Source organism: Electrona antarctica (assembly GCF_951216825.1).
Source record: "Electrona antarctica genome assembly, contig: scaffold_325, whole genome shotgun sequence".
NCBI lineage: Eukaryota > Metazoa > Chordata > Actinopteri > Myctophiformes > Myctophidae > Electrona > Electrona antarctica.
Genome location: NW_027638726.1, coordinates 100001 through 155848, shown reverse-complemented (window position 1 = coordinate 155848; position 55848 = coordinate 100001). Strand labels below are relative to the sequence as shown.

Here is a 55848-nt window from a genome sequence, read left to right as displayed (position 1 = left end):
TCTATAAAATAAAAATCACACCCGTGTGAACTGAATGGCCTTTAGGTCTGATTCTGGTAGGGTCGTCTTCTGATGTGATGATTTGTGACCATGAAGTTGATTCAGCTGGAGTTTTTGTCCGATGTGAGGTATTATATAAGGTAAGGTATTATATAGCCTGATCAGCTCTGATCTGACGTAATGAAATCACACCCGGATGTGATTTCACAACTGGCTTTTTTTGTGCAGAAAAAATGAGCATGGTTGCTACGGTCATCCAGTTCACCCGGGTGTGATTTAATTACGTCAGAAATTATTTTGAACATAGCAACCATGCTCATTTTTTTCTGCACACAAAAGCCAGTTGTAGGAGTGGTTACACCACTCAATAATATAGCGTTGTGAGGTTGTAGATCGGCTATTTTGGAATGTGGCACACACCTGTGTGTAGACAAAATTGTCAGTATATTTAGTCATAGTTTTAGCCATCATTTATTTAGTTTTTGTCCAAGAAAAAAAAGGTAGTCGACGAACATTCTTCGTGTTAGTTTTAGTCAACAAATGGGTCACACACACAGGCCTCTCTGTCTGTCTGTCTGTCTGTCTGTCTGTCTGTCTGGTCTGTCAGAGATCATAGCGGCATTATGTTATGCTTTAGCTATTGAAAAATAGCAGATCTACAAGCTCATAGCGCTCCGCCGAGTGGCGCGCTACGAGCTTGTAGGTCTGCTATTTTTGAAAAATCGAAGAACCACTGACATAGAAACATAGCTTTTTCAGAAAACTGTCAGGATGTAGAAGACATTTTTAGAATCTGATCTCAGGTCAGAATGGGTTAATTGTACATTAGACACAGCCGTACCTTGTTAATGGGTTAATTGTACATTAGACACAGCCGTACCTTGTTCCTTATAGAGACATCGGCGTTGTTGTCCAGCAGGTACTGCACCAGCCTCACGTTACCACGGCGATAGGCTGCGATTAGGGGCGTGTCTCCGCCGCGTGCCTCTTGAGCGTTGATGCTTTTAGGGTCGTTCTTCAACAGCTGGTGGAGACGACGCAGGTCTCCTTCATAGGCTGCGAGACAGGCAGGCTACAGGAGAGGAGAGGAGAGGAGAGGAGAGGAGAGGGGAGGGGAGGGGAGGGGAGGGGAGGGGAGGGGAGGGGAGGGGAGAGGAGAGGAGAGGAGAGGAGAGGGGAGGAGAGGGGAAGAGAAGAGAGGAGAGGAGAGGAGAGGAGAGGAGAGGGGAGGAGAGGGGAGGGGAGGGGAGGGGAGGGGAGGGGAGGAGAGGAGAGGAGAGGAGAGGAGAGGAGAGGAGAGGAGAGGAGAGGAGATTCAAATTTTACTTCCTGGCTGTAGGGGCCGGTTCCTCCGGTTCCATAATGGATAAAGGTGCTATATAAATGCACCATCCTGGGAGTCCGGAGGTCTCAGGTACGATTCCAGCTCTCAGCAATGTGTCGAAATGTCCCTGAGCAAGACACTTAACCGCTAACTGCTCCCCCCTCCCTCCTCTGCGGGCAGCACTCAGCTGGGTGAAGCTGAAACAGAATTTCCCCCCCGCGGGGCGAAATAGCTAGGTATCCAAAACAAATATTTACCATTTTAGTATCCAGTGTTGTATACTTTGACTGTATGATAAAGAACAGGTTCTGCCAGCCGCACCTTACACACACACACACACACACACACACACACACACACACACACACACACACACACACACACACACACACACACACACACTCTAGTGTAAATGTAATTCTGGGCAAGGAGCAGATGTTCTCACTGAGCCACATTCCAGTCCAGGCTGGTATGAACTGACTTCAAAGACGAGTCTAGTCTGCTGCCAGAATACCAACCTGAAGAATTCATCTGAGTGCTTAACTGAAACATTGTACTACACTATATAATGACAACTTGTGTGACAAATGACAACAGTACTTTTGGAGGAAAGAGAGAACAAGACTACTGAGACATGTCTCAGATGTGTAAATTACCGTTGGGTTGGTTTTAGGTCAAAATGAGTTTGTCATTAAAACCCATTCTCGGGGCGGGAACCCCTTTTGGTGTTTTAAACATTATGTTATAATTTAGCTATTGAAAAATAGCAGATCTACAAGCTCATAGCGCGCCACCGAGTGGCGCGCTACGAGCTTGTAGGTCTGATATTTTTGAAAAATCGTGAAAATATTTATTTCAGAAAACTGGAGGATTTAGAAGATTTTTTTTTAAATGTTGAGGTCAGGCCTAAATGACAACAATGGCTTTGTTAACCGTCAATATTCATTCAACCGTCTTATTCACTACTAGACAAGACTGGTCCTCTTATTCACTACTAGACAAGACTGGTCCTCTTATTCACTACTAGACAAGACTGGTCCTCTTATTCACTACTAGACAAGACTGGTCCTCTTATTCACTACTAGACAAGACTGGTCCTCTTATTCACTACTAGACAAGACTGGTCCTCTTATTCACTACTAGACTAGACTGGTCATGTGACTGATATTCACATGACCAGTCTAGTGAATGATATCCACATGACCAGTCTAGTGAATGATATTCACATGACCAGTCTAGTGAATGATATTCACATGACCAGTCTAGTGAACCACTTTTAGAGGGACACATAAACTGCCATTTGATTCTTAAAACATAAATGAACAATAATACATTTGAATGATTTTCCCTCCAAGTAAAGAACATAGTACCATATATATTCCACCCCAGCCTAGACTATAGTCTCAATTCTGTAAACTTACATAAGCAGTGAACTGATTGGATTCACATTAGCTTCACTAAAATGTGTATGTTCCATTTAGTTCAGCTATGTGTTCACCATTATATGCAATGCAAATTGCCCCGTGTAGGCAGATTAACATAAAACCTTGGTGTACTCAACATGTCCGGGTTCACAATGGGGCTCTATGGCCTGGCAAGTAGACTATTTCCTAATAATGGTGTCTCAACCAGTCAATCCCGTACAGTGTATGGGGCGTACACTTTCCGTACAACTGTGGAAGTTCTTCACATATACGACTTTCGAGTAAATTACAACATCATACATCGCCAGTTCATTTTCACTTTTCATTTTCACTGTTTCTCAACTTGTGGTCTAACTTAAACCCTCTATTCTATAATACAAGCGGCCGAAATGAGTTTTCTTCGACGGGTGGCTGGCATCTCCCTTAGAGATAGGGTGAGAAGTTCAGTCACACGAGAGAGACTCGGAGTAGAACCGCTGCTCCTTCGCCTGGAAAGGAGTCAGCTGAGGTGGTTTGGGCATCTGGTCGGGCGCCTCCCTAAGGGAGGTCCTCGACACACGTCCCACTGGGAGGAGACCCCGGGGCAAACCAAGGCGCAGTTGGAGGAAATACATCGACTCACTGGCCTTGGAACGTCTCGGAATCCCCCAGGAGGAAGTCACTAATGTTGCTCTGGAGAGGGAAGTCTGGAGCACCTCGCCAAAAATAGCTGATCTACAAGCTCACATCACTTTGTGAGTCGTGACGCTTCTGGTAAATGTTTCTCCAAAGAGGAAGATGCTGGTGTCCAAGGGTGGTTATTTTCAATCTGTCATAATGGAAACTATACTATATTCTCAAGTTTTCCTCGTGAGTGACATACTGTATTCAAGGGTAAAGATTTACATATTTACGTACAATAATATATGCCATAAATGTAAGGTTCTATTGTATTGTAACAATGTAGGCTACAGTAATTCAGGGATACCTTGAAAGAGTACAGTGATACAGACTACAGAAATGTGTGGGAATTCAGGAAATAAGCGGCATCATGACAACTAATCTGTGGAGGAAAAAGGGTGTAAAAAACATTTGACTATACTCAAAAAACACACCCGTGTGAACTGAGTGGTGCAAGGTCTTATATAGCCTGATCAGCTGTGGTCTGACGTAATGTCAGTGACCATGGTAACCATGCTCACCTGTGCACGGACACGTACACAGGTACACAAACATACAGACAAAGCTGGTTGTTGGAGTGGTTTGCACCACTCAATAAAAGTCCACACCAAAACTAAAGGAAAACCACAGATATCTTTGGGATCTCTTTCAGAGCGATTTGATTCGATCGACATTCGACAGTAACACTGACGGCCAATCAAAATCATTTGACATGTTTAGAGAACGTTCTTGTTGATCAGTGTGAATGATCACATTATTATCATAATTTTTGAGCAGTGCCGTTAACTGCGTATTATTGGTTGGAAGAGGGGAATTATATAGAAGATATAGATTTTCGGTTGATCCAAGATTTGGGTACGTCACAAGGTGGCGGTAATGCACCAAAAACTGGTTGCCATGGTTGCCATCTGCCGTAAAACAAAAAGAAGAAGCTGCTGCTATTGCGCATGCTTGAACCACGTTGTCGTCACGTGCATGCGTGTGTTGTTTTTCATGGCGGCGAGGAACAAATCAGCGTGGTGAAAAATGTCTTACAAACGAGGTAAAATGCGTCCAACGGAGTCTCTAAGGCTGAGGCTGTCGATAAATGAGCACCTGACGTCGGTGGGAGAGGAGATATTGTGTGTTTTGGATAAACAGCAGAGTGATGTTGGTCAGCTGAAGCTTGTCGGAGTGTTCGTGTTGGAGCGCCTCAGCACTGCTGCAGGATTCATGTTCAGCCTCTTCCAGAGAGAGATGGAGACACTGGAAACTCTGCTGGGGAGACAAGACAAACTTCTGGACGTCCTTTTACAGCCACAAGTCATATTATACAAACCAGGTATGTTAAGCTCCCACGACCCCCTTTTTCCCTCACTGTATATGTTTCTTTTCCCTCATAGAGAAAAATATTCTCTATGAGGCAGTTCTCTGGGCAATATCGGTAGAGGGCGCAGCGGAGTAACTAAAAGTATTTTTTTCCCGGTGGAAACAAAATCCCCTTTTGGCCAAAAAGTACAGTTTATACGTGTGGTGGGGGGCTCAGAGTGCGTCCACTAAGGAAAGTAGGCTTTCTATTGACACAACCTGTCTTTGTATTGGTGAGTAGGTCAAACGTTCGTGAGATTTCCACTAAAGAGGAGAGGCTGGTCCCATAGCCTTATACTGCAGGGCAGAATCGTAGAAGCAGTAGAAGGCTATGGACCAGAGCTAGTGGACCCTCTTGTAAACAAGTGTAATGATTGGGGTCGTCCACTCACAGTTAACAGCCTATGTATTGAGTTTGTGCTTGAAATGTACTGTAATTCTGCAAATTGTTAATACATATTTCAATCAATCAATCAAAAGCTGACAATCAACAAATATAGGAGAATAAATGTGAGTGGGTGACAAATTATATTATCACACGAAAAGTAAATTTCCTACCTAGGTTCCATCCTGGAGAGAAATCTTTACGGTGATAAAATGGCCACCAACGTAATAAAAAAAAATCACACCCGTGTGAACTGAGTGGTGCAAGGTCTTATATAGTCTGATCAGCTATGTCAGTGACGTCACATACTAACCATAGCAACCATGCTCACCCGTACAGGCACAAACACACACGGGTACTAACAAAGCCAGTTGTTGGAGTGGTTTGCACCACTCAAAAAGTCAACCAAAGAATCCTATACAGGATCTCCTCACTGGTCGACAAAAACACCTTGAAGACCCTAACGGGAGCCCTCGTACAAGGTTTCTTCGACTATGCATGCACCTCTTGGTACCACAGCACCTCAAAAGGCCCTTAAAAGAAGGCTCCAGGCCTGGGCCATGGCTCAGTGGTCCAGGCACCTTGGCTGGTAATCCAGTCTGGCAGTGTGCCGCGGGTTCGACTCCCGATCCCGACGGTCTTTACTGCATGTCTTCCCCCCCATCTCTCTCCCCATTTCCTGTCAGCCTACTGTCTGTCCCTCCATAAAAAATATAAAATAAAGGCGAAAGCCACAAAAAAAAACATAAAAAAAACAAGGCTCCAGACTTCCCAAAACGAACTGGCCAGGCTACTATTTGGCCTCACCCCCCCAACCCACCGAACCCCTGCCCACTTTGACAGGCTGGAATGGCTTAGGGTTGATGACAGAGTACAGCATCTTGCAATGGGTCTGGTCCACAAGATTCGATACACCACCAAGATACCCATATACCTGTCTAAATACTTGCATACATACAAATACAATTAGAAACTGGCCCCCGTAAAACCTGAATCCCCCACCCACCCCTTTTCCCCCTCACTATGTTTTTTTTACCTCCTCTATGATGATTTCCTGTTTTTGGCTATATAGAGTATATTTGTACGTCTCTAATTATGATGAATTGAACATGGTGGGCCCTATTGTAAACAAGTGTAATACTTTATGGTGTCGTCCACAGTTAACAGTTTTGTATTGAGATGTGCTTGAAATGTACTGTAATTCTCCAATGATCTGTTAATAAATGCATCAATCAATCAAAGAATAAAATGTCATGCATTTAGAAAAGCACTTTGAGTTGTTGTGCTAGCTCTTCTCTCCTCCTTGTGTCTGTGTGTAATGTGTAAAGAGGGTTCCCCTGAACATGAGCTCATGTTCAGGGCCCAGGAGTGGAGCTCCAGTCTGCTCCAGGAGGAACCACAACATGAGGAGAGGAGGTCCAGTCTGGTCCAGGAGGAACCACAGCCCTCACAACATGAGGAGAGGAGGTCCAGTCTGGTCCAGGAGGAACCACAACCCTCACAACATGAGGAGAGGAGGTCCAGTCTGGTCCAGGAGGAACCACAGCTCTCACAACATGAGGAGAGGAGGTCCAGTCTGGTCCAGGAGGAACCACAGCCCTCACAACATGAGGAGAGGAGGTCCAGTCTGGTCCAGGAGGAACCACAACCCTCACAACATGAGGAGAGGAGGTCCAGTCTGGTCCAGGAGGAACCACAACCTCCACACATTGAAGAGGACAACATGGAAGAGGAGGCTGATGTGTCAACATTGACATTACTACGTGGGAGGACAAGGTGCCACTCTCTCCCAGGTAAAATAAAATAAATAAAAATAAGCATCACACTAATTAACCCATTCTGGACGGGAACCCCTTTTGGTGTTTTAAGCATTCGGTTATACTTTAGCTATTGAAAAATAGCAGATCTACAAGCTCATAGCGCTATGAGCTTGTAGATCTGCTATTTTTTGAAAAATCTTTGTATTCTTTCAGAGCAGACATTTTTAACTCCAATCTTTGCTTCTGGGGGCTCCCTGCCATATTTTCAGATGGGGGTCGGTGGCCAATAACATCATTTTTGGGGTCCTTGACATAAAATAGTTTGAGCAACACTGATATACTGTAGAAACATAGGTTTTTGATGAGACGAGTAACAGTCTCAACATTTTAAATAATTCTTCTAAATCCTCCAGTTTTCTGAAATAAATATTTTCACGATTTTTCAAAAATAGCAGACCTACAAGCTCCTTGTAGACCTACAAGCTTGTAGATCTACTATTTTTCAATAGCTAAAGCATAACATAATGCTAACACCAAAAGGGGTTCCCGCCCAGAATGGGTTAAGAGGACGAATGTTTGTGCTATCTGGTGATGCGTGAACATACACGTGCTCGGGTGGGTGCCAGAATGTAGGGTGCTATTGATGATTATACATTATTATCTGCAGCTATTCTTATCACACCATATAGCACAAGATGACACTATTATACAATTATAGCCAGGCTATCAATTCACTTCAATTCCTTCTTTCATTCCAGGCCAGTGTGTGGAGTCCAGCCTGCAGGTGACCATGAGTTCTCCACAACCAGCCTGCACTGGACAGGAACAGGAGCCTGACGACCACCTGGAAACCAGTACGTTTTATTCTAATTATTTCAATTATTGTTTATAGCAAAGGTTTATAACTATTGTAATGGTGCATTTAGACAGATGCAGGGCGGCTGTGGCTCAGGAGGTAGAGCAGGTCGTCCAATGATCCATGGGTCGGCGGTTCGAATCCCGGCTCCTCCTGTCTACATGTCGAAGTGTCCTTGGGCAAGACACTGAACCCCAAATTGCTCCCGATGTGCTGGTTGGTACCTTGCATGGCTTCCGCTGCCATCGGTGTATGAATGTGTGTGTGAATGGGTGAATGTAATGCACAATCTATGTAAAGCGCCTTGGATAAAGGCGCTATATAAATGCACCATTTACCATGTAAATACTAGGTTTTCAATGTAATGAGTCCCGGGATGCAGAGATGGTCTTTTAGATAAGTTGACTGTGTATATCAGGGGTTCCCAAAGTGGGGTCCGGGGACCCCCAGGGGTCCTTGAGGCAGTCGGCTAAATGATAGTTTGGAACCAAATGGACCCTTATGGGTCTGTAACTAATCAAAGATGACCTCTCTACTTCTATTGCTTTTTAAATATCAATCTGATCATGTTAAAGTTAAAACGTTCTTTTCGATGCCGTGTCCCGCACCGAAAAGAGCCGATCTACAAGGTCGCGATGTGTCCGATCACGATGCCTTGTGAGTTTGTAAGTTGGCTCCACATTTCCAATCCTTATCGATTGGATAGTGGCTGCAAAACATGCACATTGCATTCACATTCAACAGTGTAAAGTAATTTAGACGATCATTTTACCTAGCCTGGCTTTAGCCAGACTGATTCACTCTCCCTTCCTCCCCAGTGGAGGAGACGTCTGTTAATCCACGTTGTGTGTCTGGCCAAGGCCAGGATGGATGTTTGTCGCAGAGGCGTACGTTGCCTGTGGAGCAGACAGTCTGCAGATCTGCACCTCATCTTTCTATGGTTTTATTACTGTACCCATAATATTTTCACACAGATCATTTCATCCTTTGCGGGAAGGATATGGCTACTGCGTAAATTGTGTGTCTTCTCCTAACATCTTGATTAACAGTTTGACTGCGGGATTAATTAATCGCAGTCCACCATTGACTGCATAGTTTTTCAATGTCCTTTGAAGAAGCATCCGGCCGTTATCGTCGATCGTCGATCGTTTGTAATGGTTCTGAAAAAAACCCCAACAAGCAGCCAGGAAGAGGCAAGCACGGGCGGAGCCTGGACTCCCATAAAGTTTGCATTGCGCCTCAGTTTCTTTGCAAGTCTTTGCAAGCCAGTGCGACGAATATTTTCCGGTGATGTCATCCGAACGCGTCACCTATCCCACAATGTTCGATGGAAACCCCGTCTTAAAAACGCGAATTAAACAATGAAAGCATTACTCGTGAACGGGAGGGAAGCTGTTCTACATCAGTTAACTCTTCTAACTCGTGAATGGGAGGGAATGTAGAAAGCCTTGCTTCCCTTTTGCTTTATCCTGTTCTACACTGTAATGTGAATGAGTCAACAACTTCATATGAATGTGACTTTGAAGATCAGCAGCTCAACATAACAACGATGCCAGCACATACAGTAGCCCGTTTTTTAGTCACAGAAGACACAATTAATAACAGAAATACGAATAACTTGTTACTAATGTCACAATTGAGAACTAACAGGGAACAACAAAGTATTTCCTGTCAGCATACATGTTAAGGCAAACATGCTAGAAATACTGAACTACAAGGTTAAGTAGTTGTATTGTATAGCCTATATGAATAGAAGAGCGTCCACATGAGGCCTGAACTACCACCTCCAAAAGATGACAAATGTGGAAAAATATGCTAAATATACAATGTCACACTGTTGGAGAATATGCCTACTTACATATTTTGCCACTCAAAGGGATTGAAACAGACTGATGGCTTTGGATCATTCAACACAATCAACAATGATCTTTCTTGGTGTTTACAGTGAAAAAGGAAGTCCATGTCACTTCCTGTAACATTAGTAGCAAGCCACAGGAGACAACCAAAGACAACCAAAACACAGCGCCCCCCTGGAGACAGGGAGGTACTAACCAAAGGAATAATGGAACAACTATGCCCCCCCCCAAGTGGCAAAAAGTAAAATAAGGAACATGTTCCATCACAACCACAGATCGGATTAAAATGCTTTTTATTGCAGAATACGGGATGCATGTGTGCTAATACCCATCCGTGCAAAATTCTAACACCCGAAGCCCTGGGGGTGAGCACTTTAGATTTGAAATCTGAACGTTCATGTAAACGACATTAGCTTTTTAGATTTAGCAAGGCGCTCAAAACAGTGGGAAGGTCTGCCATCATGCTCGTTAACAAATAGCGTCACCATGGCTAACATTTCCCCGTATTTTTAATTGAACAGAGGTTACTATTAGACAGTGTTGTAACTAACGCCCTTACATCACGTTACGTTACCTAACGGCGCTACATTTTGCAGTAACTTGTAACCTAACGCTTTACATTTCCCCATTGCATAACGGCCTTATAGTTATTGTGCGAGCGTTACCCGCGTTTTAGCGTTATTATGTCAACTTATATGATCCAAGTGAAAAGTCTCCCCATGCAGCGCCGAGTATCTGTCAAACAGGCTCTGTGCTGACTGCTGCTGGAGCGCACCTCTGTGCGCTGTGTTGTACTGTGTTGACAGTTTCGTTTGTGCTCTCATACTAGCCTGAGCCTCTGAGCCCACACCCTAACGTGAACAAAGCATGTCGCAGAAGAGGTCATTGATTGGCTAACGTAGGGCCAGATTTCAGGGTAAGCCAATCGGAGACAGTCTGACAGAGTAGGGCGGGTCTTACTCGTGTACGGCTGTGGCAGAGCCATATGTAAACACACACACAAACCCTTCCTCTTTCACTCACACACGGAGTCAGAGAGAGGGCCACTGCACTGAGGGAGGAGGAAGGATTATAGGCTACTAACCTTGTAACCATAAAAAGCTTTGCTGTTTTCATCTTCAATTAACCAAAATAAAATCCACACGTGAGAGGGACAGAGTCACAGAGAGCAGTGGTAGAACTACGTTAGCCAAGCTAGCTGCTGCCTGCTAACGTTGCAAGCAACAGCTGTAACAAGTTGTCTATTGATTGTGTGTGTGTGTGTGTGCGTGTGTGCGTGTGTGCGTGCGTGCGTGCGTGCGTGCGTGCGTGCGTGCGTGCGTGCGTGCGCCAGCGCCAGCCAACTGAAGGACAACCCCCCATCTTGACCAGCCTAATATGATTATTGCATTTTGGCTATATGCAATAACTAACTGCAAGCCAGTGAGGAATGAACCAATCAGTAGCGTTGTCAGTCTTAATTTCTAGTTCATATTAATTTAGTTGCCAATAATTTTACTGTTGGCCAGTGTTTTGAGACATATTGTCTTTTATTGCTATAAAATGAATGGTAAAAAAAAATTCCACATGCATTAAAAAAGTGGCCAGTCATCTTGAAAGTGGCAAATTTCAGTGGTGGAGTAAAAACAACAAGGTCACATTGGCTTTGGAGAGTTTGGGCAGCAGATCTACAAGCTCTCAACATGTCATGCTGCAATGTGCTGTGGGCTTGTAGATCACCAATTTTGATAAACTAGAACGGTGCCCATAGAGCCTCTACAGCCCATTGGGCACTGATCTACTTGGAACGATGCAAGTTGGAAATTAATGCCCCATGTCTGTCTCCCTTTTATGCCCATATATGGAGTTCTTTGTATGGCATGCCCAAATAGGGAGTATATGCAGCCAGCTTGTGGAGTTCTGTCTTCTGTGTCAGGCATGCCCAAATATGGAGTGCTGTGAGGTCAGAACAGGCCAGCTCCATAATCCATATATGGATGCTGGGCATTTGCCCGGTCAAGAGCCCGGGCAGAGGCCTTTTTGGGGCGGTTCTGGACAATTACACACACACACACACACACACACACACACACACACACACACACACACACACACACACACACACACACACTTGGTGCATTCATAGATAGATAGATAGATAGATAGATATTGAAAAAAGTATATATATGCTGCTACAGTACATGTTTGCACTTGAATAAAAAAAAAAAGCTGCATTTGATGGAGGGGGGAAGTGTTACTGAAACGATGTTGGTGCTTCTTGCACTAACTTTTTTTTAACTTAAATTCATATCGGCTCATAATATCGGCTATCGGCTTTTTGATTGTCCACTAATCGGTGATCGGATATATCGGCCAAAAACCATATCGGTCGATCACTACTCAAAATCTCTGTCTGAACATGTTTTATTGTTCCACTACATTTCATAATGTTAGGAGGGAGTTGTCTTTTCTCTTACTGTGCGACAGAACAAAAAACCTTCTTTTAAATCGTTTTTTATATTATTTTTTAAAGTAAAGTAACTTTAGAAGTTACTTTCATAAAGTAAAGTAACTTATCTAAAAAAAGTTACTTAGATAAGTAACTATAACTATAACTCTTTACTTTTTAAAAGTAACTTGAACAACACTGCTATTAGAGGACTTTACGGTAGACCGATGGTTTAATTTACAGTGGAAGTTTCTCCAGCCACAACATCTACAACTGTTGTACCTGTGGTAGTTGGAGGAAATGTTTGTCTGAAGTGTTTACTTCCTTGTAGTACAACAGAGGAAACACTGCATGGAAAATGTTAAGTTCAACATTTAATGGATTTCTTTCATTTTATCTTTTGCCTAAAGAAGAGCTTTCCCCTGAACATCAGGAGAGGAGGTCCAGTCTGGTCCAGGAGGAACCAGAGTCTCTACAGATTAAACAGAAGCTACTTCAAAGACCAGTGGAGGATGACGGGTCAACATTGACATTACTTGCAGTGCAAAGTGATGATGATGATGATGGCAGAGAGACAGAGCCTCTAGCCAGCACTTCAACTCAACACATGAATACACAAGCTGATGTAGAGGACTGTGGAACATCACAACCAACTAGTGATAACCAGCTCCTCTCTTTACACTCTTCTGAATCGGACAATAAATGTGACAGTGCTGATGAGTGGGAGCCAACTAGTGATAACCAGCTCCTCTCTTTACACTCTTCTCAATCGGACAATGAATCTGACACTGAAGACAGTGATGAGTTAGAGGAGACCAGGGAGGGTCCATCAGATTTAAACACACTGACATCACACAAGACACAAAATGTGAAAGGTCAAGCCTGGTCGTTGAGCAACAAGCTGTCCCAGGACCTGAAAACACCAAAACAAACTGATTCCATTAGGAGTCACACAGGAAAGAAAAGGTTTAGTTGTACAGAGTGTGGCATAATGTGTAATACGAAGTCACATCTTAACCAGCACATGAGGACTCATACAGGGGAAAAGCCCTTTACTTGTAAAGTTTGTAGCAAAGGCTTTAGTCAAAAGGGTCCTCTAACTTACCACATGGTGACGCATACGGGGGAAAAGCCATTTACTTGTAAAGTCTGTAGCAAAGGCTTTAGGCAAAAGAGTCATCTAACTTACCACATGAGTACTCATACAGGAGTAAAGCCCTTTACTTGTAAAGTTTGTAGCAACGGCTTTGTTGTTAAATCTAATCTAATGAGGCACATGAGGACTCATACAGGGGAAAAGCCCTTTACTTGTAAAGTTTGTAGCAAAGGCTTTAGTCAAAAGGGTCCTCTAACTTACCACATGAGGACTCATACAGGGGAAAAGCCCTTTACTTGTAATGTTTGTAGCAAAGGCTTTAGGGAAAAGGGTGTTCTAACTTACCACATGAGGACTCATACAGGGGAAAAGCCCTTTACTTGTAAAGTTTGTAGCAAAGGCTTTGGTAGAAAATGTCATTTAAACGTTCACATGAGGACGAGTCATACAGGGGAAAAGCCCTTTACATGTGAAGTTTGTAGCAAAGGCTTTGGTCTTAAAAGTCAGCTAAAACGGCACATGAGGAGTCATACAGGGGAAAAGCCCTTTACTTGTAAAGTTTGTAGCAAATGCTTTGGTCAAGGAACTCATCTAAAGGAGCACATGAGAACTCATACAGGGGAAAAGCCCTATAATTGTAAAGTTTGTAGCAAAGGCTTTCGTAGAAAAAGTAGTTTAAACGTTCACATGAGGACGAGTCATACAGGGGAAAATACCTTTACATGTGAAGTTTGTAGCAAAGGCTTTGGTCTTCAAAGTCAGCTAAAACGGCACATGAGGACGAGTCATACAGGGTACAAGCCCTTTACTTGTAAAGTTTGTAGCAAATGCTTTGGTTATGGAAGTCATCTAAAGGAGCACATGATAACTCATACAGGGGAAAAGCCCTATAATTGTAAAGTTTGTAGCAAAGGCTTTGGTATAAAAAGTCATTTAAAAGTTCACATGAGGACGAGTCATACAGGGGAAAAGCCCTTTTCTTGTAAAGTTTGTAGCAAATGCTTTGGTAATGGAAGTCATCTAAAGGAGCACATGATAACTCATACAGGGGAAAAGCCCTATAATTGTAAAGTTTGTAGCAAAGCCTTTAGTCATATGGGTACTCTAACTAACCACATGACGACTCATACCGGGGAAAAGCCATTTACTTGTAAAGTTTGTAGCAAAGGCTATGGTTTAAAAAATAATTTAAAAATTCACATGAGGACGAGTCATACAGGGGAAAAGCCCTTTACATGTGAAGTTTGTAGCAAATGCTTTGGTAATGGAAGTCATCTAAAGGAGCACATGAGAACTCATACAGGGGAAAAACCCTATAATTGTAAAGTTTGTAGCAAAGCCTTTAGTCATAGCGGTAGTCTAACTAACCACATGAGGACTCATGAAGAGGAACAACCATTTATTTGTGAAGTTTGTGGGAAAGCCATGTCTCAAATGAAGTATCTAAAAGTTCACATGAGGACTCATACAGGGGAAAAGCTATTTGCTTGTAAAGTTTGTAGCAAAGGCTTTAGTTATAAGAGTGCTCTAACTTGCCACATGAGGACTCATACAGGGGAAAAACCCTATAATTGTAAAGTTTGTAGCAAAGCCTTTAGTCAAAGGGGTACTCTAACTAACCACATGACGACTCATCCCGGGGAAAAGCCATTTACTTGTAAAGTTTGAAGCAAAGGCTTTGGTATAAAAAGTAATTTAAACATTCACATGAGGACGAGTCATACAGGGGGAAAGCCCTTTACATGTGACGTTTGTGGGAAATCCATGTCTCAAATGGGTAGTCTAAAAGTTCACATGAGGAGTCATACAGGGGAAAAGCCCCTTGCTTGCAAAGTTTGTAGTAAAGGCTTTGGTTATACAAGTCATTTAAAAGATTACATGTGGACTCACAGGGGAAAAGCCTGTTACTTGTAAAGTCTGTAGCAAAGGCTTTAGAGATAAGGGTGCTCTAACTTGCCACATGACGACTCATACAGGGGAAAGGCCATTTACATGTATAGTTTGTAGCAAAGGCTTTGGTTCAAAGCCTGCTCTAAAATACTCATAAAAGGCTGGTTTCGTAAGAATAGTCTAAAACTTCACATGAGGAGTCATACAGGGGAAAAGCCCTTTGCTTGTAAAGTTTGTAGCAAAGGCTTTATTCAAGGAAGTCATCTAAAAGAGCACATGAGGACTCGTACAGGGGAAAAGCTGTTTACTTGTAAAGTTTGTAGCAAAGGCTTTAGTCAAAAGGGTCCTCTAACTTACCACATGAGGACTCCTACAGGGGAAAAGCCCTTTACTTGTAATGTTTGTAGCAAAGGCTTTAGGCAAAAGGGTGCTCTAACTTACCACATGAGGACTCATACAGGGGAAAAGCCCTTTACTTGTAAAGTTTGTAGCAAAGGCTTTGGTTTTAAATCTAATCTAACGGAGCACATGAGGACTCATACAGGGGAAAAGCCCTTTACTTGTAAAGTCTGTAGCAAAGGCTTTGGGCATACAAGTAGTCTAAAAGTTCACATGATGACTCATACAGAGGAAAATCCATTTACATGTGAAGTTTGTAGCAAAGGCTTTATTCAAAAGCATCATCTAACTTACCACATGAGGACTCATACAGGCGATATCGGAGCCTCCTTTGTCACCCCTGCATCCCCATAATGACATGTCATCAGACATTTCGGAGCCTTCGTCGACTGGTGGCATGGACCAGACAGATGAGACAGTGTCTCCTCCTGAGGAGACACAGAGCAAAGGTCGTCGGGATCGGGACTCGAACCCGCGACACGCTGTCAAGCAGCCTGGATTACCAGCCTTATAGGTGCCTGGACCGCTCAGCGTAGTGCGGGGGCACATTGGTTATATGGGCACATTTCCTAATAATGGTGACTCAACCAGTCAATCCTGTATACTTGGAGATTGTCATAAATACATTTCATCTTTTCTGAAATGGGACTCTGAACCCTACCACATCCGGTCAAGTAATTTCCCCAAATTCAAGGTTCCAAAAGTTAACTCTGAACTTGGTAGATCTACTTTTGGCTTCTGTGGCCCTAATACATGGAATGACCTGCAAACTACATTAAAATTGTCACTGCTCCATTCTTGGTCAAAGGTCATCTACCGGTTTAAATACCACCGCTGTGTAGGATTTCAACTCGGTTTGTGTGAGTTAGGAATGTGTTTCTAGAATGCATAGTCAAATGATTTAATCTGTTGTCATGTGCAGAGCCGGATTTACCTTGCTGAGGGCCCCCGGGCTGGAGCAATTTTGAGGGCCCCCCTTGGGGCACACGGCAGAGCCGCGCGTCCCCCTTGGGGCCCACGGCAGAGCCGCGCGTCCCCCTTGGGGCACACGGCAGAGCCGCGCGTCCCGCGAAAACAACTAAATACAATAACTATACACACATTTCACTTGAATTGAATTTCAATACTTTACAATTTTATATATATATATTTTTTTTTCTTTTTTTTTTCTTTGGGGGGGGGGCCCATTCGGGGGCCCCTGGGCTGCAGTCCACCCTAGCCCAACGGTAAGTCCGCCTCTGGTCATGCGTCTCAAGCAGAGCCCGCCTACTGTATATATGATGATTTCCTTTTTTTCATAGAAGTGTATTTGTACTTCTTTAAATGTTCTGATGAATTGGAAATGGAGGACTTAAGGTGGTTGCACACTGGACACGTTTTTTCAGGAAACAGACGAAGAACCGCAGCTAAAAATCCGAAAGACGCAGCAGTGTGCAGGGACCTTTTTCTGGTTTTATCCTCGTAGAAGCTTTCGTATTGACCTGTACTTTCGTATTGACCTGTACTTTCTTTCGTATTGACCTGTACTTTCGTATTGACCTATACTTTCGTATTGACCTGTACTTTCTTTCGTATTGACCTATACTTTCGTATTGACCTGTACTTTCGTATTGACCTGTACTTTCGTATTGACCTGTACTTTCTTTCGTATTGACCTGTACTTTCGTATTGACCTGTACTTTCTTTCGTATTGACCTGTACTTTCGTATTGACCTATACTTTCGTATTGACCTGTACTTTCTTTCGTATTGACCTGTACTTTCGTATTGACCTGTACTTTCTTTCGTATTGACCTGTACTTTCGTATTGACCTATACTTTCGTATTGACCTGTACTTTCTTTCGTATTGACCTGTACTTTCGTATTGACCTGTACTTTCTTTCGTATTGACCTGTACTTTCGTATTGACCTGTACTTTCGTATTGACCTGTACTTTCTTTCGTATTGACCTGTACTTTCGTATCGACCTGTACTTTCGTATTGACCTGTACTTTCTTTTGAACTGTGCGCATTCTACAAACTGTAAATACAATTTCCAATAAATCAATGAAACCTAAAGGGCCTCCTCCCACTGCTGGGTTGGCGGGGACACTAAAGTGAAACCGAGGTTGAGTGACTGAAATAAATCCTGATCTCTGATCACAGAAAGTGATCTGTATTGGTGTTCCGTCACAAAGGGACGCGAGGAGCGTGCGTGTACATTCCCCAAAGTGCATATTATAACAGTACATCCAGAGCGTTGGGGAGTGACATGCAGCAAAGGGTAATCGAACCCGGGACTCGCTGTCATGTGGTAATAATACACACCCACAAATTCGATTTTCAAGGGGAAAATAAAATCAAAAGGTTGGGAACCTCTGGACTTACTGATGCCGTTACTTTCCATTATCATTGCTACAACAAGCTTCCAGTGGACATTCTTCAATAACCAACTAGTTGACCAATACCTCATTACAGTGTTCAATAACCAACTAGTTGACCAATACCTCATTACAGTGTAACCAACTAGTTGACCAATACCTCATTACAGTGTAACCAACTAGTTGACCAATACCTCATTACAGTGTAACCAACTAGTTGACCAATACCTCATTACAGTGTTCAATAACCAACTAGTTGACCAATACCTCATTACAGTGTAACCAACTAGTTGACCAATACCTCATTACAGTGTAACCAACTAGTTGACCAATACCTCATTACAGTGTAACCAACTAGTTGACCAATACCTCATTACAGTGTAACCAACTAGTTGACCAATACCTCATTACAGTGTAACCAACTAGTTGACCAATACCTCATTACAGTGTAACCAACTAGTTGACCAATACCTCATTACAGTGTTCAATAACCAACTAGTTGACCAATACCTCATTACAGTGTAACCAACTAGTTGACCAATACCTCATTACAGTGTTCAATAACCAACTAGTTGACCAATACCTCATTACAGTGTAACCAACTAGTTGACCAATACCTCATTACAGTGTAACCAACTAGTTGACCAATACCTCATTACAGTGTTCAATAACCAACTAGTTGACCAATACCTCATTACAGTGTAACCAACTAGTTGACCAATACCTCATTACAGTGTTCAATAACCAACTAGTTGACCAATACCTCATTACAGTGTAACCAACTAGTTGACCAATACCTCATTACAGTGTAACCAACTAGTTGACCAATACCTCATTACAGTGTAACCAACTAGTTGACCAATACCTCATTACAGTGTTCAATAACCAACTAGTTGACCAATACCTCATTACAGTGTAACCAACTAGTTGACCAATACCTCATTACAGTGTAACCAACTAGTTGACCAATACCTCATTACAGTGTAACCAACTAGTTGACCAATACCTCATTACAGTGTAACCAACTAGTTGACCAATACCTCATTACAGTGTAACCAACTAGTTGACCAATACCTCATTACAGTGTAACCAACTAGTTGACCAATACCTCATTACAGTGTAACCAACTAGTTGACCAATACCTCATTACAGTGTAACCAACTAGTTGACCAATACCTCATTACAGTGTAACCAACTAGTTGACCAATACCTCATTACAGTGTTCAATAACCAACTAGTTGACCAATACCTCATTACAGTGTAACCAACTAGTTGACCAATACCTCATTACAGTGTTTTGTGACTCACCAGTGCACATAACCTAACCATACTGTGGAAATGTAACTAAATCCTGTTAAACTTGTGTTTCAAAAAAGATTTAACTGAATGACTTCAGACCGTTTACTTCCTGTAACTCTGGAAACCTTACACTCCTGAGTGTTTGCCGAGTGTTCACTCTTATATTGCTGAGATGTTCTATATACCAAATTGTTTTATTTCCTTAAACAGAATGTTTTTTTTATTCTACACAATAATTCCACAGATTGTGTCGTCTTGTATAAATCACTAAATATCACATTTTATTGACGTGGATGTCAGTTGGTCTCATCTTTTGCATGGCTGTGCCTTTTAACCCGTTTTGGGCGGGAACCCCTTTTGGTGTTAGCATTATGTTATAATTTAGCTATTGAAAAATAGCAGATCTACAAGCTCATAGCGCGGCACCGAGTGGCACGCTACGAGCTTGTAGGTCTGCTATTTTTGAAAAAACGTGAAAATATTTATTTCAGAAAACGGGAGGATTTAGAAGATTTTCTTTTAAATTTCGAGGTCAGGCCTAGATGGGTTAAAAGTCACAGAACATTTGATCGTTTTACGTGATCTGAATACGTTTATACTTGATATACCAGGTTATTAATTCCATTCATGTATGTGTTGTTGATCAGCACTGTGTAAACTGAGGTGTGGGACTGTCGCTGTGCTGTTTGTCCCTGTGGGTAAATGGTAAATGGTGCATTTATATAGCGCCTTTATCCAAGGCGCTTTACATAGATTGTGCATTACATTCACCCATTCACACACACACACATTCATTCATACACCGATTGCGGCGGAAGCCATGCAAGGTACCAACCAGCACATCGGGAGCAATTTGGGGTTCAGTGTCTTGCCCAAGGACACTTCGACATGTAGCCAGGAGGAGCCGGGATTCGAACCGCCGACCCATGGATCATTGGACGACCTGCTCTACCTCTTGAGCCACAGTCGCCCCTGTGGGGTTTCCATACAAACAGGGTGGTCTGGGAGGAGCCAGGAGAAGACATCGATGTTGTTGTAGCCTGGTTAATAAACCAGACCGAATCAGCCGTTGGCAAAAAAAAGTTGCCTACCAGCGGATTACGGTCTGGCGAGGCTCAGTAGCACGCCTCTTTCCTACAACCGAGAACAGGTCGGACCAATCGGGACACGGTATGCAATATGGGCGGGCTTTGGTACAGTGACGTTCAATGCTTGAGACTTTTGACTGACAGTAGCTCTGACCAATTGCGTCAAAGAGAAAATGTTCCCCGGGAAATGAAATCCAAGTGGAGCCAGCCCAGACTGATATACCGCGACAGTGTTGTGTGATATTAGTCTGGCTTATTAGCCAGGCTAATGTTGTTGTGCAGGGAGCGAACAGGGTGGTCTGGGAGGAACCAGGAGAAGACATTGATGTTGTTGTGCAGGGAGCGAACAGGGTGGTCTGGGAGGAACCAGGAGAAGACATTGATGTTGTTGTGCAGGGAGCGAACAGGGTGGTCTGGGAGGAACCAGGAGAAGACATTGATGTTGTTGTGCAGGGAGTGGTCTGGGAGGAACCAGGAGAAGACATTGATGTTGTTGTGCAGGGAGCGATCTGGGAGGAACCAGGAGAAGACATTGATGTTGTTGTGCAGGGAGCGAAGTTAAGGATTGCACTGATCTTGGTTCTGTACATCAGTGGTTCCCAAACTTGTTCATGTCAAGGACCCCCAAATGTTCCATTTGTACACAGACCCATAGAGGTCCATTTGGTTCCAAACTATCATTTAGCTGGGGACCACCTGGAACTCCCTCAAGGACCCCTGGGGGTCCCCGGACCCACTACTGTACATGATGCTGTCGGGTAGAAACCGTGGTTAGTACGAGTCGAGTCACCACCAGCTGAGCTTACGTCAACGAGGAATCTCAGGAACGCAATGTGTTGACACCTGGGCATATTGGTATATTGGTATATACACCTATGGTATATTAGCAGCGACATTGCCTTCATATGTAGTTTCAAGGCTTTTGCGGCCACATTAATTCCATTTTCTCCAGAAACTGGCTGTGTCAAATATGAATGGAAATCATTAACGACGCACAGCCACTCCCCTGACAGAAAGGATGACACTGCCATAAGATTAAATATAAAATAGGGCGTCAATTTCTGAAGGAAAAAAAAAGATGGAGCTAAAGGTTTCTGCCCGACAGCAATGTTAGATATTACACAGTCCTCCCCTTTCATATTCTTATTTCTGAAAAGTGCTTAACATCTGTATCACTGAAAAACAACTTCATATGTTTGTTTTTAGTGTCTTCCCTGTACTGTAATCTTTATCAAAAAAAGAAAGATGTGATGCAACCATTTAGGATGATCGGCTAAAATCATTTTGTACCGTTTGTACTGCTTTGTAACTAATTAATTTAACTTTCAAACACCTGTGTCTGTGTGGATTTATCCCTTTGTTAGTATTTAAATAACCGAGTTTCAGAATTTAGTTTTCATTCTGTTCTTTTATTCACGTCGGGTAGAAGTGCTACTTTTAGACTTCATTCAATCAAATCATACAAAGAAGCATATCTTTCTATAGAATAACCTTCAAAACAACAAACAAATGTACAAAGCATGTAACACACACCAACATAAAAAAAAACATTGAAAAGAAATGTATAAATATTAATATATACACTTTAAAGTGTATTGTTTAAGATGGCCGGAACGTTACTAGTGTTAGAATTAACTGTCCTGTTCTCATTTATTTCTATCAGTCTTTATATAGATACTACAGACCTGTCTGTCTGTTTATATCTGTCTGGCTGCCTGTTATTGCATCTAATGAAAAGGTTATCTTTGAAAGACAAAGAAAAGGTCCCGCACACTGTCAAGACACTTGCCAAAAAAAGAAAAGTGTCTGTCCTGACTAAGGTCTAAGCGACCGAAACGTCGACCTAATAAAGAGCAAAACATTTTTTGTCGAGTGTCTGACAGTGTGCGGGACCTTTTCTTTGTCTTTCAAAGATACCCTTTTCATTATATGCTCTATTGCCCTACACACCTGTCACCAGCCTTTTGACGTGTGCATCAGCCTTTTGCTATAACGTTATTGCATCTCAACATCTGTCTGTCTACCTGTCTGTCATTTATTCCACCTGTATGTGATTGTCAGTCAATCTGTCTGTCTGTCTGTCTGTCTGTCAGTTGGTCTTTCTCAGCATGTAGACGATCTTGTGAAACTTCAGCCTGGTGGCGACATCCAGTGCCGTCTCCCCACACTAGAGGCAGAGACAGAGACAGGACAGACATGTCATGTCATCAACTAGAGACAGAGACAGGACAGACATGTCATATCATGTTGCATAAGAACAGTTCTAAACACAGTCTTTCCTAAGCCAACTTCTTTGTTAAAGGAATACACTTCAAAGGACAGTCCATGCCAAGAATGACAATGTAATGTAATTTTAAAAATCGTGGCAGGTGACCACAAGGTGGCACTATTTAGCTATTAATAGGGTTATAGTTTTAAACTTGATCATACTGAAGAGTGTAGTTGGGTCTCTTGAAAGGCACTTCAAATGCAATTCATGTTAGGGTTCAAAGGTGACACGGAGGCCCTCCAGAACAACTCAAGAAGCACCTCACTCAAACCAAGGTTATTTTACACGGTACTTAATTCATGATACTATGAATTGAAAACACATGAACATGATGCTACTCTGAACAGCGACACGTTACAACGCTGGTGAGTAGAAGACTGTAATAAAATATAACTGCTGTTCTTACTGTACAGTAGCCTATTCTAGACAGTAACAGGATAGGTGGGGGCACCAAGGAAGAGCGGGCACCTCTGTGTTAAATTGGCATTTTTTCCCCCAAAATGTATATATCAAATATTTGGAAAATGTTTTTAAGTAAGAGTAAAAAATACTTGATCAGAACATGCTTAAACGTTCGACAATTAAGGCCTACGTTTTCAAACTCATTTTGGGGCATACACAAGACGTTGAAGGATAAAATTAGTCTGATCATGATGTACTGTGCATACTCACATCATGTATACTTTATGTATTTGACTTTTTTCTTTTTTTTACATTTTGGACAAAATAGCCAATTCTTCTTTGCGGTGCCCAGATGTCCCTAGATATACTATACTAGTGCCCACCTATCCTGTATCCATAGTTATTGGTGTACTGTTGAACGGCGTGTGTACCGTACGTCCGTACGTACGTTGTTTTGGATTTCCATATCAGGGTTCTTGTCCAGCAGCAGAGGAAGCAGTCGTTCACTCTTCCTCTGACACACATAGTGGAGGGCTGTGTTACCTTTCTGCAACAATACACACACAGTGGAGGGTTGTGTTACCTTTCTGCAACAATACACACACATAGTGGAGGGCTGTGTTACCTTTCTGCAACAATACACACATTGTGGAGGGCTGTGTTACCTTTCTGCAACAATACACACACAGTGGAGGGTTGTGTTACCTTTCTGCAACAATACACACACATAGTGGAGGGCTGTGTTACCTTTCTGCAACAATACACACACATAGTGGAGGGCTGTGTTACCTTTCTGCAACAATACACACACAGTGGAGGGCTGTGTTACCTTTCTGTAACAATACACACACAGTGGAGGGTTGTGTTACCTTTCTGCAACAATACACACACATAGTGGAGGGCTGTGTTACCTTTCTGCAACAATACACACATAGTGGAGGGCTGTGTTACCTTTCTGCAACAATACACACACAGTGGAGGGTTGTGTTACCTTTCTGCAACAATACACACACATAGTGGAGGGCTGTGTTACCTTTCTGCAACAATACACACACATAGTGGAGGGCTGTGTTACCTTTCTGCAACAATACACACACAGTGGAGGGCTGTGTTACCTTTCTGTAACAATACACACACAGTGGAGGGTTGTGTTACCTTTCTGTAACAATACACACACAGTGGAGGGTTGTGTTACCTTTCTGTAACAATACACACACAGTGGAGGGCTGCGTTACCTTTCTGTAACAATACACACACAGTGGAGGGCTGTGTTACCTTTCTGTAACAATACACACAGTGGAGGGCTGTTACCTTTCTGCAACAATACACACACATAGTGGAGGGCTGTGTTACCTTTCTGTAACAATACACACATAGTGGAGGGCTGTTACCTTTCTGCAACAATACACACACAGCACATTTATAAATACTGAACATCAGTGGTTCTCAACCCATTTTGACCTGAGATCAGATTCTAAAAATGTCTTCTACATCCTGACAGTTTTCTGAAAAAGCTATGTTTCTATGTCAGTCGTTCTTCGATGTTTCAAAAATAGCAGACCTACAAGCTCATAGCGCGCCACTCGGTGGCGTGCTATGAGCTTGTAGATCTGCTATTTTTCAATAGCTAAAGCATAACATAATGCTAACACCAAAAAGGGGTTCCCGCCCAGAATGGGTTAAAGTGGGGTCCAACCAAATACGTATATCGATTTGGGCGTCCTTGACTTGAAAAGGTTTGAGAACCACTGTATAGTTACCGTAGTAGAATGTTCAGAATAGTGGATCGAGTGATAAATATATGGATATAAATTATGTGGAAGGTTCTGGTAGTCTTACGTAGTCCACAGCGTTGATGTCCACCTCAGAACTCAACACCAGCTTCAGAAGATTCACGTTCTTCCTCTGCTTCTCCTCCTACGCACGCGCGCACACACACACACACACGCACGCACACACACACACACACACACATGTGCATTATAATCTGTTACTTATTGTCTCCACCAGGCCGAAGGCATGGGGAGAGAGTATGTTTTGCACTCCGTCCGTGTGTCCGTCCGTCCGTGTGTGTGTCCGTCCGTCCTTCCTTCCGTCCGTCTGTGTACAGCTAATCTCCGGCACCGTTAACCCGGCCGATGCCAAACTTTGCACACACACTCCCTGGATGCCAACGATGAACCTCTGCCCCACATTTTCCAGAACGGCCTGTTATAGCGCCACCATGAGGCAGCTTTTCACATTTATTACCTAAAACTGCACCAATCTGCGTGAAACGTTGCATGCACACTCCCTAGAGGCCAAGGACAAACCTTTGACCTGCATTTTCCGCATCTGCCTTTTATAGCGCCACCAGGAGGCCGACTTTTGTAAAACACATTTTTTTCTATTACTCCTCCAGATTCTGTCCAAAAATCTCACAAATCGTTACACAGTATCTCTATGGTCATGTGCTCAAGTCGGATCTGTCTGATATTTCATATTCCATCCTAATTGGCTATAATTGGCTTTCACAGTTTGCCCCGTTTTGAACAATAGCCTCAAATCATGAACGCAGCATGCAATTTACGTGAAATCTTTCACACATTTTCTTACTAGGCTGAGGAATATATCCCACCCTTTTCACATTGGCCTGTTATAGCGCCACCAACAGGTAGATTTTTGCAAAACACATTTTTGGAACAAAATGCCTCAAATCATCCAATTGCCATCAAAGGCGTATGAAGACATGGCTACAGAAATACATGATCTCTGTAGTCATGTGATCAAGACGAGTCTGTTGGATTTCTCAGATTGTACACTGATTGGCTAACATTGCCTTCCAAAGTTTTCAGGAGTGGCCCGTTTTGTACAAAATGCTGCACATGTCCTGCTCATCCAGAATTCTATCCTCAGAGATGCTATGAGTGATCTGGCTCTCCTCAACAAAATGAAGAAAATTGTTGCAAAAACAAATAACAAAAAACATCCTCCTAAACATTTTGCCAAACATCACACACACTCCTATCCTCCTGGTGGAGACCTGTGCCCGGAAGGGCACTTTTTCTAGTTATAATCTGTTTTGTTATAATCTCATTATAATGTGTTCTATAATTTTTATCCCACGATTTTGTAACCCATTTTTCACCCCTGTGTCAATTATCTAATGTGATCCTGGGCTCTACACACCCTCCGCCAGCCTAGTCCCCATATATGGGGGACATGGGGAGAGCAACGGACTTGAACTCATGCTTCCTTCATGCCTGAGTGTCCAAGTTGCTCCTTTACACCTGACAGGGGGGAGTTTCCCTGGTTGGACGTAGCGCGTGGAAGGAACACGTTATTCCAACCAGTTCCTTTCCCCTCCATCAGGCGCCCCGGTTGGCCAGGGGGAGGCAGTTTAGAGACCAGGATTACTGCATGTTTTTTGTGAGGGTACCTACCCTAGGGGACACGGGGAGAACATGCAAACTCCACACAGAAAGGCCCTTTCGCCAACCCCGCCTCGGGTATGGGCACTGATGACGCGGAGGAGGAAACACGCCGCAAGCACCCACAGCGTCCCGAGCGGGAATCGAACCCAGGACCTTCTAGCTGTTAGGCGACAGCACTACCAACTGTGCCACCGTTCCCCCCGTTATAATGCGTTCTAAAATCTTTTTCTCCTATTCTAATCTGTTTTTGAGGGCCCCTCCAATGCATGGCTTTTGAAGATATGATGGCAGCCAAGTCCATGGGATTTTTAATGTTTGTTCAGAGCACTTATGACGTAAATCGTTTGCCAACCCAGTCTATGGACTTTGAGGATAACATTGCAATGTTTGTTTAGAGCCCTTTACAGAGCCCTTTAGAGCCAGCGCGACTTTAACCCATTTTGCTATTGAAAAATACAAGCTCATAGCACGCCACCGAGTGGCGTGCTATTTTTTTTAAATCGTGAAAGTTTAAATTTTGAGGTCAGGCCTAAATGGGTTAATGTTTGTTTAGGGTACTAAATGGGTTAATGTTTGTTTAGGGTACTAAATGGGTTAATGTTTGTTTAGGGTACTAAATGGGTTAATGTTTGTTTAGGGTACTAAATGGGTTAATGTTTGTTTAGGGTACTAAATGGGTTGATGTTTGTTTAGGGTACTAAATGGGTTAATGTTTGTTTAGGGTACTAAATGGGTTAATGTTTGTTTAGGGTACTAAATGGGTTAATGTTTGTTTAGGGTACTAAATGGGTTAATGTTTGTTTAGGGTACTAAATGGGTTAATGTTTGTTTAGGGTACTAAATGGGTTAATGTTTGTTTAGGGTACTAAATGGGTTAATGTTTGTTTAGGATACTAAATGGGTTAATGTTTGTTTAGGGTACTAAATGGGTTAATGTTTGTTTAGGGTACTAAATGGGTTAATGTTTGTTTAGGGTACTAAATGGGTTAATGTTTGTTTAGGGTACTAAATGGGTTAATGTTTGTTTAGGGTACTAAATGGGTTAATGTTTGTTTATGGTACTAAATTGGTTAATGTTTGTTTAGGGTACTAAATGGGTTAATGTTTGTTTAGGGTACTAAATGGGTTAATGTTTGTTTAGGGTACTAAATGGGTTAATGTTTGTTTAGGGTACTAAATGGGTTAATGTTTGTTTAGGGTACTAAATGGGTTAATGTTTGTTTAGGGTACTAAATGGGTTAATGTTTGTTTAGGGTACTAAATGGGTTAATGTTTGTTTAGGGTACTAAATGGGTTAATGTTTGTTTAGGGTACTAAATGGGTTAATGTTTGTTTAGGGTACTAAATGGGTTAATGTTTGTTTAGGGTACTAAATGGGTTAATGTTTGTTTAGGGTATTAAATGACGACGTAAGACACCATGTGGCCGATATAAATACAGTTGGCCCCTCACTTCACACAAGTGTGATTTTTATCCTCCGTTCTTCTATCCCAGGGGTGGGCCACATGTTGCCCCCACCTTCACAGAATACAGATATTGTATTGATTTCAGCTGTTACAATTCCAAACCCGCTTTAATTACTTCATGACTACTATTAATAAATGACTATAGTACAAGGGGCATTCCACTCATTTTCAACATTTTACTATGTCATTAATATACCTTAGAGCTGTTGTGTGGAAATAATAAGAAAGTCCCCCCATTCTGTGTTTCCTAGAACTGTAATTATGAAAAAAATCATTAACATGGTGAAACACATCTTGATGACATCATCAAGATGTGTTTCACCATGTTAATGATCTTTTTCAGACCTCTAGTTCTAGGAAACACAGAATGGGGGGACTTTTTATTATTTCCACACAACAGCTCTAAGGTATATTAATGACATAGTAAAATGTTGAAAATGAGTGGAATGCCCCTTTAATGACTAGTGTTCAAATGTTATTGTCTTTTTGTGTCCAACGTAGTTATGTTAACAGTTCATAAAGTTAACATAACTATAACTAAATGCATTTGAAATTCAAGGTTACTTTTCAGGATTCCAATTAAAAAATAGCAAAACATTATTCAGGTTTTCAATTAAAATATAGCAAAAATAGCTGATCAAAACGCGTCGCATTGCAACGCGTTTTGAGCTTGTAGATCGGCTATTTTTGCTACGACAGTAATATGCACTGTGGCCCTCTGGAGTGAGTGTGGAAATATAGTGGCCCTCTGGGGTGAGTGTGGAAATATAGTGGCCCTCTGGGGTGAGTGTGGAAATATAGTGGGCCTCTGGGGTGAGTGTGGAAATATAGTGGGCCTCTGGGGTGAGTGTGGAAATATAGTGGCCCTCTGGAGTGAGTGTGGAAATATAGTGGCCCTCTGGAGTGAGTGTGGAAATATAGTGGGCCTCTGGAGTGAGTGTGGAAATATAGTGGCCCTCTGGAGTGAGTGTGGAAATATAGTGGCCCTCTGGAGTGAGTGTGGAAATATAGTGGGCCTCTGGGGTGAGTGTGGAAATATAGTGGGCCTCTGGAGTGATTGTGGAAATATAGTGGCCCTCTGGGGTGAGTGTGGAAATATAGTGGGCCTCTGGAGTGAGTGTGGAAATATAGTGGGCCTCTGGAGTGAGTGTGGAAATATAGTGGGCCTCTGGGGTGAGTGACTACAGAAGTAAAGAGTAGGCTACAGTCAGTGACTACAGAAGTAGAGTAGGCTACAGTCAGTGACTACAGAAGTAAAGAGTAGGCTACAGTCAGTGACTACAGAGTAGGCTACAGTCAGTGACTACAGAAGTAAAGGGTAGGCTACAGTCAGTGACTACAGAAGTAAAGAGTAGGCTACAGTCAGTGACTACAGAAGTAAAGAGTAGGCTACAGTCAGTGACTACAGAAGTGAAAGAGTAGGCTACAGTCAGTGACTACAGAAGTAGAGTAGGCTACAGTCAGTGACTACAGAAGTAGAGTAGGCTACAGTCAGTGACTACAGAAGTAAAGAGTAGGCTACAGTCAGTGACTACAGTAGGCTACAGTCAGTGACTACAGAAGTGTGGGAATTCAGGAAATAAGCGGCAGCTTCACAACTAATCTGTGGAGGAAAAAGGGTGTAAAAAACATTTGACTATACTCTTAAAAAGTTAAAAAAAAAGTTTAAAAAAAAAAGTCCACACCAAAACTAAAGGAAAACCACAGATATCTTTGGGATCTCTTTCAGAGCGATTTGATTCGATCGACATTCGACAGTAACACTGACGGCCAATCAAAATCATTTGACATGTTTAGAGAACGTTCTTGTTGATCAGTGTGAATGATCACATTTATTATCATAATTTTTGAGCAGTGCCATTAACTGCGTATTGGTTGGAAGAGGGGAATTATATAGAAGATATAGATTTTCGGTTGATCCAAGATTTGGGTACGTCACAAGGTGGCGGTAATGCACCAAAAACTGGTTGCCATGGTTGCCATCTGCCGTAAAACAAAAAGAAGAAGCTGCTGCTATTGCGCATGCTTGAACCACCCACGTTGTCGTCACGTGCATGCGTGTGTTGTTTTTCATGGCGGCGAGGAACAAATCAGCGTGGTGAAAAATGTCTTACAAACGAGGTAAAATGCGTCCAACGGAGTCTCTAAGGCTGAGGCTGTCGATAAATGAGCACCTGACGTCGGTGGGAGAGGAGATATTGTGTGTTTTGGATGAACAGCAGAGTGATGTTGGTCAGCTGAAGCTTGTCGGAGTGTTTGTGTTGGAGCGCCTCAGCACTGCTGCAGGATTCATGTTCAGCCTCTTCCAGAGAGAGATGGAGACACTGGAAACTCTGCTGGGGAGACAAGACAAACTTCTGGACGTCCTTTTACAGCCACAAGTCATATTATACAAACCAGGTATGTTAAGCTCCCACGACCCCCTTTTTCCCTCACTGTATATGTTTCTTTTCCCTCATAGAGAAAAATATTCTCTATGAGGCAGTTCTCTGGGCAATATCGGTAGAGGGCGCAGCGGAGTAACTAAAAGTATTTTTTTCCCGGTGGAAACAAAATTCCCTTTTGGCCAAAAAGTACAGTTTATACGTGTGGTGGGGGGCTCAGAGTGCGTCCACTAAGGAAAGTAGGCTTTCTATTGACACAACCTGTCTTTGTATTGGTGAGTAGGTCAAACGTTCGTGAGATTTCCACTAAAGAGGAGAGGCTGGTCCCATAGCCTTATACTGCAGGGCAGAATCGTAGAAGCAGTAGAAGGCTATGGACCAGAGCTAGTGGACCCTCTTGTAAACAAGTGTAATGATTGGGGTCGTCCACTCACAGTTAACAGCCTATGTATTGAGTTTGTGCTTGAAATGTACTGTAATTCTGCAAATTGTTAATAAATATTTCAATCAATCAATCAAAAGCTGACAATCAACAAATATAGGAGAATAAATGTGAGTGGGTGACAAATTATATTATCACACGAAAAGATTAAATTTCCTACCTAGGTTCCATCCTGGAGAGAAATCTTTACGGTGATAAAATGGCCACCAACGTAATAAAAAAAAATCACACCCGTGTGAACTGAGTGGTGCAAGGTCTTATATAGTCTGATCAGCTATGTCAGTGACGTCACATACTAACCATAGCAACCATGCTCACCCGTACAGGCACAAACACACACGGGTACTAACAAAGCCAGTTGTTGGAGTGGTTTGCACCACTCAAAAAGTCAACCAAAGAATCCTATACAGGATCTCCTCACTGGTCGACAAAAACACCTTGAAGACCCTAACGGGAGCCCTCGTACAAGGTTTCTTCGACTATGCATGCACCTCTTGGTACCACAGCACCTCAAAAGGCCCTTAAAAGAAGGCTCCAGGCCTGGGCCATGGCTCAGTGGTCCAGGCACCTTGGCTGGTAATCCAGTCTGGCAGTGTGCCGCGGGTTCGACTCCCGATCCCGACGGTCTTTACTGCATGTCTTCCCCCCATCTCTCTCCCCATTTCCTGTCAGCCTACTGTCTGTCCCTCCATAAAAAATATAAAATAAAGGCGAAAGCCACAAAAAAAAACATAAAAAAAACAAGGCTCCAGACTTCCCAAAACGAACTGGCCAGGCTACTATTTGGCCTCACCCCCCCAACCCACCGAACCCCTGCCCACTTTGACAGGCTGGAATGGCTTAGGGTTGATGACAGAGTACAGCATCTTGCAATGGGTCTGGTCCACAAGATTCGATACACCACCAAGATACCCATATACCTGTCTAAATACTTGCATACATCTTATATACAATTGAAAAGGTGTCCCCAGGAGGTGTCCCCAGGACAGGAACAAAAGGCACCAGCTACTACGTCACTGACACACTGCAACACACACTGCAACAACCCACTAAACACACTAACACGTCACAGACTTACCCTCCGCGTCGTTCGTTCCCTATCTCCTCATGTCGCGCCGCACGGCCCCACTCACCAACACCCGCGTAAAAACTGTCATTGCACTTCCACTAAAGCCGCCTCCCGTCCACACTCACAAACAACATCAATATCAATAATAAACACAAACACGCCACAAGCACCGACACCCCCGCCTAATTTGTTGCCAGGTCTATGACAACAAGCCCAGAAAAAATGCCATTCAACACGCTACTTACAACTCGCTTACAATTCGCGGACCTGGCAACACTGCATCCTGTTTTCCCATTGGCTACGGTTGCTACAACACGCATTTGCACTGCATCTTGGGAGCAACACAGCTTAATGTAGGGGTCACCGATTGCTGTGCTACATCCCCCTCATGTTCTCACCACCCCGTTCGGCTACGCCACACACACTAACCTACACAATTCTCCACATGCAACACAGGGCCCTTATTGGCTAGCCCCCTCACATGGCGATCCCTACGCAACAAAACACAGGCCAGCCACACACACACACCCACCCACACACACACACACAACGCCCACGTTCGGAAATATCGCACTGAGCGCACTGTGCAAACCTGCCGTGGTACAAGCGGGACAAACCGACGCGCATACATGGACACGAACAACAACAACAACAACACTACACGCACACGCGCGCGCTGCAACAACACACAGCTACGTACAGTGTGTGTGTGTGTGTGTGTGCGTGCGTGGGGGGGAATTTGGATCGCCTCGCGATGCAGCGAAAATGCCACTACACTACACAGGGCTCGACAGTGCGACTAGGTACTCGCATTTGCGCCTTACAACATCACCGTGCGCGCTGTAACATTCACTTTGTACCACCGGTGCGACTACACAATCCGAACTTTACAGCTACACGTTGCGCAGTTTACATCCAAAAGAATGTGTCACTCTCTCGGTTCTGCACCGCTGCTGGAGAAGTATAGCACTGTCGCAGGCCGCGCAACTAATCCCCCCCCCCCCCCCCCACACACCCCAGAGACGGAGGAGAGAGAAGAGAGCGAGAGAGACAGAGAGCACACACGTGAGTCCTGCAAATTATATTGACCCAATATTAATTTGTACAACCTAGCAAAGCATAAGATATGATGGTTTGGAGAATAGGCTGGTCTCTCTTTTTACAAGACATAAGCCATTGCATACAGGTTCTCAACCTTTTTAATTTCAAGGACCCCCATAACTCTGAGAGTAAAACCAAATGGACCCATAAGAGTCCCATTTGATTCCATTTGTACAGTATCAGAGTTAAACGTTATAAAAGAGTCCATTTGGTTCCATTTGTACACTCTCAGAGTTACAGACCTGTAGGGTCCACTTGGTTCCATTTGTACACTCTCAGAGTTACAGACCTATAATGGGTCCATTTGGAACCCCCTCAAGGAACCACGAGGGTCCCTGGATCACACCTTTGACAGCCACTGCTTTACATCTATACATAACTAATATAGAGCATATTTGATCCATTTATTGTTATGGATAAGAACAACAACACTACACGCGCGCGCGCGCGCACGCGCTGCAACACAAAACAGCTGCATAAAACGCGTGTCACTGTGGACTTCTGTATCTGTGGACTTCTGTATCGCAACGCGGGGCAACGCAACTCTGGGATGAGCGGGCCGAAGGCCCGCGAAATTCTAGTACAAATACAATTAGAAACTGGCCCCCGTAAAACCTGAATCCCCCACCCACCCCTTTTCCCCCTCACTATGTTTTTTTTACCTCCTCTATGATGATTTCCTGTTTTTGGCTATATAGAGTATATTTGTACGTCTCTAATTATGATGAATTGAACATGGTGGGCCCTATTGTAAACAAGTGTAATACTTTATGGTGTCGTCCACAGTTAACAGTTTTGTATTGAGATGTGCTTGAAATGTACTGTAATTCTCCAATGATCTGTTAATAAATGCATCAATCAATCAAAGAATAAAATGTCATACATTTAGAAAAGCACTTTGAGTTGTTGTGCTAGCTCTTCTCTCCTCCTTGTGTCTGTGTGTAATGTGTAAAGAGGGTTCCCCTGAACATGAGCTCATGTTCAGGGCCCAGGAGTGGAGCTCCAGTCTGCTCCAGGAGGAACCACAACATGAGGAGAGGAGGTCCAGTCTGGTCCAGGAGGAACCACAGCCCTCACAACATGAGGAGAGGAGGTCCAGTCTGGTCCAGGAGGAACCACAACCCTCACAACATGAGGAGAGGAGGTCCAGTCTGGTCCAGGAGGAACCACAACTCTCACAACATGAGGAGAGGAGGTCCAGTCTGGTCCAGGAGGAACCACAGCCCTCACAACATGAGGAGAGGAGGTCCAGTCTGGTCCAGGAGGAACCACAACCCTCACAACATGAGGAGAGGAGGTCCAGTCTGGTCCAGGAGGAACCACAACCTCCACACATTGAAGAGGACAACATGGAAGAGGAGGCTGATGTGTCAACATTGACATTACTACGTGGGAGGACAAGGTGCCACTCTCTCCCAGGTAAAATAAAATAAATAAAAATAAGCATCACACTAATTAACCCATTCTGGACAGGAACCCCTTTTGGTGTTTTAAGCATTCGGTTATACTTTAGCTATTGAAAAATAGCAGATCTACAAGCTCATAGCGCTATGAGCTTGTAGATCTGCTATTTTTTGAAAAATCTTTGTATTCTTTCAGAGCAGACATTTTTAACTCCAATCTTTGCTTCTGGGGGCTCCCTGCCATATTTTCAGATGGGGGTCGGTGGCCAATAACATCATTTTTGGGGTCCTTGACATAAAATAGTTTGAGCAACACTGATATACTGTAGAAACATAGGTTTTTGATGAGACGAGTAACAGTCTCAAAATTTTAAATAATTCTTCTAAATCCTCCAGTTTTCTGAAATAAATATTTTCACGATTTTTCAAAAATAGCAGACCTACAAGCTCCTTGTAGACCTACAAGCTTGTAGATCTGCTATTTTTCAATAGCTAAAGCATAACATAATGCTAACACCAAAAGGGGTTCCCGCCCAGAATGGGTTAAGAGGACGAATGTTTGTGCTATCTGGTGATGCGTGAACATACACGTGCTCGGGTGGGTGCCAGAATGTAGGGTGCTATTGATGATTATACATTATTATCTGCAGCTATTCTTATCACACCATATAGCACAAGATGACACTATTATACAATTATAGCCAGGCTATCAATTCACTTCAATTCCTTCCTTCATTCCAGGCCAGTGTGTGGAGTCCAGCCTGCAGGTGACCATGAGTTCTCCACAACCAGCCTGCACTGGACAGGAACAGGAGCCTGACGACCACCTGGAAACCAGTACGTTTTATTCTAATTATTTCAATTATTGTTTATAGCAAAGGTTTATAACTATTGTAATGGTGCATTTAGACAGATGCAGGGCGGCTGTGGCTCAGGAGGTAGAGCAGGTCGTCCAATGATCCATGGGTCGGCGGTTCGAATCCCGGCTCCTCCTGTCTACATGTCGAAGTGTCCTTGGGCAAGACACTGAACCCCAAATTGCTCCCGATGTGCTGGTTGGTACCTTGCATGGCTTCCGCTGCCATCGGTGTATGAATGTGTGTGTGAATGGGTGAATGTAATGCACAATCTATGTAAAGCGCCTTGGATAAAGGCGCTATATAAATGCACCATTTACCATTTACCATGTAAATACTAGGTTTTCAATGTAATGAGTCCCGGGATGCAGAGATGGTCTTTTAGATAAGTTGACTGTGTATATCAGGGGTTCCCAAAGTGGGGTCCGGGGACCCCCAGGGGTCCTTGAGGCAGTCGGCTAAATGATAGTTTGGAACCAAATGGACCCTTATGGGTCTGTAACTTATGGGTCTGTAACTAATCAAAGATGACCTCTCTACTTCTATTGCTTTTTAAATATCAATCTGATCATGTTAAAGTTAAAACGTTCTTTTCGATGCCGTGTCCCGCACCGAAAAGAGCCGATCTACAAGGTCGCGATGTGTCCGATCACGATGCCTTGTGAGTTTGTAAGTTGGCTCCACATTTCCAATCCTTATCGATTGGATAGTGGCTGCAAAACATGCACATTGCATTCACATTCAACAGTGTAAAGTAATTTAGACGATCATTTTACCTAGCCTGGCTTTAGCCAGACTGATTCACTCTCCCTTCCTCCCCAGTGGAGGAGACGTCTGTTAATCCACGTTGTGTGTCTGGCCAAGGCCAGGATGGATGTTTGTCGCAGAGGCGTACGTTGCCTGTGGAGCAGACACAGTCTGCAGATCTGCACCTCATCTTTCTATGGTTTTATTACTGTACCCATAATATTTTCACACAGATCATTTCATCCTTTGTGGGAAGGATATGGCTACTGCGTAAATTGTGTGTCTTCTCCTAACATCTTGATTAACAGTTTGACTGCGGGATTAATTAATCGCAGTCCACCATTGACTGCATAGTTTTTCAATGTCCTTTGAAGAAGCATCCGGCCGTTATCGTCGATCGTCGATTGTTTGTAATGGTTCTGAAAAAAAACCCAACAAGCAGCCAGGAAGAGGCAAGCACGTGCGGAGCCTGGACTCTCATAAAGTTTGCATTGCGCCTCAGTTTCCCAGAAGTCTTTGCAAGCCAGTGCGACGAATATTTTCCGGTGATGTCATCCGAACGCGTCACCTATCCCACAATGTTCGATGGAAACCCCGTCTTAAAAACGCGAATTAAACAATGAAAGCATTACTCGTGAACGGGAGGGAATCAGTTAACTCTTCTAACTCGTGAATGGGAGGGAATGTAGAAAGCCTTGCTTCCCTTTTGCTTTATCCTGTTCTAGTTAGTTAGTTACTTTATTGACAAATGTATAAAACATTGGGTCCAACAATAATAAAAATCCCATGAATCAAAAACTTTAAAAGGTACAATACATTAAAATATACAATACACAATAAAGAATCCCTTTACAACAGGAGCTTTCTATTGCTCCACTAGTGACAGGCAGGCATGTAGCATACGCAATGTCTCTCTGTTAGTGCCCACAAAGAGTGAGCTCAAATCAATACCCTCATGTCCATATTTCGCTCTGATATTTTGTGTGAGGGGACACACCAGTATGTGCTGTTCGTTTTGTATACCAGTCTCACATTGGCAAAACCGCTGTTCAGGTGGTATGCGGCTCCATCTTCCCATTTCCACACGCAGTCTATGAGCGGACAACCGAAACCGTGTAAAGGTTATCCTCAAATAGTCCTCAATGTAAGGTGTACTGCTGGTGCTGGTATAGAGTGGGTGAATAAATAGATCTGGATTGATGGCTTGGTATACACTGTAATGTGAATGAGTCAACAACTTCATATGAATGTGACTTTGCTGAAGATCAGCAGCTCAACATAACAACGATGCCAGCACATACAGTAGCCCGTTCTTCTTTTATAATGTTTATTTTATTTGGAAAAAGCAGTACAATATCAGCATTTCTACGTATACATAGGACACAAGTGCAGTTCCCAGGATTTTTTCACCCCTCTTCCCCCGCTCCCCCCTCCAAGTGACTCCATCTCCAGTGTCTCTGACCCCTCTTCCCCCTCTCCCCCCTCCAAGTGACTCCATCTCCAGTGTCTCTGTAACATCCTTGCTTTCTTCAGGACTACATTATGGCATCAAGTCAACACTTAACAGGGGCAAAGGAGTAGCCCGTTCTTTAGTCACTTTATTTACAGCAGGGGTGCCCACACTTTTTAGACTTGAGAGCTACTTTCAAAATGACCAGCTCAACCAGATCTACCCACCAAAAATATTATCCCATTGCTGAAAATAGCAACAAATTTGTATAACTTTGTAATACTGATGTTTGTGCGAAACACTCTTGAAAACAAAGTATTTTGGGGTTTGAGCTTCCCTTTTTGATGTCTATGAATCAAGTGAAGTCACCTTAATTCAAGTGGCAGATGCCAAAAATAGTTTTTAAATAATTTAAATTATATTTTAGGGGTATGTCATGTGGTCTACCTGCACAGCCTGTGTGATCTACTGGTAGATCACGATCTACCTTTTGGGCACCCCTGATTTACAGCTTAGCTGTACCGCAAATCTGTCAGGACTCCTCGGCTCACCCGGTTTGGCGGAGGACTCCCTGGTGGCCAAAGGGACCGGCGGAGGACTCCCTGGTGGCATTGCCTTGGAATGAATGTATATTTGATACACAGATGGTATACATAACTTTAAATTACAAGATGTTGAACACGAACTCTGCAGCCGCACGCTTACATTGGACACCCGACGTTTGCTTTATAGGGTCTAGCCTTTGATTGCCTTTCAATAAAACCACCGTATCGGTTGGGAGGTGTATTGCACTCTGATACATAACTTGAGAAAATGACCACTGTGCTGCTAGGGTGCATGTGTTTGGTCCGACTAGTCATTGGTCAAACCCTAACCTAATCATAACCGCAAGCACGGGAGCAGGCGCTAGTCCGAGGTGCGGACGCATGTCGAACCAATGCTCCGTCGGACCATAGTATGCCTCCCGTGCTGCTACACCCAACGTGGCTCTAATTGGGCTTCACAGCCAGCTACCACTCTTCCTTGTAACTCCTCCAAGGAACAGGCAATTGTTGCAAAGGACTGGTTTATTACAAAAAAGTGTAAAACTGAAACCTAAAATACAGAAAGCAGAAGACACAATTAATAACAGAAATACGAATAACTTGTTACTAATGTCACAATTGAGAACTAACAGGGAACAACAAAGTATTTCCTGTCAGCATACAGCAGGGTTCCCCAATTAACTTTCCTCAAGGGCCATATTTTGACTGGGGTACCAGGCTGGGGGCCGAGTCCGCACGTGCAAAAAATTGGGTTTTTTATCTTTTCATTAATTAATTAAAAGTTGTTCTCAACCAGTGGTCCGGGGACCACCAGTGGTCCTTGAGGGGGTGCCCAGTTTGACATGCATAGGCTACTGACCCCCATTTAATGCCATTTATATGTGGGACCACCCCCCCCCAAAAAAAAAACATATATATATATATTTTTTTGAAATTCTACCAGGGGCCACAAGAAGACGCTCCGCGGGCCGCAAGGGGACGCTCCGCGCGCCTATTGGGGTACCCTGGCATACATGTTAAGGCAAACATGCTAGAAATACTGAACTACAAGGTTAAGTAGTTGTATTGTATAGCCTATATGAATAGAAGAGCGTCCACATGAGGCCTGAACTACCACCTCCAAAAGATGACAAATGTGGAAAAATATGCTAAATATACAATGTCACACTGTTGGAGAATATGCCTACTTACATATTTTGCCACTCAAAGGGATTGAAACAGACTGATGGCTTTGGATCATTCAACACAATCAACAATGATCTTTCTTGGTGTTTACAGTGAAAAAGGAAGTCCATGTCACTTCCTGTAACATTAGTAGCAAGCCAAGAGGAGAATTGGCAAGAGAGGCCAACTTTGCTTTACTTCCTGTATCTGCGTGAGGTGGGCGGTAACATTATTAGGAGACAGGAAGAATGTTGGAGTCTATTCATTTCCAATTGGAGAGTGAACGTGAACACAGCTTCTGAACCATTCCTTAACTCCATGGTCACTGAACTAAATACTGGACCCAATCATCACAAGGCACACAATATTTACAAGATATTCATAGTAAAATGGCTTCTTTTAGCGAGACAAATCAGGAGCAAATCTACTTTGTTAATGACATTTCTTTATCCCAGCAACAAACTCTCGCGATATTTGAGATGAGTCCGGAAGCCTCTCTCTGTCCATCTGCAATTTCACGGACAACACATAGGGGGCTCTGACCCCATATTTAAGATGAGAATATGTGAATATTATAATGTGAAATGAATGGACATATTTAAAACGATTAGAAATTATCCTTATGTGCCCAAATTAGAGCTGGCATACTTGGTCTGCAGATTGAGACAGGCAGATATGTAGGCACTACATAGATTATGTAGTCTGTGTGATCTAAAGGAAATTGAAAATGAAAAGCATTTAGTTTTTTATTGTCCATTCTACAACTCTATTAGGGAGAGACTTTTTAATGAGATAGATCCAAATCATGAATTTATATGGTTGGAGGACTTCGAGAAACTAAAACGACTATTTCAAAAGTACACCTTGTCAGTTGTTTTCAATGTATTTTGTTAAATGACTTGTCAGTGTTGTTGTCTTCTTCTTCTATCGTGTTTCATGGCGGTTGGCAAACCTAAATGGTGCATTACCGCCGCCTACTAGACTGAGTGTGGAAACAGTGTTGTTGTCAGGGGGGAGGGTGGAGAGGGTGGGGAGAAGCAAACCACGCCTACTATATTTAGGAGACCATTTGTAGGCTTTGTGTACAATTTCGCCTCTAGTGGATCCAATGAAGTTGGCCCATCGTCATACATAAACCATCTTTGGTAGCAAGCCACAGGAGACAACCAAAGACAACCAAAACACAGCGCCCCCCTGGAGACAGGGAGGTACTAACCAAAGGAATAATGGAACAACTATGCCCCCCCAAGTGGCAAAAAGTAAAATAAGGAACATGTTCCATCACAACCACAGATCGGATTAAAATGCTTTTTATTGCAGAATACGGGATGCATGTGTGCTAATACCCATCCGTGCAAAATTCTAACACCCGAAGCCCTGGGGGTGAGCACTTTAGATTTGAAATCTGAACGTTCATGTAAACGACATTAGCTTTTTAGATTTAGCAAGGCGCTCAAAACAGTGGGAAGGTCTGCCATCATGCTCGTTAACAACGAGCGTCACCATGGCTAACATTTCCCCGTATTTTTAATTGAACAGAGGTTACTATTCGAGGACTTTCCGGTAGACCGATGGTTTAATTAACAGTGGAAGTTTCTCCAGCCACAACATCTACAACTGTTGTATCTGTGGTAGTTGGGAGGAAATGTTTGTCTGAAGTGTTTACTTCCTTGTAGTACAACAGAGGAAACACTGCATTCAACAAGTTCAACATTTAATGGATTTCTTTCATTTTATCTTTTGCCTAAAGAAGAGCTTTCCCCTGAACATCAGGAGAGGAGGTCCAGTCTGGTCCAGGAGGAACCAGAGTCTTTACAGATTAAACAGAAGCTACTTCAAAGACCAGTGGAGGATGACGGGTCAACATTGACATTACTTGCAGTGAAAAGTGATGATGATGATGATGGCAGAGAGACAGAGCCTCTAGCCAGCACTTCAACTCAACACATGAATACACAAGCTGATGTAGAGGACTGTGGAACATCACAACCAACTGGTGATAACCAGCTCCTCTCTTTACACGCGTCTGAATCGGACAATGCATCTGACAGTGATGATGAGTGGGAGCCAACTATTGATAACCAGCTCCTCTCTTTACACTCTTCTCAATCGCACAATGAATCTGACACTGAAGACAGTGATGAGTTAGAGGAGACCAGGGAGGGTCCATCAGATTTAAACACACTGACATCACACAAGACACAAAATGTGAAAGGTCAAGCCTGGTCGTTGAGCAACAAGCTGTCCCAGGACCTGAAAACACCAAAACAAACTGATTCCACGAGGAGTCACACAGGGAAGAAAAGGTTTATTTGTACAGAGTGTGGCATAATGTGTAATACGAAGTCACATCTTAACCAGCACATGAGGATTCATACAAGGGAAAAGCCCTTTACTTGTAAAGTTTGTAGCAAAGGCTTTAGTCAAAAGAGTAGTCTAACTTACCACATGAGTACTCATACAGGGGAAAAGCCCTTTACTTGTAAAGTTTGTAGCAAAGGCTTTAGTCGAAATAGTCATCTAACTTACCACATGAGTACTCATACAGGAGAAAAGCCCTTTACTTGTAAAGTTTGTAGCAAAGGCTTTAGTCAAAAGAGTAGTCTAACTTACCACATGAGTACTCATACAGGGGAAAAGCCCTTTACTTGTAAAGTTTGTAGCAAAGGCTTTGGGAATACAAGTAGTCTAAAAGTTCACATGAGTACTCATACAGGGGAAAAGCCCTTTACTTGTAAAGTTTGTAGCAAAGGCTTTAGTCAAAAGAGTAGTCTAACTTACCACATGAGTACTCATACAGGGGAAAAGCCCTTTACTTGTAAAGTTTGTAGCAAAGGCTTTAGTCAAAAGAGTAGTCTAACTTACCACATGAGTACTCATACAGGGGAAAAGCCCTTTACTTGTAAAGTTTGTAGCAAAGGCTTTAGTCAAAAGAGTAGTCTAAAAGTTCACATGAGTACTCATACAGGGGAAAAGCCCTTTACTTGTAAAGTTTGTAGCAAAGGCTTTAGGCGAAATAGTCATCTAACTTACCACATGAGTACTCATACAGGAGAAAAGCCCTTTACTTGTAAAGTTTGTAGCAAAGGCTTTAGGGAAAAGAGTAGTCTAACTTACCACATGAGTACTCATACAGGGGAAAAGCCCTTTACTTGTAAAGTTTGTAGCAAAGGCTTTGGTGTTAAAAGTAATCTAAAAGTGCACATGAGGACTCATACAGGAGAAAATCCCTTTACTTGTAAAGTTTGTAGCAAAGGCTTTGGGCATACAAGTAGTCTAAAAGTTCACATGAGGACTCATACAGGGGAAAAGCCATTTACATGTGAAGTTTGTAGCAAAGGCTTTATTCAAAAGCATCATCTAACTTACCACATGATAACTCATACAGGGGGAAATCCATTTACATGTGAAGTTTGTAGCAAAGGCTTTATTCAAAAGCATCATCTAACTTACCACATGAGGACTCATACAGGCGATATCGGAGCCTCCTTTGTCACCCCTGCATCCCCATAATGACATGTCATCAGACATTTCGGAGCCTTCGTCGACTGGTGGCATGGACCAGACAGATGAGACAGCAAAGGTCGTCGGGATCGGGACTCGAACCCGCGACACGCTGTCAAGCAGCCTGGATTACCAGCCTTATAGGTGCCTGGACCGCTCAGCGTAGTGCGGGGGCACATTGGTTATATGGGCACATTTCCTAATAATGGTGACTCAACCAGTCAATCCCGTATACTTGGAGATTGTCATAAATACATCTTTTCTGAAATGGGACTCTGAACCCTACCACATCCGGTCAAGTAATTTCCCCAAATTCAAGGTTCCAAAAGTTAACTCTGAACTTGGTAGATCTACTTTTGGCTTCTGTGGCCCTAATACATGGAATGACCTGCAAACTACATTAAAATTGTCACTGCTCCATTCTTGGTCAAAGGTCATCTACCGGTTTAAATACCACCGCTGTGTAGGATTTCAACTCGGTTTGTGTGAGTTAGGAATGTGTTTCTAGAATGCATAGTCAAATGATTTAATCTGTTGTCATGTGCAGAGCCGGATTTACCTTGCTGAGGGCCCCCGGGCTGGAGCAATTTTGAGGGCCCCCCTTGGGGCACACGGCAGAGCCGCGCGTCCCCCTTGGGGCACACGGCAGAGCCGCGCGTCCCGCGAAAACAACTAAATACAATAACTATACACACATTTCACTTGAATTGAATTTCAATACTTTACAATTTTATATATATATAATTTTTTTTTATTTTTTTTTATTTTGGGGGGGGCCTATTCGGGGGCCCCTGGGCTGCAGTCCACCCTAGCCCAACGGTAAGTCCGCCTCTGGTCATGCGTCTCAAGCAGAGCCCGCCTACTGTATATATATGATGATTTCCTTTTTTTCATAGAAGTGTATTTGTACTTCTTTAAATGTTCTGATGAATTAGAAATGGAGGACTTAAGGTGGTTGCACACTGGACACGTTTTTTCGGGAAACAGACGAACGCAGCTAAAAATCCGAAAGATGCAGCAGTGTGCAGGGACCTTTTTCTGGTTTTATCCTCGTAGAAGCTTTCGTATTGACCTGTACTTTCGTATTGACCTGTACTTTCTTTCGTATTGACCTGTACTTTCTTTCGTATTGACCTGTACTTTCTTTCGTATTGACCTGTACTTTCTTTCGTATTGACCTGTACTTTCTTTCGTATTGACCTGTACTTTCGTATTGACCTGTACTTTCTTTCGTATTGACCTGTACTTTCGTATTGACCTGTACTTTCTTTTGAACTGTACGCATTCTATAAACTGTAAATACAATTTCCAATCAATCAATGAAACCTAAAGGGCCTCCTCCCACTGCTGGGTTGGCGGGGACACTAAAGTGAAACCTGAGGTTGAGTGACTGAAATAAATCCTGATCTCTGATCACAGAACGTGATCTGTATTGGTGTTCCGTCACAAAGGGACGCGAGGAGCGTGCGTGTACATTCCCCAAAGTGCATATTATAACAGTACATCCATGAGTGACAGAAACACTCCGTCCCACCCAGTCACTCTACTCAAACCAAACTCAAGTCTATAAACATTTAACCCAGTTTGACCTGAGATCAGATTCTAAAAAAGCTATGTTTCTATGTCAGTCGTTTTTCAAAAATAGCAGACCTACAAGCTCGTAGCTCTGCTATTTTTCAATAGCTAAAGCATAACATAATGCTAACACCAAAAGGGGTTCATCAGTAGTAGCACTAGCATATGGGAAGTTGTTTCAGAGGTGTTTTATTTGGTTTATGTTATAAGAATAGAATTCCACATAACTCAAGTCAGCCGAGTGAACTGTGGAGCTCCAGACTAATTTTTAATATTTCAGAGGCTTTTTCTGCCTTTATTAATAGCACACAGTGAATGGAGATGGGGAGAGAGGGTCGGGGAGTGACATGGGGAGAGAGGGTCGGGGAGTGACATGGGGAGAGAGGGTCGGGGAGTGACATGGGGAGAGAGGGTCGGGGAGTGACATGGGGAGAGAGGGTCGGGGAGTGACATGGGGAGAGAGGGTCGGGGAGTGACATGGGGAGAGAGGGTCGGGGAGTGACATGGGGAGAGAGGGTCGGGGAGTGACATGGGGAGAGAGGGTCGGGGAGTGACATGGGGAGAGAGCGTCGGGGAGTGACATGGGGAGAGAGCGTCGGGGAGTGACATGGGGAGAGAGCGTCGGGGAGTGACATGGGGAGAGAGGGTCGGGGAGTGACATGGGGAGAGAGGGTCGGGGAGTGACATGGGGAGAGAGCGTCGGGGAGTGACATGGGGAGAGAGGGTCGGGGAGTGACATGGGGAGAGAGGGTCGGGGAGTGACATGGGGAGAGAGGGTCGGGGAGTGACATGGGGAGAGAGGGTCGGGGAGTGACATGGGGAGAGAGGGTCGGGGAGTGACATGGGGAGAGAGGGTCGGGGAGTGACATGGGGAGAGAGGGTCGGGGAGAGAGGGTCGGGGAGTGACATGGGGAGAGAGGGTCGGGGAGTGACATGGGGAGAGAGGGTCGGGGAGTGACATGCAGCAAAGGGTAATCGAACCCGGGACTCGCTGTCATGTGGTAATAATACACACCCACAAATTCGATTTTCAAGGGGAAAATAATAAAATAATACAATCAAAAGGTTGGGAACCTCTGGACTTACTGATACCGTTACTTTCCATTATCATTGCTACAACAAGCTTCCAGTGGACATTCTTCAATAACCAACTAGTTGACCAATACCTCATTACAGTGTTTTGTGACTAACCAGTGCACATAACCTAACCATACTGTGGAAATGTAACTAAATCCTGTTAAAACTTTTCAAAAGAGATTTAACTGAATGACTTCAGACCGTTTACTTCCTGTAACTCTGGAAAGCTTACACTCCTGAGTGTTTGCCGAGTGTTCACTCTTATATTGCTGAGATGTTCTATATACCAAATTGTTTTATTTCCTTAAACAGAATGTTTTTTATTCTACACAATAATTCCACAGATTGTGTCGTCTTGTATAAATCACTAAATATCACATTTTATTGACGTGGATGTCAGTTGGTCTCATCTTTTGCATGGCTGTGCCTTTTAACCCATTTTGGGCGGGAACCCCTTTTGGTGTTAGCATTATGTTATAATTTAGCTATTGAAAAATAGCAGATCTACAAGCTCACGTTGAAAAAAACGTGAAAATATTTATTTCAGAAAACTGGAGGATTTAAAAAAAATAATAATTTCGAGGTCAGGCCTAAATGGGTTAAAAGTCACAGAACATTTGATCGTGTTTCGTTTTACGTGATCTGAATACGTTTATACTTGATATACCAGGTTATTAATTCCATTCATGTATGTGTTGTTGATCAGCACTGTGTAAACTGAGGTGTGGGACTGTCGCTGTGCTGTTTGTCCCTGTGGGTAAATGGTAAATGGTGCATTTATATAGCGCCTTTATCCAAGGCGCTTTACATAGATTGTGCATTACATTCACCCATTCACACACACATTCATTCATACACCGATTGCGGCGGAAGCCATGCAAGGTACCAACCAGCACATCGGGAGCAATTTGGGGTTCAGTGTCTTGCCCAAGGACACTTCGACATGTAGCCAGGAGGAGCCGGGATTCGAACCACCGACCCATGGATCATTGGACGACCTGCTCTACCTCTTGAGCCACAGTCGCCCCTGTGGGGTTTCCATACAAACAGGGTGGTCTGGGAGGAACCAGGAGAAGACATTGATGTTGTTGTGCAGGGAGCAAACAGGGTGGTCTGGGAGGAACCAGGAGAAGACATTGATGTTGTTGTGCAGGGAGCAAACAGGGTGGTCTGGGAGGAACCAGGAGAAGACATTGATGTTGTTGTGCAGGGGTTTCCATACAAACAGGGTGGTCTGGGAGGAACCAGGAGAAGACATTGATGTTGTTGTGCAGGGAGCGAACAGGGTGGTCTGGGAGGAACCAGGAGAAGACATTGATGTTGTTGTGCAGGGAGCGGTCTGGGAGGAACCAGGAGAAGACATTGATGTTGTTGTGCAGGGAGCCAAGTTAAGGATTGCACTGATCTTGGTTCTGTACATCAGTGGTTCCCAAACTTGTTCATGTCAAGGACCCCCAAATGTTCCATTTGTACACAGACCCATAGAGGTCCATTTGGTTCCAAACTATCATTTAGCTGGGGACCACCTGGAACTCCCTCAAGGACCCCTGGGGGTCCCCGGACCCACTACTGTACATGATGCTGTCGGGTTAGTACGAGTCGAGTCACCACCAGCTGAGCTTACGTCAACGAGGAATCTCAGGAACGCAATGTGTTGACACCTGGGCGTGACGTATATTAGCAGCGACATTGCCTTCATATGTAGTTTCAAGGCTTTTGCGGCCACATTAATTCCATTTTCTCCAGAAACTGGCTGTGTCAAATATGAATGGAAATCATTAACGACGCACAGCCACTCCCCTGACAGAAAGGATGACACTGCCATAAGATTAAATATAAAATAGGGCGTCGATTTCTGAAGAAAAAAAAAAGATGGAGCTAAAGGTTTCTGCCCGACAGCAATGTTAGATATTACACAGTCCTCCCCTTTCATATTCTTATTTCTGAAAAGTGCTTAACATCTGTATCACTGAAAAACAACTTCATATGTTTGTTTTTAGTGTCTTCCATGTACTGTAATCTTTATCAAAAAAAGAAAGATGTGATGCAACCATTTAGGATGATCGGCTAAAATCATTTTGTACCGTTTGTACTGCTTTGTAACTAATTAATTTAACTTTCAAACACCTGTGTCTGTGTGGATTTATCCCTTTGTTAGTATTTAAATAACCGAGTTTCAGAATTTAGTTTTCATTCTGTTCTTTTATTCACGTCGGGTAGAAGTGCTACTTTTAGACTTCATTCAATCAAATCTTACAAAGAAGCATATCTTTCTATAGAATAACCTTCAAAACAACAAACAAATGTACAAAGCATGTAACACACACCAACATAAAAAAAAACATTGAAAATAAATGTATAAATATTAATATATACACTTTAAAGTGTATTGTTTAAGATGGCCGGAACGTTACTAGTGTTAGAATTAACTGTCCTGTTCTCATTTATTTCTATCAGTCTTTATATAGATACTACAGACCTGTCTGTCTGTTTATATCTGTCTGGCTGCCTGTTATTGCATCTAATGAAAAGGTTCTCTTTGAAAGACAAAGAAGAGGTCCCGCACACTGTCAAGACACTGTCAGAAAAGTGTCTGTCCTGACGAAGGTCTAAGCGACCGAAACGTCGACCTAATAAAGAGCAAAACATTTTTTGTCGAGTGTCTGACAGTGTGCGGGACCTTTTCTTTGTCTTTCAAAGATACCCTTTTCATTATATGCTCTATTGCCCTACACACCTGTCACCAGCCTTTTGACGTGTGCATCAGCCTTTTGCTATAACGTTATTGCATCTCAACATCTGTCTGTCTACCTGTCTGTCATTTATTCCACCTGTATGTGATTGTCAGTCAATCTGTCTGTCTGTCTGTCTGTCTGTCTGTCAGTTGGTCTTTCTCAGCATGTAGACGATCTTGTGAAACTTCAGCCTGGTGGCGACATCCAGTGCCGTCTCCCCACACTAGAGGTAGAGACAGAGACAGGACAGACATGTCATGTCATCAACTAGAGACAGAGACAGGACAGACATGTCATATCATGTTGCATAAGAACAGTTCTAAACACAGTCTTTCCTAAGCCAACTTCTTTGTTCAAGGAATACACTTCAAAGGACAGTCCATGCCAAGAATGACAATGTAATGTAATTTTAAAAATCGTGGCAGGTGACCACAAGGTGGCAGTATTTAGCTATTAATAGGGTTATAGTTTTAAACTTGATCATACTGAAGAGTGTAGTTGGGTCTCTTGAAAGGCACTTCAAATGCAATTCATGTTAGGGTTCAAAGGTGACACGGAGGCCCTCCAGAACAACTCAAGAAGCGCCTCACTCAAACCAAGGTTATTTTACACGGTACTTAATTCATGATACTATGAATTGAAAACACATGAACATGATGCTACTCTGAACAGCGACACGTTACAACGCTGGTGAGTAGAAGAATAATAAAATATAACTGCTGTTCTTACTGTACAGTAGCCTATTCTAGACAGTAACAGGATAGGTGGGGGCACCAAGGAAGAGCGGGCACCTCTGTGTTAAATTGGCATTTTTTCTCTCCAAAATGTATATATAAAATATTTGGAAAATGTTTTTAAGTAAGAGTAAAAAATACTTGATCAGAACATGCTTAAACGTTCGACAATTAAGGCCTACGTTTTCAAACTCATTTTGGGGCATACACAAGACGTTGAAGGATAAAATTAGTCTTATCATGATGTACCGACAGTACCGTGCATATTCACATCATGTATACTTTATGTATTTGACTTTTTTCTTTTTTTTACATTTTGGACAAAATAGCCAATTCTTCTTTGCGGTGCCCAGATGTCCCTAGATATACTATACTAGTGCCCACCTATCCTGTATCCATAGTTATTGGTGTACTGTTGAACGGCGTGTGTACCGTACGTCCGTACGTACGTTGTTTTGGATTTCCATATCAGGGTTCTTGTCCAGCAGCAGAGGAAGCAGTCGTTCACTCTTCCTCTGACACACATAGTGGAGGGCTGTGTTACCTTTCTGCAACAATACACACACAGTGGAGGGCTGTGTTACCTTTCTGCAACAACACACACACAGTGGAGGGCTGTGTTACCTTTCTGCAACAACACACACACAGTGGAGGGTTGTGTTACCTTTCTGCAACAACACACACACAGTGGAGGGTTGTGTTACCTTTCTGCAACAATACACACACAGTGGAGGGTTGTGTTACCTTTCTGCAACAACACACACACAGTGGAGGGTTGTGTTACCTTTCTGCAACAATACACACACAGTGGAGGGTTGTGTTACCTTTCTGCAACAACACACACACAGTGGAGGGCTGTGTTACCTTTCTGCAACAACACACACACAGTGGAGGGTTGTGTTACCTTTCTGCAACTGATGTATATGGAAACCATAATTCACATTAATATAGCATAAAGAACCATGTTTTAAACTAAAGTGGATCTTTGTCTCTCATGGCCTGAGAGAGTGACATGACATGTTTAGACAGGATGCATGGAGAGCTGCAGGGGGGTTGTATGCTAATAGATCAGCCTGCTGATAGCAGGCCCTGCAGGACACCTACTGTTCTTCCTGTGCTGGCTTCCTGGTGACCATATATGGAGACAATTTGGACAATGTTGACCACTTTAGACTTCAGGGGGGTGGGGTAACCTGAGACCACCTTTGCATCTGTTGTTCTCTCTGTATAAAGACTCTAGTAAAATGCCTATCTGTGTGAGTGTTAGTCTGGAGGCCGAGAGGCTGAAGGATCCATGGGGCTCCGGCCCCATGGCTGATGCTATATTCTGAACTCTGCAAATAAAACTGGATCCGGAACTTTCATCTGCCCGTCTTTGCTGTTGACTTCTTCCTCCGTCCTGAGTGTTTTTTAGTCTAAGTCTTTACGTCTGTTTATGGGCAATAGAGAGAGAAAAAGCAATCTCTCCTTTGTTGAACAGTTACTTCACAACAATACACACACATAGTGGAGGGCTGTGTTACCTTTCTGCAACAATACACACATAGTGGAGGGCTGTGTTACCTTTCTGCAACAATACACACACATAGTGGAGGGCTGTGTTACCTTTCTGCAACAATACACACACATAGTGGAGGGTTGTGTTACCTTTCTGCAACAATACACACACAGTGGAGGGCTGTGTTACCTTTCTGCAACAATACACACACATAGTGGAGGGCTGTGTTACCTTTCTGCAACAATACACACACATAGTGGAGGGCTGTGTTACCTTTCTGCAACAATACACACACATGGGAGGGCTGTGTTACCTTTCTGCAACAATACACACACAGTGGAGGGCTGTGTTACCTTTCTGCAACAATACACACACAGTGGAGGGCTGTGTTACCTTTCTGCAACAATACACACACATGGGAGGGCTGTGTTACCTTTCTGCAACAATACACACACATAGTGGAGGGCTGTGTTACCTTTCTGTAACAATACACACACATAGTGGAGGGCTGTGTTACCTTTCTGCAACAATACACACACATAGTGGAGGGCTGTGTTACCTTTCTGCAACAATTGCAACATAAAAGGACGAGTAGGGTGTGAGATTGTGTTGACAATACACACATAGTGGAGGGCTGTGTTACCTTTCTGCAACAATACAAACATAGTGGAGGGCTGTGTTACCTTTCTGCAACAATACACACACATGGGAGGGCTGTGTTACCTTTCTGCAACAATACACACACAGCACATTTATACATACTGAACATCAGTGGTTCTCAACCCATTTTGACCTGAGATCAGATTCTAAAATTGTCCTCTACATCCTGACAGTTTTCTGAAAAAGCTATGTTTCTATGTCAGTCGTTCTTCGATGTTTAAAAAATAGCAGACCTACAAGCTCGTAGCGCGCCACTCGGTGGCGCGCTATGAGCTTGTAGATCTGCTATTTTTCAATAGCTAAAGCATAACATAATGCTAACACCAAAAGGGGTTCCCGCCCAGAATGGGTTAAAGTGGGGTCCAACCAAATACGTATATCGATTTGGGCGTCCTTGACTTGAAAAGGTTTGAGAACCACTGTATAGCTACTGTAGTAGAATGTTCAGAATAGTGGATGGAGTGATAAATATATGGATATAAATTATGTGGAAGGTTCTGGTAGTCTTACGTAGTCCACAGCGTTGATGTCCACCTCAGAACTCAACACCAGCTTCAGAAGATTCACGTTCTTCCTCTGCTTCTCCTCCTACGCACGCACGCACGCACACACACACACACACACACACACACACACACACACACACACACACACGTGCATTATAATCTGTTACTTATTATAATCTGTTTTGTTATAATCTCATTATAATGTGTTCTATAAGTTTTATCCCACGATTTTGTAACCCATTTTTCACCCCTGTGTCAATTATCTAATGTGATCCTGGGCTCTACACACCTAGTCCCCATATATGGGGGACATGGGGAGAGCAACGGACTTGAACTCATGCTTCCTTCATGCCTGAGTGTCCAAGTTGCTCCTTTACACCTGACAGGGGGGAGTTTCCCTGGTTGGACGTAGCGCGTGGAAGGAACATGTTATTCCAACCAGTTCCTTTCCCCTCCATCAGGCGCCCCGGCTGGCCAGGGGGAGGCAGTTTAGAGACCAGGATTACTGCATGTTTTTGTGAGGGTACCTACCCTAGGGGACATGGGGAGAACATGCAAACTCCACACAGAAAGGCCCTTTCGCCAACCCCGCCTCGGGTATGGGCACTGATGACGCGGAGGAGGAAACACGCCGCAAGCACCCACAGCGTCCCGAGCGGGAATCGAACCCAGGACCGTCTAGCTGTGAGGCGACAGCACTACCAACTGTGCCACCGTTCCCCCCGTTATAATGCGTTCTAAAATATTTTTTATATATTGTCTTCTATTCTAATCTGTTTTTGAGGGCCCCTCCAATGCATGGCTTTTGAAGATATGATGGCAGCCAAGTCCATGGGATTTTTAATGTTTGTTCAGAGCACTTATGACGTAAATCGTTTGCCAACCCAGTCTATGGACTTTGAGGATAACATTGCAATGTTTGTTTAGAGCCCTTTACAGAGCCCTTTAGAGCCAGCGCGACTTTAACCCATTTTGCTATTGAAAAATACAAGCTCATATATATAGCGCCACCGAGTGGCGTGCTATTTTTTTTAAATCGTGAAAGTTTAAATTTTGAGGTCAGGCCTAAATGGGTTGTTTGTTTAGGGTACTAAATGGGTTAATGTTTGTTTAGGGTACTAAATGGGTTAATGTTTGTTTAGGGTACTAAATGGGTTAATGTTTGTTTAGGGTACTAAATGGGTTAATGTTTGTTTAGGGTACTAAATGGGTTAATGTTTGTTTAGGGTACTAAATGGGTTAATGTTTGTTTAGGGTACTAAATGGGTTAATGTTTGTTTAGGGTACTAAATGGGTTAATGTTTGTTTAGGGTACTAAATGGGTTAATGTTTGTTTAGGGTACTAAATGGGTTAATGTGTGTTTAGGGTACTAAATGGGTTGATGTTTGTTTAGGGTACTAAATGGGTTAATGTTTGTTTAGGGTACTAAATGGGTTAATGTTTGTTTAGGGTACTAAATGGGTTAATGTTTGTTTAGGGTACTAAATGACGACGTAAGACACCATGTGGCCGATATAAATACAGTGGGCCCCTCACTTCACACAAGTGTGATTTTTATCCTCCTCCACATGCTGCCCCTGTAACATGGTTAATAGTGCTTCCACTTGCCCAGGCATTATATTGTATTGTGATACAGTGTTCTGTGACTTTAAGAGTTCAGGAGGTTGCCTTTAAGGAAATGACGTAACCTACCGCACTTCCTATTTCATATTGGCTTTGAAAGCGGTAGGTTGTGTTTATTTTGCTCTGCAGATTATTTTATTATTTTCATTTACAATTGTGTAATATATTGATACATATATGTACCCAAAGTTGTTAAGACACATACTGTGTTTTCATGGTACTGCATCTGCTTTATTTCCAGCAATTGTTATTCTGGAAAACATATCCAAGTCAGTGCAGAGCAGTGATTGCCTCGTTGTCTTTTGTACAGGTACATATTGTATTTATTATTGTCATCTCTTGCTATTTCATATTGGCTTTGAAAGCGCAATTGTTATTCTGGAAAACATATCCAAGTCAGTGCAGAGCAGTGATTGCCTCGTTGTCTTTTGTACAGAAATAAATCCATTCACTGCTGAGATCCTGGTCTATGGTGCTTCATAACACAACGCAAGATCACGTCTGTTACACCCCCACCTTCACAGAATACAGATATATTGATTTCAGCTGTTACAATTCCAAACCCGCTTTAATTACTTCATGACTACTATTAATAAATGACTAGTACAAGGGGCATTCCACTCATTTTCAACATTTTACTATGTCATTAATATACCTTAGAGCTGTTGTGTGGAAATAATAAGAAAGTCCCCCCATTCTGTGTTTCCTAGAACTGTAATTATGAAAAAAATCATTAACATGGTGAAACACATCTTGATGACATCATCAAGATGTGTTTCACCATGTTAATGATCTTTTTCAGACCTCTAGTTCTAGGAAACACAGAATGGGGGGACTTTTTATTATTTCCACACAACAGCTCTAAGGTATATAATGACATAGTAAAATGTTGAAAATGAGTGGAATGCCCCTTTAATGACTAGTGTTAAAATGTTATTGTCTTTTTGTGTCCAACGTAGTTATGTTAACAGTTCATAAAGTTAACATAACTATAACTAAATGCATTTGAAATTCAAGGTTACTTTTCAGGATTCCAATTAAAAAATAGCAAAACATTATTCAGGTTTTCAATTAAAATATAGCAAAAATAGCTGATCAAAACGCGTCGCATTGCAACGCGTTTTGAGCTTGTAGATCGGCTATTTTTGCTACGACAGTAATATGCACTGTGGCCCTCTGGGGTGAGTGTGGAAATATAGTGGCCCTCTGGAGTGAGTGTGGAAATATAGTGGCCCTCTGGAGTGAGTGTGGAAATATAGTGGCCCTCTGGGGTGAGTGTGGAAATATAGTGGCCCTCTGGGGTGAGTGTGGAAATATAGTGGCCCTCTGGGGTGAGTGTGGAAATATAGTGGGCCTCTGGAGTGAGTGTGGAAATATAGTGGGCCTCTGGAGTGAGTGTGGAAATATAGTGGCCCTCTGGAGTGAGTGTGGAAATATAGTGGGCCTCTGGAGTGAGTGTGGAAATATAGTGGGCCTCTGGAGTGAGTGTGGAAATATAGTGGTCCTCTGGAGTGAGTGTGGAAATATAGTGGGCCTCTGGAGTGAGTGTGGAAATATAGTGGGCCTCTGGAGTGAGTGTGGAAATATAGTGGTCCTCTGGAGTGAGTGTGGAAATATAGTGGCCCTCTGGGGTGAGTGTGGAAATATAGTGGGCCTCTGGAGTGAGTGTGGAAATATAGTGGGCCTCTGGAGTGAGTGTGGAAATATAGTGGCCCTCTGGAGTGAGTGTGGAAATATAGTGGCCCTCTGGGGTGAGTGTGGAAATATAGTGGGCCTCTGGGGTGAGTGTGGAAATATAGTGGCCCTCTGGAGTGAGTGTGGAAATATAGTGGCCCTCTGGGGTGAGTGTGGAAATATAGTGGGCCTCTGGGGTGAGTGTGGAAATATAGTGGGCCTCTGGGGTGAGTGTGGAAATGTAGTGGGCCTCTGGAGTGAGTGTGGAAATATAGTGGGCCTCTGGAGTGAGTGTGGAAATATAGTGGCCCTCTGGAGTGAGTGTGGAAATATAGTGGGCCTCTGGAGTGAGTGTGGAAATATAGTGGGCCTCTGGAGTGAGTGTGGAAATATAGTGGTCCTCTGGAGTGAGTGTGGAAATATAGTGGGCCTCTGGAGTGAGTGTGGAAATATAGTGGGCCTCTGGAGTGAGTGTGGAAATATAGTGGTCCTCTGGAGTGAGTGTGGAAATATAGTGGCCCTCTGGGGTGAGTGTGGAAATATAGTGGGCCTCTGGAGTGAGTGTGGAAATATAGTGGGCCTCTGGAGTGAGTGTGGAAATATAGTGGCCCTCTGGAGTGAGTGTGGAAATATAGTGGGCCTCTGGAGTGAGTGTGGAAATATAGTGGCCCTCTGGAGTGAGTGTGGAAATATAGTGGGCCTCTGGAGTGAGTGTGGAAATATAGTGGGCCTCTGGAGTGAGTGTGGAAATATAGTGGCCCTCTGGAGTGAGTGTGGAAATATAGTGGCCCTCTGGAGTGAGTGTGGAAATATAGTGGCCCTCTGGAGTGAGTGTGGAAATATAGTGGGCCTCTGGAGTGAGTGTGGAAATATAGTGGGCCTCTGGAGTGAGTGTGGAAATATAGTGGGCCTCTGGAGTGAGTGTGGAAATATAGTGGCCCTCTGGAGTGAGTGTGGAAATATAGTGGGCCTCGCCATCATCAAAGTTGCGCACCACTGTTCTATCCTATAATATCCTGTTCTGTTCCACTGTGTTCCAGACAGTACAGTACCATGATGACTGTTCCACTGTGTTCCAGACAGACAGTACAGTAGACAGTACAGTAGACAGTACAGTACCATGATGAAGAAGCCTATCAACAGTACAGTAGACAGTACAGTAGACAGTACAGTACCATGATGAAGAAGCCTGTCAACAGTACAGTAGACAGTACAGTAGACAGTACAGTACCATGATGAAGAAGCCTGTCAACAGTACAGTAGACAGTACAGTAGACAGTACAGTACCATGATGAAGAAGCCTATCAACAGTACAGTAGACAGTACAGTAGACAGTACAGTAGACAGTACAGTACCATGATGAAGAAGCCTATCAGG

At 43.2% G+C, this 55848-nt stretch overlaps 3 protein-coding genes and 1 long non-coding RNA gene across 4 annotated transcripts in view; 2 read left to right on the top strand and 2 right to left on the bottom strand.

Annotated features, from left to right (window-relative positions):
- Nucleotides 1-4371: 4371 nt before the first annotated feature.
- Nucleotides 4372-17079, top strand: LOC306917768. The gene is made up of 4 exons (XR_013789239.1): nucleotides 4372-4729; nucleotides 6469-6933; nucleotides 7659-7754; nucleotides 12451-17079. It is a non-coding gene; the product is annotated as an uncharacterized lncRNA (long non-coding RNA).
- A 4502-nt stretch (nucleotides 17080-21581) lies between these two features.
- LOC306917773 (ankyrin repeat domain-containing protein 22-like) lies at nucleotides 21582-27763 on the bottom strand (the record flags this gene model as incomplete). The annotated part of the gene is made up of 4 exons (XM_079530681.1): nucleotides 21582-22339; nucleotides 23292-23390; nucleotides 24683-24760; nucleotides 27716-27763. The coding sequence occupies 4 exons, from the start codon at nucleotides 27761-27763 to the stop codon at nucleotides 22262-22264; spliced, it is 303 nt and encodes a 100-aa protein (XP_079386807.1). The 3' UTR covers nucleotides 21582-22261.
- Nucleotides 27764-29848: 2085 nt separating this feature from the next.
- LOC306917772 (uncharacterized protein) lies at nucleotides 29849-36348 on the top strand (the record flags this gene model as incomplete). Its single annotated transcript, XM_079530680.1, has 5 exons — nucleotides 29849-30122; nucleotides 33673-34137; nucleotides 34863-34958; nucleotides 35801-35894; nucleotides 36228-36348. The coding sequence occupies 5 exons, from the start codon at nucleotides 29849-29851 to the stop codon at nucleotides 36346-36348; spliced, it is 1050 nt and encodes a 349-aa protein (XP_079386806.1).
- Nucleotides 36349-47427: 11079 nt separating this feature from the next.
- Nucleotides 47428-55848, bottom strand: part of LOC306917770 (ankyrin repeat domain-containing protein 22-like) — a gene marked incomplete at its 5' end in the record, with an annotated part of 12527 nt that continues 4106 nt past the window's right edge. Inside the window, 4 exons of the mRNA XM_079530679.1 lie at nucleotides 47428-47998; nucleotides 48959-49057; nucleotides 51178-51255; nucleotides 55827-55848. The exon at nucleotides 55827-55848 is cut by the window's right edge and continues 86 nt beyond it. Coding sequence (XP_079386805.1) covers nucleotides 47921-47998; nucleotides 48959-49057; nucleotides 51178-51255; nucleotides 55827-55848 — 277 coding nt within the window. The 3' untranslated portion in view covers nucleotides 47428-47920. The remainder of the gene's footprint in view (nucleotides 47999-48958; nucleotides 49058-51177; nucleotides 51256-55826) is intronic.